The sequence below is a fragment of the Anoplopoma fimbria genome, chromosome 17 (assembly GCF_027596085.1).
Source record: "Anoplopoma fimbria isolate UVic2021 breed Golden Eagle Sablefish chromosome 17, Afim_UVic_2022, whole genome shotgun sequence".
In the NCBI taxonomy this organism is placed as follows: domain Eukaryota; kingdom Metazoa; phylum Chordata; class Actinopteri; order Perciformes; family Anoplopomatidae; genus Anoplopoma; species Anoplopoma fimbria.
In genome coordinates this window covers 5,042,757-5,113,701 of record NC_072465.1, presented here as the reverse complement: position 1 = coordinate 5,113,701, position 70,945 = coordinate 5,042,757, and the positions used below count along the sequence as shown (strand labels likewise).

General features: G+C 40.3%; 2 protein-coding genes across 5 annotated transcripts; both read right to left on the bottom strand.

Moving 5' to 3' along the window:
- Nucleotides 1-18,814: 18,814 nt before the first annotated feature.
- On the bottom strand, nt 18,815-32,087 carry LOC129105576 (monocarboxylate transporter 2-like). 2 transcript variants are annotated; one of them, XM_054616670.1, is made up of 5 exons: nt 32,011-32,087; nt 30,870-31,090; nt 24,742-24,885; nt 21,995-22,810; nt 18,815-19,030 (listed from the first exon to the last, which is right to left on the bottom strand). In XM_054616670.1, the coding sequence occupies exons 2-5, from the start codon at nt 31,084-31,086 to the stop codon at nt 18,840-18,842; spliced, it is 1,368 nt and encodes a 455-aa protein (XP_054472645.1). In that variant the 5' UTR covers nt 31,087-31,090; nt 32,011-32,087; the 3' UTR covers nt 18,815-18,839. The 2 variants fall into 2 exon arrangements, with proteins under 2 accessions (XP_054472645.1, XP_054472646.1); XM_054616671.1 differs by lacking the exon at nt 32,011-32,087 and adding an exon at nt 31,847-31,896.
- A 947-nt stretch (nt 32,088-33,034) lies between these two features.
- Nucleotides 33,035-39,721, bottom strand: kbtbd8 (kelch repeat and BTB (POZ) domain containing 8). 3 transcript variants are annotated; one of them, XM_054616876.1, is made up of 5 exons: nt 39,675-39,721; nt 37,864-38,071; nt 37,329-37,635; nt 36,316-37,135; nt 33,035-36,115 (listed from the first exon to the last, which is right to left on the bottom strand). In XM_054616876.1, the coding sequence occupies exons 1-5, from the start codon at nt 39,688-39,690 to the stop codon at nt 35,652-35,654; spliced, it is 1,815 nt and encodes a 604-aa protein (XP_054472851.1). In that variant the 5' UTR covers nt 39,691-39,721; the 3' UTR covers nt 33,035-35,651. The 3 variants fall into 3 exon arrangements, with proteins under 3 accessions (XP_054472851.1, XP_054472852.1, XP_054472850.1); XM_054616877.1 differs by lacking the exon at nt 39,675-39,721 and adding an exon at nt 39,377-39,434; XM_054616875.1 differs by lacking the exon at nt 39,675-39,721 and having other exon boundaries at nt 37,864-38,105.
- Nucleotides 39,722-70,945: the final 31,224 nt, after the last annotated feature.

Genomic DNA, 70,945 nt, shown 5'->3' with positions numbered 1-70,945 from the left:
TTCGGTTGAATTTATTTGCAATCAATAGGCTGACAAATCTGCTGTGCATTCATAGTATCAACAATCAACAGATTGTATTACTCCAGATTTTTTTTTTTTTTTTTTTAATTACATTTCATTGAATATAGCAAGTTCTTAAAAATGAATTAATAGAGATATAGAAAATAATTGAAAGTTGAAAAACCTGTGCAAAACCCTCACAGGTTTTAAAAATATCCTATACAAAATATTAGGCATAAAAACATTACAAAAAAAAAAGTTTTTGCATTTAATTATGTTTGCATTTCTAATCTCATTCATTAATCATTTGGTCAAAGCAATCTCATAGATGTATATATTATAAAGGTTAGAACATAAGCATGCAGCTGAAACAATTAACCAATTAAACTGTTGACAGTAAATTAATCTGTAACTTTTTTGATCAGCATTACTTCAGTTTTTTTCCCGTAAATGATGCCAAACATGCTTTGACAGTATACTGAATATCTTTGGGTTTTTAACCGTTTCTGTTAGTTGAAGAAAACAAGTGATTTATAAACCGTATAGGGTTTCCTATAGACCAAACGATTAATCAGTTAGTGCAGAAAACAATCAGAAAATAAATCAATGATGAAAATAGCTGTTCCACCCAACAAAAATCTTAAAATGACTTAAATAAATAAATTCCTACACTTCCTTGATTCTTTGCAGAAGCACAGGATGGTGGCGGGAAGCAGACTGCACTGTTTGTCCTCCTCTCCCATAATATCATATTGCTAAGGCTGTTGATACCATTATGTTGACAAGTGTGTGCTGAAATATGGAGTTTGGCTTGTGTCCCTGGAGAGCCTGTGCTGTTGGAATGATTAGTAAGGCATGTAACCAGCCCGTATCTTGTTGAGCCAGACAGACAGCGAACATATGTATGTGTGCTGGGCCTTGTAATCAACACATTGGCTGCGAGGCTCCTGCTAGTGCCAGGGAATGAAGGCACTTCTGTGGTTCGGAGGAAATAAGGTAAAACACAACACAAGTGTCTCCAAATTACATACACATGCGCAAACACGTTCAGATAGAAGCCCAGAAGCAATAAAAAAGAGGTTGATAAGGTAAACAAAATCAGATTTACAGCGTGCAAATAGATTATCCATTCCGTTTTTACAGCCACACGCTCACAAATACACATAAACAGTCACATAAAAACAATTACAAACAGTTTCCATTTGAATACAACGGACCCAAACAGCATTAGGAAGCTGACAGAGGCTAATTAATTTCATTGGCTAACATATTTTCTCTATCTCTCCTTGTGTCAAGCCTCCAGTGTGTAAGACGTGATCAGTATTCGTCCGTGGTCGTCAGTAAACTGAGAGAGCGGTGTGACAGTGACCCTCTGGGTGCACACAGATCCCACTGCCTCCTCACTCTGCCTGCCTCCACTCCCATCCCACCAAAGGCTGCCGGTAATTAAGAGCCACACACTGGAGGTGTGTGTGTGTGTGTGTGTGTGTGTGTGTGTGTGTGTGTGTGTGTGTGTGTGTGTGTGTGTGTGTGTGTGTGTGTGTGTGTGTGTGTGTGTGTGTGTGTGTGTGTGTGTGTGTGTGTGTGTGTGTGTGTGTGTGTGTGTGTGTGTGTGTGTGTGTGTGCGTTCATCTATGAATGGAGCAAAACAATGAGTAAGTATTATCTTTGGAGGTAATCAAGCAAGACAAAGACGGATTCAGCCTGAAAATTTAATGGAAAATCCCTTTTTTTATTTTTCTTACTGTGAACAAATATTATGACATCATTATGAAGAACATGGGCACTGTAGTTTATTTTAAGTCAATTCCACATACATCACCAAAGTCCAGTGTTGGTACACAGGACCCTTCACTCCAATTCCAACTCATCCAATAAGGTTGCAGTAGCAAAAACTCTCTGGCCAGGACAAATATAGCAACAAAGAACTCAGTACTCTAACATTTGCACATATGCAATTTGACGCTTCCTGTACAGCTATACTGTTCTTAACTCAATAGTTATATAAATGTTTTAAAAGTGCAAATATGTATTAATTCGGGACTGGAGATATTGCCCAATAATGCCCTATCAAATCCTGCCTGAATACTTTTGGTAAAAACTACAGTTATTTTTTAAATGAAACTTCATGACCATCTTTTTTTGTTTACATAGAAGAGATTGGACTTGGGGTTTAGTACTACAGACGGGCAGGGGTAGTCGGAAAGTATTGAGTATTAGACTAACGCTTTTTTGACTTTTATTTTTTCTTGGGTTTGTTGCCAATAAGAACAATAATGTGCAAATCTTATTTTTGTGTTAAAGGCCAAAGCAGTAAACCATTTACAATTGTAACTATGACAGGATGCATCCTGTATATTACATACAGAGAAGTGACAGAGAAGCTCACCCTCAATGCATAATGGTACCCTAAACAAGTGCATGCTGAGTAGGCATGTTCATCAAATGTTAGCCAGAGTACATTAAGGTTCACTGTCTGTCAGAGGTGAGCAACTCATCCAGCCATCTTCTATTCACATTTTCCTTCCCTGTCTCTTAACTCTGCTGCCTTAATGTGGGTGTCAGACAAGGTGAGAGAGGAAGATGATGGGCTTTACTTCCTGCAAACACCCTCATCAGTGTGTTGCATCGATTGCATTAGTATCTCCTCCTCCCCGATCAATGAGTCTCTGTGCCGTCCTGCGCTGTGCTCAACATGCAGAATTTCACCTTACATCATCACTTCATTGCAGGCAGACTGCTGTTTTGTCTCCACTGTCTATGACATCTCACACTTATATAAATAACCTGTCATTGTTTTCATGAAATTATCATAATTATAGTTATTTTTCTCATTTGTTTCCTTTTTCTTTATGCTTTCCTCATTATTGAGGGTTGAGAAAAAGAGCAGGAAGATCAGGAATTACTGCTATAGTTTAAGCCTCAACCGAGAGAGGATTTCTCTGTCTCCCATGTTCTCTCAATGCCTGTGACAGGGAGGCAGGTGTTGGATGAAATAGAGAAGATGAGCTCAGTTAAAAGACCCTTTAGAAGCCAGCAGCAGGGGCTCAATTGAACAAATAGAAACACTGTGTCCTTTCGGTTTCACATTGCCAACTGAACGTAATTCTATGAAAGGATAAACATAAACATGCAAACACATAAACACACATACAGCTATGGGGATGTAGTGTGTAAATTAGCCCGGCTCAGTAGTTAGAGTTAATGCATTCTAACACAACATTTTCATTGTGTGTGAGCTTTATTTCGATTTTTAATCACTGACTTTTTCTTTTTGCTCCACAAAATGAGAGGATTTTCCACCAATTACTTTTAAAGATTCTGCGGCCAATTTATTGTAGTTATCCTGCTATCCATCACTTGGCTTCCATTTCATTTTTTTCCCCCTGTAAAATCAGTACACCATAACAATCCCCACCTGCAGGTTACTGTAAACCATTTTAGTCCTGACCTCCTTTTGCTCTGTATGTCTCGCACCAACACAGTACTTACTGGACCGTACTGCATAGCATCTCCCCTCCTCCTCCTCCTCCTCCTCCTCCTCCTTTTCTTTCATCTGTCAACTTACTGTCACTGTCCCGCTCACCTTCTGGCGCTGGCATGTGTGCTGAAATCCTCAGAGCAACTTCACCCTCCCCCCCCTTCCCCTAACTCCCGCAAATTTAGTAATATAATTTACATAAAGTTAAAGTTCTCCTGGCAGCCAAGAAGGCCGCTCTAAAATAAGCCGTGGTGTTGACAGAGACAATGTGTTATGTTTGTCCTGGGCCCGGGGGGCTCTGGGGGCTGCTGGGTAGGGAACGTTGAGGAGGGTCCCTGGGGGGGTGCTGGCCTGGAAATGACACAGAGTGAGGGAAGAGCCCCCATACCTCCAAATCAGTCATCTCATCTGCAGGGGGAGAGGAGAGAGGACAGAGACGCATCGCCCCACCGCCGGGCACACACACACACACACACACACACACACACACACACACACACACACACACACACACACACACACACACACACACACACACACACACACACACACACACACACACACACACACACACACACAACCACCATGGGAAATGCATGCATGCCCTTTCTCACAGACACAGAAACACACACACATATGCACAAATATACACACCATAATATAATATTTTATGTGTCATTTTTAAATATGGCTTTAAAAAGGATTAGTCTGGGTTTTTATAATTGTTTCAGGACATTATGGGCACTTTATCTCCTCAGAGGTAACCAACACATGAGTGTATGTATTCATACAGCTCCAATTTTTTTACTTACGTCTGGTTGTTTCTAGCCATGAAGATAATTTGGGGTGTAAAGGTCAAGGTTACTTTTATTGTCACCCTAATAAGAAAATTGTCTCAAATTTCAGATAATTCTGTATAAATATGTCACAAAAGGCACTTAATAATGCACAAACACTCTAGTCGTTAAAAATATGTAGCAAATGCAGTTAGAAATAGAAAAACATATTCCCTGACCCGACACCATAATACTGTGTGTGTTACTTGTGTCCAGGTTTTGAGATTTTGGGAAGGTTTCTAACCTAAAAAATATATCCTAAAACATTTGATCTGAGTTCTTAGTATATTTTAATTAAAGGGCCCATAATCATGTTTACATCATCCCTCTTCAACCCTCTTCCTTCTGACAGGAAGATTGCAACAAAATCAATCGTTAACATGACCCAATAACCACCACATCAGCCCATGATGTGCTGAAAATAGTTGTGTGCGTTGTAGCTTACCTACCACAAGGTCAATATCTGCCCCCACCTGATGACAGCCAACTGATCTCAAACTACACTGACAGCTTTTTGATGGGATGATTTTTGAGAAACCGCCTTCAAAGCCCTGGAGGTTTGGGCCAATAGCACATGGGAAATACAATCCAGTGTAAAAATGGGGACGAGGAGGGTTATATATATATATTTTTTTTTTTGAAAGAGCCAAATCCCCCTAGGGGGACACAGCACTCCGAGCTGTGTAAAGAGAGCTGAAACATGAGAAAATCAAGAGCTGTGGAAAGCATTTTGTGACAACCTACCATAAGGCCTTTTTTTCTTAGGAAGAATAAGTAATGCTAGAAATAAATCGGCATGGCCTGTGTTACTCCTTGCCATTACCCCACACAGCTGTGAAATTACCTCTCTCCTTTGTCTCCTCTGAGCTGCATGACGAGGACGAGGCAAAATGTCAACACCTAGTTTTCCCTGCAAATATGTAAGAAAACTCTGATGAAAGGAGAGGTCCTCAGAGAGAGAGAGAGAGAGAGAGAGAGAAAGAAACACAGAGAGGAGAGAGAATTAGCTGAAACACTCATGTAACATTTTCCCTGATGCTTCATCTTAATTACCGCCATGCAAGCCATGCAAATCCGATTGGCCGTTTATGCCAGGAAATTCATAACCACAGTGCGATATTAATTACTCCGGTAGGACTCGTGCTATATTTGATATGCACGAGGCATCGCGGCCATTACCAGCCTTGTGTTTCAGCATCAGCCCTGCGTGTCAGTGGTAATCAAATCTAAACGTTGACAACAACACATTCACCAATCAATATAGGATGGGAGGGATCCTTTGATGGTGGAATTTTAATCTCTTTTCTCTCATGTGTGTGTCTTAGCTTGTGTCTTAATGGGTGTCTATATCCTGTTAGCATCTCACATACAACTCCATTCATTTCTCTTCAACATTGCCCATTTGATTTCCTTATTTAAACCGCGTCTTTATGTTCCATTGTTCGTAAAGCCATTAGATTAAGTGGAGTTGAATGTCATTTCAACTCACGGTTGTATCTGCTGTATTTATGGGAGGAATGGGAAGATAATATGCTAATCTGGGGTTATCACATACTGTTCCAATGGCTCCCAAAGCATGATACAGAGTAAAATGAATGGAAAGAGTGAGAATGAGAAAAAAAAATGAGACAGTAAAGAGAGAAAACAGAATGAAAATGATGGACGGATGACTAATAGAGATAAGTGACTGGCCTTTAACTTCATCAATGGAGCAACACTGACCTCTGCTGGCAAACACATCTTTCTTGTCAGTGTTTGTTACACACTTAAACTCCCCCACCGGTGGCTTTAAAATTGCTTCCTTAAATCATCTAGCCATGTGAGCGAGAGGGAACATAGATCAAACACGCTGAGGAGTAGAAATAATAAGAAAAAAACACAAAGCCCTGTGCCAATTACTGGCTCAGGTTCTACATTGCTCTTATAAAAATGTAATCAATCACCCGCTCCAATGAGGGCCACCCACAATGAAGTCCGCAGTTTAACACCCCCCCACCACAGCCACAGGAAAAGGTCACCTGGGTAGAAGTAACGGTACACTCCTGTTAATAACCTGGCAGCAGTGCACGCCTTTTAGTTAACTTGGAAATGAGAGATACAGAGAGAAGAACACACAAGATGACAGGCTGGGTTTCACTCTCATCCATATCCATAAAACCATTCATCTTTCCCTTCAGGACCCCCTGGCTCGACTCCAGTCTCCTGTAAAAGCTTCAGTTGATTTTCAGACGGGCACTGAGAATGCCACTTCCAGCTGATAGCAGTTGGAGCGCGTTGGGGAGGAAAGAGGGGTTGCCCCAGGGGTCCTCCAAGGCACAGAAATGCTCATTAATACACGACTTTAAAGGGTGCCACTGACAACAAAGCACAAGAGGGTGCTGAGACACACATTGATGTAAAGGCATGTATAGTATGAGGCCAAGGTTAACATTCATACTGACCAGTTATTCATCCAAGCACTCATATAAATGCTTAAATGTGACATACAAGATTTACACAAACATGATTGTACACAACTATACACACACTGTCTTCCACTTGGTTTAATTTGAATATCCACATATACTGTATGTTTGTTCAACTCACCAAAAAAAGATCCAGCTCATGAGCAAACAGCTATCAGAGACCATTACAAAACTATACACCCTCTGTGTGTGTTCCTGTCTCACAGTCATCCTCTGCCTCAGCTAATGATGTACTGGCACGCACCATGTAGCTGCGTAGCCATTCACAGAGCTGGCATGAGTTAATGGGCCTGGCACCCCACGCCCACGGTAAAGTGATACATCCAACTGGCTCAGTGGCACGAACACAGTGAGGACTGAACAGATGCCACTCATTTCTGCTGGCCAAAGTGACCCAGCAATCAGCTGGCTAAACACCTAGAAAATGTGACAGCACAGCGTGGAGCCTCACCACAGTGGCAGCGTTTCTCTCTCCTGCTTTCTGTTTGTCCTTTTCCTGCTCTTGCCAGTTTTGGGGCTGATCCTTACTTAGCTGATATTTCCCTGATCCTCACTCAGTGTCTCTATTTCTGACCTCCTTCTCTTCCTCTTGTCTCATTTTCCCTCTCATTCTGCCATTCTGTCTAATGTCTCATTCGCTTTTTCTATCACATAAAACACTCATTCAGGTTAATTGTTTCTGCCCTTCCATCCTATCGCTGGGCAGCACCATTATGTGTGTGTGTGTGTGCGTGTTTGTGTGTGTACATGCCATGCTCTGTGCATATCTGTGTTTGTGTGGCGGGTAGCTGATGCACTCTATGACACATTGAGGTAATAAAAAGCTCCTCTGTAGGGACGGCTGTGGCCCACTAATTAAACACCTTCTAAGCGACCTTATTGCAGGTGCCAGTTGCCATAGAATCCAAAAACGTCTTCTGGGCCCTGCGTCAAACTGAATCTCCCATCTCTGAATTAAAGGACAGAGAGAAAAGGGTAAAGGAACAGAAGGATGAGAAGTTGCAAGGTCATTACTTATAATAATTATAAATAATTATAATTATTTATAAATAATTACATATAATTAGCATAACTTACATAACATACCAATATTTAAATTGTTTTGTGCACTAAATAATCTACTAGTAAAAATGGAGGTATTGACTTGCAAGATGCAGACATGTTTTCACAGTTCTATAAAAAGATTTGGTCTGAATTTTATAACAATGTGCTTATGAATGTTCGCATAAATGGCATAATATTCAGATAGGGTGTTTAGGTTCTTTTCTCAATATCATGATCTGAAAGAAAACCCAGCCTGCATTACTTTTATGCAGCTATATACAGTATGTTCTCTAAATGGGTCCTTTAATATTGAGAATAAATTTACCTTGCGGATAGTATTTTGAAAAATGCATACAATTTGTTTTGACAAGGCTATGGGATCAACCGTGTAATAGGTGTGACGCTTGTGAAAGCAGCAGTGTTCTGATAGCTTTCCTGAATTGGTGTCGGTGACTATTTAGTAAAAAAAGACAAAATGAAAAGTGAAGTTGATTAAAGAGATACTAAGATCAATAATAGTGTGCTGACTACACCTAATAGCCAACCCATAAAGCTTTACCAAGCCTTTTCTCTAGAAGGGTTGTATTTTTTTTTGTGTAGGGAAATGGAACTCCTTCCTGAATTTGTTAACCAGGGACTGGTTTTCGGTGTCTCTTTTGTCCTTTAATGTTTACTCCTGATGACAAAATGAAATGACAAACCTCGAGATGAATTTGAACCCTACAAAACAAAACAATTAAAAAATAAATATAAATTGTATCTTAAATTTTGGAGAGGGCTAATATTTACAGCTAAACAGAAACCTAAGAAAATCTGAATGCATGTGAAGCAAGGACTGAACAATCTCCATATGTGTCTATAATTACAAGCTTGGCAGTGAGCAGCCTTTAAGCAAATAAATGTAAAGGAAACAGAGTCAAAGAGATCCGTCTGTGTGTGTGTGTGTGTGTGTGTGTGTGTGTGTGTGTGTGTGTGTGTGTGTGTGTGTGTGTGTGTGTGTGTGTGTGTGTGTGTGTGTGTGTGTGTGTGTGTGTGTGTGTGTGTGTGTGTGTGTGTGTGTGTGTGTGTGTGTAAGGGTCAGGCCTGCTGAATGAAGGTGCCTTCTGATTTGGTCCGTTGTGGGGCGGAGGTCAGCGCGACAGACGACTCAGCACCTGTCACCAGCCGAGTCCGACTCATCAGTCACCACCTCCATATGCTGCCCATTAAAATCAGACATGTGGGCACTTGGTTGGCAATGTCCACACACCTCTTGACCCTCTCCACATCTGTTGACAAAGACTTAAACACATTAGGCAAAGAGAAAGAGGAAAGGACAGCCGACAGGGGAAGGAAAGCAAAACTGAACAGGCTACATTTACATGCTGAAACTAAAGTAAGTAAGTAAGTGGCTTTCCACATTTACAGGAATTCTTACTCATCAGATTAATGTTAACCAGTTTGCTGTCAAGATAGAGAGGTACAATTGCCCTTTGGAAGTTTGGATTGTGATTTTTTTTTTGAGGTAATTAACAGTTGCATGGTCGAAGAAAAAAGAAGAATGTTTTGTGAAAGGGTTGTTAATAATAATTACAGAGGTTTAAAGATTAATGCTGGTGTCATCTACATTTTTCTATCTGTTTACGATTTCCATGAAATGACCAAAATCAACAATGTGCCAGTCTGTGTCTCAATACTTTCTGACTTTTCTCCACTGACTGTAGCACTGAGCCCCAATATATAAATCAATACAACAACATATATCCCAAAAATATACTTTCATTTAAAAAGAGGCTTAGAGTTTCCTAAAACAGCTGGGCATTGTAGTTTTTAGCAAACACAACGCAATCAGTGATACATTGTGTAATTTCTGAGGACTAGTTTCAACTGCAGATTTATTTGCTATTATTTCTGGCAGCAGAATGATGATTTGATAGTGGAGGTCTATGACACAGAGGCTGTATATCAGTGCTAACAGTACTGAATGTTATATTTTTTCAGTACTTATAAAGGTTATGGAATATCTGTATTTTAAGATGTTAAAACTGCTATAAGTAACACCACACAATTCTTATCCCCTTGAGCACAATTTTTATATAAAGTATGATTTTTTTCATTGCATCTTCATTGGCTTCACCTTTCATTCAAACTTGTTTCTGTCTCAGTACACTTGCTATGATTGCTATCGTGCAGATAGTATTCAATACCATTCATTTTAGTTCTTCATGGTTCATTTTTCTAGTTTTTTTTTAAAGTGACTTGTTTTTGCATCTGTTCTTGTACTTCTTATTTCCCTGTGTGTGATCGATAAAGTTAATCTTATCCTATCTTACTTTCTGAAAAAGAAATAGCCCCTTTGAACCTGGTAACAGTGTGGTCTTTGAAGTATCCAGAGTAATGCTGGCATTGTCTCCAGGAAGATAAATTCCTGGGCTTATAAAATCCCCCAAAATCTGTACTGCTGGAGGAATGTACTGTGTATAATTTGAGTGAATTTACCCTTTAACTGCTTGATTTAAGCTAACAACATTAATTCTCAATTGTAGAGCATGTAAGCAGTTTAACCTGAATTAGACCTTTACTGAAACATGGCCAGTAGCGGGAGTAAGGCCATGCATTTAAGTGTAGTTTTAGAGAGAGGAAAGAGAGACAAGAGATGAGAGTCTGAGTTCAAAGTGTAAAGGAATTCACTCTCTCTACCAATGGCACTGCTGATTGATGTAGGTGTGTGTGCATGCAATTATATTTTGATGCGATTGTAAGCCTAATAAGCCTGTGTTTGTGTATGTGTGAAAATGCAAGAGAGCGTGCGAGCGCACTTGAGTGACTGTGTTACAGAAATGCAGAGGGCATTCTCTTCAAACGAATTGTATTCAAAGAGCAGGGAGTTTCAAAAGGAGACAGCACTGAGGGCAGTCGGGTTTGAACTGTGTTTGTGCAAAGCAGTCTGCCTTTAAAAAAAAAAGAAAAAAAGGAATTCCTGAAGTGCATTCACTGAGTTTTCTTGGAGAAGGAGAGAATGTTTGGAGAAATAAAGATAAAGTACTGGAGCCAGACAGACAGGGAGAAAGGGAGTGTACTAAACGACCAGAGAGCAGAGAGAGGAATAAGAGAGAGGAGGGAGCCGTGGACTGGACGTCAAGTAGTCAGGGGGAGAAATAAAGAGAGAAAGAGCAGGACACATAGAGGGAGAACATTTGCCTGGGGCGCTGCTACGTGCTGTGCCTCCTTTCTCCCCTTTCTACAGGAGAGCGCTGAAACCAGCGGTGCCCAATATAGCTTCACCGATCTGACCTCTGCGGTGCTGGAGTGATGGCCGGTGGGTTACCATGTCTGTGGCCTAGTGCCCCGTCCTGCCGCCTCCCTCATACTCGCATAATAAACACTCTTAATCACCCGTTAGGCTCAATCACATCGCCCAAAGTCAGTATATCTGTATATTTGCCTCTTGAATAAAAACGAAACAAAAAAACAACGGCTCGACTTGAAGAATTTCGTGTAGACGCAGGGAGGGGTCATAGATGGATGATTCGCCTTTATTAAATTTCAGGGAGCAGACTTAATTCAATTCTCCACTTTCCTGTGTTAATGTTCACTATCTAATAATAATTTCTATAAATGTGTATTACTGTTGTATGATTTTTAATTTAACTATCAGTTGTGTTGCATGTTAAGACAGGTGCTTTTAGTTGTCACACACATGCTTTCTCAATAGATGGCATCTGGGAAGAATAAGAAAGTTATTAAGACTAACTGAGACAGCATGTTCTCTTTGCTGAAGCTCTGAGGTTGGATATTTATGTGAAAGGGTATCAATTACTACATTCAGGAACCTCTTTCGCCTGTTGTAAACTTCTAGAAAATTCATGAAATTATTAGATGGGATCTGTAATTGACATGGACATTCAGACATCATTCAGTGTGAATTACCCTTCCAGAGAAAATCATTTGTTTCATCTTATGTCCTGAACTTCAGACTACCTGAAGCTGACACTATAGCCAATTTAACTAGCTCATTTGTCTTTTTTGTTGGTTCTCAGTAAAAATACACGTTGTGTGTGAGGAGAAGCAGCAGACTGGATGGAGATGAGAACATCAAGGTGAGGTTAAGTGGACCTGAAAAACACTACTGTCTGTGCCCAAGGCTTGGGCAAAATGACAAGAGTATTTTTCAACATGATATTGGCTTGCTACTGTAATTGTCCTCACATGTCCACAATTACAGAACAATATTCAATTGCGCAATGCTTGTTCTTCTTTTTTTTCCGCTATATTCAGTCTCTCTTTTTCTCTGTCTTTATCTATGCTTCAGTGCTTTGCTCAAGCATATCAAGAAAAAGTAATATATATGATTTTCTGTTATAATGGTTAAAAAAAATGTAAGTTATGTTGCTGTTAGATAGCTGTTAGACCACCCTGTTAATACAAGTGTGTGCAGGAGAGTTAACTATTTTTGACGGGAATGTTATTGATAATAATAATTTGAATGTCACCTTTATGGATGAAACTTTTAACAATTCAGTAAAGCCCTATTAATTAGCCTAACCGTGTAGCCTTAACTCCAGCAGGAAAGATGTCCCCTCTCATTAGCAAAAAAGAATGCAAATGCTCCTATTTGGCATTTTTGGGTTTAATATGCATAGAGTCATTTGTAAGATTTGTGATTAACAATTTGGGACTCAAGATAGAAACTTTTTTTTTTTTAAATAATATCATCGGTTGGGGAATTTCTATAACGCCCAAAACTGCAACAGTCAATAACACGATTTTTATATTTGAATTATTTCGTGTCTGTTATGTGTTTTTTGTGTCTCTGTCCTCCCAAAACTTTGGAGAAGCAACTAGAAAACCAGAGGGAGCATCATCAAAAGCAGCTCCTCTTCAGAATCAGCTCAGCAGCCTCCGAGATGAGAAAATAAATACAAAGGGTTCTGGAAGTGTAAAGAAACACCAGTAAAGAAAAATATAATCTCATTTAGTTATGCTAAACAAATGTCATGAAAGATGTCATTGTATAGTATGCCATAAAAATGTCATGACAGAAATCATAATCATAGTCAAAAGTCATATTTTTACAGTATGTCCTAATAAGTCATAGTATAGCATGACATAAAGGTTTCAGAACAAATCTAATAAAAAAAAGCCATTGTATAGTATGCCATTCCAAAGTCATTTAAAAAACTCATAGTAAAGATTGCAAAAAAAGCCATGGTATTGTATGCCATAATAAATCATGATATAGTACGTCATAAAAAACTAAAAAGAAACTATAATAAAATATAGTATATAATATTACAGTATAGTAGTATTGTGTGCCATAAAAATGTCATAAAAAGTCACAGTATAGTATGCAATAAAAAATCATCTATGCCATAAATACGTAGTAACTAATGTCATAGAAGAATGCCTTGAATCAAAAATCATTAAAATCTCATAGAATAGTATGTCATAGACAAGTCATAAAATCTTACTGACTATACCATAAAAAAATCCCAAAAAATTGATTTGTGTGCCATAGATATGCATACAATTAAAAATGTTAATAAATGAAATATATAAATACAGGTACAATATTATAAAAACAAAATGTCATAAAAATATCGAAGTATAGGAGACGATTAACATTTAACATTAAATGTTTAGAAAACATAAAGTATAGTATCTTTTATAAAAGTTTTTAAAAATGGCATAGTATAATATAAATTAAGAGTCATTAATATGTCATTAAAAGAGTCATGATAAAGTATTTTATAAAAATGTCATAAAAAATTTAAAGAGTCAGTATGTCATGAATTTTCTTAGTGAAGAATGCCATAGAAAAATCCAAAATCAATAAATACAGTTTGTAAAAAACACAAAACCCCTCCTTACCATTAGGAGTCTGTGTCGTTTTTGCTGTCCCTTCTCTTTCTTTCAAGATCTTGATCAGCTGATACGCCACATGTGACCCTGATGTGGTTCAAGCCATAAAGACTCAACACGTGAGCATGGATGCCCTTTTCCTTGGCTGACACGGCTGCTGTTTAGTTTAGTTTTGTTTGCACCACACATTTCCACACATCCAAACATGCTGACATTCCTAATTACTGACTCCATGTTTGTTTTGTTTTATTAAAGTTTTTTTTTAATAAATGTGGTTATTTATTACTTTTCACTTGTCTTGTCTCCCATTGATGTTGCAGTTTTGAGCCGAGCTGCAACACTATACTTCTTTAAGACTTCTTTGAAATGCTTTACTTTGAATTTATATGACTTTTTCCTACATGCTATTATATGATTTTTTTATGATTTTTTTCAACATGCCATACAACGATTTATGTTTACATACTATACTGTGACTTTTTCATGACTATGTCCAACAAGCTACACTATAACTTTTTAAAGATTTTTTTGATATGCTATACTATGATTTTTTGTGACTTTTATCGACTTGCTATGCTATTACTTTTTTTTTTTGCATGCTATACTATGGCTTTTTTCTTACTTTTTCTTACTTTCTTTGAAACGATTTGACATTTTGGAGAACACATATTGAAACTTTTTTTTGACAACTGAACGATGGGTTACATCGATATTCGAACCCTGACCGCCTGGGTGAGAGACTGCTTTCATAACCACTAGACCATGGTAGATGTACAGTATACATCGTGAGACTTTTTCGAGATACTTCACTATCACTTTTTCCTATCAAACTAAACTATGACTTTTTCAACATGCTATACTGTGACTTTTTGATGACTTTTTTCAACATGCTATACTGTGACTTTTTTCAACATACTACACTATGACTTTTTGATGACTTTTTTCAACATGCTATAATATGACTTTTTTCAACATGCTATACTGTGACTTTTTTCAACATGCTATAATATGACTTTTTTCAAAATGCTATAATATGCCTTTTTTCGACATGCTATACTATGACCTTTTTATGACTGCTTTGGACATACCATAAAATGACTTTTTTTGACATACTATATTCTGACATTTTAATGACTTTTTCGGACATACTGTACTATGATTTCTTTCGACATGCTATACTATGACTTTTTTAGGCCTTTTTTGGACATGTTATACTATGACTTTTTTGGACATGCTATATTATGACTGTTTAATGACTGTTTTGGACATACTATAATATTACTTTTTTATGACTTTTTTCGACATGATATAATATGACTATTTTATGACTTATTTCGACATACTATACTATGATTTTTTTCTACATTATATACTATGACTGTTTTATGACTTTATTCAACATGCTATACTATGACTGTTTTATACTATATACTATAATATGACTTTTATTGGCATGCTATACTATGACTTTTTTGGACATACTATACTGTGACTTTTTTGTCTTTTTTTCGACATTACATGCTATGACTTTTTATTACTTTTTTCGACATGCTATACTTTGACATTTATTCATCATACTATACTACAGCTTTTTACGAGTTTTTAACGACATACTATACTATTTACTTTTTTTTGCTTTTTTCGACATAAATACATACTATGACTTTTTATGGTTTTTAAACAACACGCTATACTATGACTTTTTTCAATATACTATACTGACTGTTTTATGACTTTTTTTCAACATACTACACTATGACTCTTTTCAACATGCTATACTATGACTTTTTTCGACATACTATACTATGACTTTTTTATGATTTTTTGCCATACTATAACAGGACTTTTTATAACTTAACGACATACTATACTATGTATTTTATTTGCATGCTATACTATGATTATCTTCAACATACTATACTGAGACTTTTTTCAACATACTATAGTATGACTTTTTAATGATTTTTTGACATACTATTATATGACTTTTATTGGCATGCTATACTATGATTTTTTTCAACATACTATACTATGACTTTTTTTGACTTTTTGACATACTATACTATGACTTTTTTCGACATGCTATACTATGACTTTTTTGGCATGCATATACTATGATTTTTTTCGACATGCTTTGACTTTTTATGGCATGCTATACTATGATTTGTTTCGACTTGTTTCAACATACTACACTATGACTTTTTCCACATACCATGACTTTTATTCATCATACTATACTACAACTTTTTATGACTTTTTTTAAAACCCTTTTTTGACATGCAATACTTTAATTGCCTCTTGACATTCCATATTATGCCTTTTTATGTCATGCTATACTATGACTTTTTTATGATTTTTTGACTTACTATTATATGACTCAGCAAAACACCCAAATAAGTGTGACCCAGATCAGATGAGCGGTTCTCGAGCTATGCAAACACACAGACAGACTCTTTCTTTATAGTTAGATGGGGATTCTTTGTAATCCTCACTAAGAAATAAGAAACTCAATCACAGCTTCTCTTTGTTTCCATGGACTCACTTTTTTTAATTTACTGACGTGGATGACACTTAGTCCATTTGATTTTGAAATTAAATCGAATGTATAGCATCTTGTTCAGGTGTACTTAGCAAGAAAACTAAAACACAATATGCAAGGGCTCTGAACTTTACAGGGAAGGAGAATTTCTCTACAGAGTAGCCTCATGTTAATCTCAGGGAGATGTATTTATTGACAACAAAACCACATAACATTGCAGCTACTTTTATACTATAAAATTACTACAAAAGTAAAGCAGATATGAAACTGCCTGAAAGCCTGGTATTCATAATTCTAGTACCACTACTAGCCCCTCTGGGGGACCTAGAAGTGTTTTTTACCATTGAGCATGGAGGACAACTCATGAAGTTCAGAGAGAACACACATTGTAGGGAGGTTGGGATGTTGAGGAGGGTCAGCAGGCGAGAGGGGAACAGGAGGTGATAGGAAATATAATAATGATAAACAGTTTCCCGGTCACAGCGCCCATTGCCTGGCCTCTGGGGTACCCTTCCACCTTGTCATGTCCAAAGACCTTGCCTAATAGTCAGCGAAGGGACAGGAGATAGCACCAACGTGTGTGTATGCGTGTTTGCGCCTGCATTTCTAATTTATTGGCCCACTGATTTGCTGATGTGTGTGGAGCTGCGTGCAGCTCCGAGCACTAGCCTGGAACATCCGGGCCTTGCTTCATTAGGTGCTCACGCCCTTAAGCTGCTGACATTTCTAAACTTGTTCCCCAGTCTTCTAATTGTCGTGGAAAATTGGACACAGACACCAACATTGAGAAGCTATATGGTAGATCTTGATCTGACAACATTCCTCTCGAGTCAGTCATTTACCTCGCTTAGATGCGAAATGCAAAAACTTTATATATACACTATTAATAAGCGATGAAGAAAATGAGACTATTCCTCTTCATTTGCAGAACAAAATCATCACCCACAACAAATAGGTCTGACTTTACTTTTCAGAATATATATAAATAAAACAAAAAAAAATACATCAGGATTTTATTAATGTTAAAAATATAGTATTATCCATAGTTTAAGCTGTACATGGTATGCCACATGTGCGTATAAGATGTAATACGTTGAAATGCAGCTCTTTATCAAACAAGCTTAAATTCTCTGGTAAACAGGATCCAAAAAGCTGCTATCACCTTCAAATATAAAATCAGGATTATCTTGAATACACATTCGCTCTGTCACGCACTCCAACAAACACATTCACTCATATGCGAAAATACACACAGCAACAAATCAATTAACATCGCATGCAAATCCATTCTGGTACAAATAACAGATGTCAGTGCTAAATATCAAGACAAAATGATTACAGTATTGTGGAACAAACATATTTTACTGTGTTTAAGCATAAATGTTCAAATTAAATGTAAACAGACAACAATTTAAAAAGACTATTAACGTAAAACTGCAATTAATAGCATAAGCTTTTATTAACTTAACCAGCCTATCTTTTGGGCTGACGACCTTTCGCACAAAACTCTTCTTCACCAAAGATGGGAAAAACTATCAGGAACCAAAGGAATATAAATATTCAAGGACTTGACACATATTTGGAATATATGAATTCAAAAGGTAGGGAATCACCACTTTTTACATATTTCTTGTTTACCATTAGGGCTGTACCGAATAGTTTGTAGCTTAATTTGTAACAGTGACAATAAAATTACTATTATTAATAACTTATAGAAACATTACGTACAATAGTCCACCTTCTCTCTCACTCTTCCTTACAGTCAGCGAGCAATGCAGTGCTCAGTTCTTGTCTATTTAAATGTCTCTGTCCTAATTTCAAAAGTCAAAATTTATTGAAAAGAAATGGACGTAATTATTTCCAAAATTCCCATGCTTTTATCTCTTAACTCAGAACGTGTAGCCACATTCGTCGAGTAAATGGTCTCAGCCATGCAATCGAAGCTTGGCTTTTAATTTAAGTTTTCTGGTATGCCACACTTCAGGTTTTGTTACAGGTTGTGCACTAGTTTAGCATCTTGTTACACTTTAAATCCTTTAAATGTCTTCGCTGGCAGCTACAGTATTTCATATGCAAAACCAAGTTTTATGATCTAAACACTGCTAGTGAAAAATATCTAATGACAGTCTCCTGAGGTTATATACATTACCACAATAACAATAAAAATTAGACAGATTAGGTTGCCGTGTAATGAACAGCTAGGAATTGCAACACAGTGTTCGCTCACGATCATGTGAGAAGTTAACAGTAACTGCAAGCATTCACTCAGATATTGAGGCTGTGTTCATTCAAGCATTCCTTGTGACTTGAGAATTTTGTACAAACAAGCATGTGACTTGTTTGTTACTCAAACTTCCACTGAAGATACTAAAAATAGTCACTAAAATATCAGAGTGATATGGAGACAGTAACGTTTCTCAAATGAATACATGAAACAAACAGAAATGCCATATCTCCATCATATTTTCTACATTGTTTTCCACCGTTTCAGCTTTGTCCAGCGCTTTTTGAATAGAGTCATCTGGAGGCACCCTCTTCTCCTGCAATAACCCAATAGCTGACTGGCCAGTTACAGTTACATGAAATTCCCATGTAATTTGGTGTCTCTCAGGGCTCTGTTAGTCTCTTTAGGCTTAGGCCCTCATCTGGTCTTGGTTCTCTATGTTCATTTGGTTCTGCTCTCTGACCTTTGCTTGCTTCTCCTTATCCAGCATGTAGTAGTTGTAAATGTTCATGATGAAGATAAACAGCCCACCAGTCACGATCACTGACCCACACATGAAGAAAAGGTATTTGTAGTCACCAAAGATGTCCACCAGTAAACCTGTGTGGAGAAGAGCAGAAGGGTGCAAAGAAGTTATCATTTTTCAAACCAAGTGACTGTCAGTTGTACCCATTTTATGCCACACTATGTCTAAACAAAAACACACTTGGAAAAGTTGTACACCATGACAAGCACAACACAATATGTCACTGAATAGTATCTTTATTCGGCCACTTTAGAAGTTTGAAGGTGAAGAGCAAGACCAAACTCTTGGCTTCTGTAAGTGTTCAAGGGATTGAGAGTGAGCACGGGCCAATTTGAGAAGAGCCATGTCGGAAATGACAGAGGGCCATTACACCCTTCCTGGCTCTCCCTGCATCTCTGGGAAGGCAATTTGGACGGCCGCAACCAAAACGAATCAGAAGAGAGGCCCATTCTCAGAGCCATAAATATCGAGCCAAAGTCTGCAGAAAAGTGACAAATGTAGTTTAGATCAGATTTAAGCCTCCAGGTTTTCCGAGTCTTAACGGGATCCCCATCCCCCCCTGCCTCCAGGCGTGGAGGATCTCTCTGTCTCAGCATGTATGACCGCCGGTCTGTCTGTCTGTCTGTCCATCTCACTATATTATTATCCTTCCTTTATACCATTTCAGATCCTATTATTATTATTAGTAGTAGTAGTAGTAATAGAAGAGTAATTCAGTAAAGGAAATATTTTGAGAAGGAATATGTTCTGTCTATAGTCATGAAAGTCATCAAAAAAATGTTTTTATTAGATTTTGGAAATGGTATATGTATACACACAAACAGCACACACAAACCCTATCATTGTTTTTCTTTATAAAAAAACAAAAAACCAATGATAATGTTTGTGTGTATGTTCTGCTTGTACTATAATAATAGGAGGGGTCACTTTGAATTTGGATCTCAGTGCAGTCTGGATCATCTGATTGATAGCACTCATCTCCTGCTTGTACGACAGTGACCATCACACTCATTAAGTCAGCCCTTGATTGGCTGTGCGGTAATTAAATCCATCTGGCATGGTCACCTCTTTGTTTTTTAATGTATTCAGAGCTTAATTATGGCCCAGGTACAGGATCTCAATGAGAGTTTGAACTGAGCGTCATTAAACACCCAAAGCAAAAGGCTAATTACACCCACTTACTTCACTTCCTCCTAATTGGATTGACCCGGAGGTTCAGGGGTGCAGTAACAAGCGGACTTGTTGGGGGAGACATTACGTTTGTGCCCTCTGGAGGAGAATGTTAGACGTGCAGGGGGGCACTTATATACCCTATTTAATGAGCGCCGACAGGGTCACACCAGACAAACTGGGGGGGCCTATACATTTTCACCTCATTAGAATTCATGTTGGAGGCAAAGGAAAAGTTTGTCAGTGGGCCGATATGTACAGCTGATAAAGTCATGCAACTACCGTACTGCACGCCCTCAGTGTATTTGTCTAGGACAGTTAACAGACATCTCTTGAAAGTTTATATATTGATTGGTGCACAAGCTGAATACCAAACTAGCAGAGCAATAACTGCAAAGCCATACTTAGCAGGCTCCTCTGACTTTTAGGACACATTTTGGAAGTGGTACTTTTCACAGTTTGTTAGACAACTTGTGACCAGCACAGTGAGAATGTTTCTTTGAGATTATTTCACAAGTAAGTAGCCACCTCAGCAGAAACCACACTCTGACAACAGCAATACCTCAAATCAAAGTGCTTTTGTTCTGTTGATGACAATTTGTCACTAAAAACAATTTTCTCCTTTTTCAGAGGCAGTTACTGTCATTAGATACCATGGTTCTGTTTTTACTGTACCAATAGAAGAGTGTTTTATGGTGGGAGTTTCCAAAAGTGCACTAATCTCAAAAATTGCAGGGAAGCTGAGAGGGTAAACAATATCTTTCCGATTACATGGTTATTTAGACCGTGAAGGTAGCTGTCCAACACTTCAATCTGAAGCCCTTTTAGAGAGAGAAGAATGCTGGAGATATACAGTAAGGGAGCGGATGAAAAAGGGCTTTTTCTTGTATTTGATTGGCTGGTTAGCAAAGAAGAGTTTAGCAGCTTGTCAGTTGATGCTGTGCAATAAAAGTACGTAAAAGGGTTGTAACCAATTATAAAAGTCTCTACTGACAACATGTTTTTAAAAAAAGGGACACTTACTTTATAAATTAATATTGTGTTAATGATTCATATGATCAAATGATGACAAAAGATTAAACCAGATACCCTAACCCAAGCCCTCTGGTGCATTCATATTTCAATATCCATGGTTCACGGTCAAAAACATCAAATGGTCTCATAGGGGTATTTTAAAAAAGAAGCACAGGGCTACAGCTCTGCATCTTAGTCTGTCCCTCAAAAATAGTTTGACTCAGACGATCATCACGATTGGGTCATGCAGCCAGAAGCCAGCTTTATTCATTACATCCAGCTTTGAGTTATGATCCATAATTTGTATTGAGGCCAAATCCTATAGTCTACTTTATACAAGCCTTAGAAATCATAGTTATTTATGATTACGTTTTTTGTGCACCCCATACCAGCCTTACTCACCAATGATAAACTTGCTCTGTCTTACAGTAATGACAACCTAGCAGGAAACTTAAGTCTTCTGCAACACAATGCACAGCCTGGGACTAAGACAGAGATAAACACGCAAGGAAAGAAAGAAGGTTGCTTTGCTGTAAGTCAGTGCTGCATTATTTACAAAGACTCTTGCATCAAACTGCCTATTTATTTCTACTGTAACAATACTGCTATTTATCCCAAATGTGTGTTTGTATATATGTGTACATCTTTGCCCTTCAGTTGGAAGGATCAGCATAAGGCAATCCAAAGTGAGCATAAATTAATACTCGTGTCTGTGACTGGCTTATTAGATTCAGCAATCCAGACAATTCAAAATTGAAGCGCTTTTCTCAGAGGTCCTGTTATTTCAGTGAGTCAGACATTCAGATTCTGATATGTTTGTTAATGGACAGTTTATGGTCGGTGTGCGCGGTTACCTGCAGTAGGTGGTCCCAGCAGCATGGGGAAGCACTCAATGACGGTGACCAGTCCAACAGCGCTGGGGAAGCGTTCATTTCCCATCAGGTCCATCAGACATTCGAATATCAGGGCGAAAACCATGCCGAAACCCACGCCAAAAAATACAGCATATGTCACCAGGAAGGCATAGCTCTTGATCAGTGGGCACAGTAAGTGGCATGTGCCGTTGAAAACCATGGCAAAGCCGAAGAAGTACTGGATTCTGGGCCTGATCCACTTGCTGCTGGCTATCAGGCCAGTGCCAGGCCGGACAAACATGTCGACAAAGCCCATAATAGAGAGCAGATAGGCTGCGGAGTACTCCTCTACGCCTTGGTTAATAGCATAGGCAGACAGGAACACAATGGGCGCATAGGCACCGAAGATGAACATAATGTTCCCAATGAGGTAGATGACAAAGCCTCTATCCTTGAAGAAGCTCAAATCCAAGAACTTTTTAGCATTGTTCATACAGTTTCTTTTTTGCTTGGTGGTGCTATTATTTGGCTGTTCCTCCACTTTCTCCTGTAGTGCACAAGTGGACGGCTTGCGAGGCGGAACGACAGGCCTCATCAAGGCCCCAGCAACACAACAGTTGAGCATCAGACCCCCGAGGATAAGGAGACTTCCTCTCCAGCCAAACTGGTGCAGTAAATATTGGTTGACAGGTGCCAGGATGCACAGAAACACTGGACTCCCAGCCATGGCTAGTCCGTTAGCTAAAGGACGCTTGTTCAGGAAATACTTGCTGATGATGGTGAGAGATGCATTGAGGTTTAAGGAGAGTCCACAGCCTGGAAGTAGACAGATAAAAAAAAAAATGCACAGTCAAAATTCTAATAGCCTTAGTAAGAAAACCTTCCTGAACCTAAACTCCGAAGGGTGCTCGCTAAATTATATCAAGACAGATTCAGCTTGGTGCTCATTAAGGTTCAATCTCATTTCACTTTTGCTGGCTAAAATCTCATTACAGACTGCTCAAATTATTTCAGGAATAATTTCTTCACTTAAATAGAAGTAAATTAGACAGCCTGGGTAATACATTCACTCGCTTGCCTTTTTACACCAAAATTCAATTTAATAGCACCTTATTTTGCATGAGGATGAAAAGCTACAGGTAGATGGTTGGGGTGCTTTATTCTCCCTTTCCAATGAAAATGTATTTGTCTTCTCAGGTTCCATGATAAAAGTTTTTTTGTGAATATCCAATAGTGGGTCTAAAAAGAGGATTTATAAATATGAAGACTTGAAAATGGAACGCCCCACTGTTTTTTCAACCTCATCTCCATGTGTTTACTGGTAGGGGTGATTATCAATGCATGGTATAAAGTCTGTCAGCCAACCAGAGCCCCAGGTGAGGCATGGCAAGACATGTGATCCAACCCCTCCCATGCAGGTGACCTAACCAACCCGTAGGACTCACTAATGTCGTGATAAGGACACAATCCCTCACCAGCTTCCCACCGGCGACGCTAGATGTACCGCCTGCTCGGATCTGAACCTTGGGTTTCTGCTGTAACAAAAAACAATGAAACTTACCTGATCTGAATACTTCCCTTCCTCTGAGATGAACCATATGGAAGCGCTCTATAAAAAGGGGTGCCCTATCCCTGCACACTGTCACTTTTGCACCTCACAGCTGAAAAGTTTTTCACTGTAATTTGTCTACCAACTTCTATAATGACAATTAGGCTGCCCCAGATTGTTCAAATCTTCCCTCAAAATGACAGTCCCCTCCTAAAAAAAATGAAAACAAAAAAAGATCCGGGCTAGGAGCTCTGTGTGTGTGTACACACACACACACACACACACACACACACACACACACATACATACACACACACACACACACACACACACACACACACACACACACACACACACACACACACACACACACACACACACACACACACACACACAGAGAGAGAGAGACACACATTTACATACACAGATACATTTATATATATATATACTTAAAGCCATTTACTGAGTTTGGGATGTTTTTCATCATTTTGCATATGTGTGTGTATCTCTGTATGCATGTGTGTAAGCATATGTCTGCTAAGTCCGTAGGTGCGTCAGGGCACAGGGGAGCAGAGCAGGGCACACACATGCCCCCCGGCACCACACATGGCCTAGCCACTTGCTGGGCCTATTAATCCTTCACAACAGTCCTTGGCAGGGTAATGAGCCTCGCAGGGTGGCGGGGAGCCCCCATGTGACGACCATGATCGGAGCCTACGGGAGGGCATAGAGGTCCACGGACGACCGTTCTCTCTGGGATCCGGGACGGGTCTGTCTTAATTACCGTCCTGGTCTTTGTCCCCTTGGTGCTCTAACTGCACCCCAGGAATGGGGCAGATGCCCTGGGTCCCTGACAATCAGCACGACAGCTTAAGTCAAGGGAAGCAGATCTGGCAACCCAGAGATTCTGAAAGGATATGAAACATTGCAAACTTTCCCTACCCCAAAGGCTCTAAACCAGGACTGATGGAAATTATAGAAACAGAAAATAGGTAAATGCGCTTGCATCCCCATAATGGCATTAGATGGCTCATTCACTTGATTGCACACAAATGGGTACCTTGTGTTACTTTGGGCTGTAATCAATGAAATATCTAGGCCAGTATGTCAGTAGTAAAATCTATCAACCTGGCTAAAACTTTCAGGCAGCAGTCTCACAAGGTATTTTGTTAAAAAATAAAAGATCCAAGTACTGTACCTCCTATGACGCCGATGCAAAGGTAGAGGTAGACGATGGAGTTCCCAAAAGAAGCGGTTACCATAGAGACTCCACACAACAGTCCACCCAGTATGACTATTGGTCGGCTTCCATAGCGATTAACCAACACACTGCTCACTGGTCCTGCAAAGGGGAGAAGGAACAAAAAGAGATAGACGGAGACAGCTGTTCAGAATTATTATGTTGCATCTCAGTACAAACAGGTAGTACTGAGTTATTAATTAACTTACCTACTGCTGGTGATGAAGGGTTCACACAGCAGCACCAGTTCTCCCTCTAGTTCTAAACCAAGGGCAAAAGGACATCACAACGGATGATGGAACACCTCCAAACTTTTCCATCCGCTGCGACGCAACTTGGCGACTCATTATACTCTCCCCATATAATGTAAAATGCCACACTCGATGATCAATCAGCAATTAAAAAGCCTTTTATATGCTGTCACTCTTCCCTTCATTCATAACCTTGCCTGAAAGAGTGACATTGCACCACCAGTCTTTTTGCAGCAAATCCTAATGAAAACCCTATTTTCTCTCCTTGCTATAAAGACCAATTGCTTCAATAAATATTTTTTTTTACCCAGTTCATATGGAAAAGTTGGGAGAGCATCAATCAAAATTATATGCTGCCATGATTATTGAATTCTTAAATGCAGCCGCTTTTCGAAGGAAGTGTTAGGAAGTGCTTCTGTGTGGATGATGATAATTGCAAACAGCCCAGTGAGTCATAAGAGGATTACATGTTTGGCAAACACCTACGGACTTCAAGAGCATGTTTATCCTGGCTGATGATTAATTTCTCAGCGCATGAGAAAACTGATTTATACATAGAGGGAAAGTATGTTGTCTTAAACTGAATCTGTGTGAACAAAAGTATCTTCATTTTCCCAAACAATATAGAAGCTTCTATACTGATATAAAATCAATGCATGTACTTTAAAAAAGGATCAAGCCAGCACATAGGCCAAGAACATTTAAAACTACATTAAACACAGTTTTGACCATCACAGAACATAAGATCTTAGATGCATTTCCCTATATCTTGAAGCTATTGCAGTGCAATACTATACAGTAGTACATACAGAGTCTGTTAGCAGGTCACACTGCCTATACCCTAATTCTGATGTTATCAGGCTACAGCGTAATCAACCAGTGTTATTCCACAAACAAACACACTACCAGGCCACAGGGCTGCAAATAAGGATTCTTATTATCAATTAATCTTCATTAGTCATTATTTTCTCAATGAATCATCTATAAAATGTAAAGAAAAAAAAAAAGAAAGAAAGTTAAACAGTCACGATTTCCTAAAGCGCAATTGATACGCATTAAATGTCTTGTTATGAGTGATTTACATAAAAATAAATACAAATATATTTAGTTTACTATAACAAAGTTAAAAGAAAAACAATAAATCCTCACAATTTAGAGTCTGGAACCAAAAGATAATTGAATTAGTGGATTCATCCTTTAAAAATTGACTAAATGTTTAAGCTTCACAGTATAGAGAGGACTGAGAGGAGGCACATTCACTTGTTCAGCAGTTTACTTCTTTCTGAACAGCTGCCAACTGGCTGGGAGATCTCTGAGTAAAAGACTTGCAGACTGAGCTCCATCCAAATTGAGAATTTAAATTAGCCTTTAAAAATGCCTGTGTGTGTGCGCTTATCATTAACTCTACACCAACAACACATTGATTATTATATGCATAAACAGATATATTGATTATTATATGCATAAACAGATATAGGTACGAGTGCAAATCAATCACCACGAGTCACAATGTTTATCATCTTTCTTGCTTCAAGCTGAGCCGTTTAGAACTGTCCTCAACAACTGTGCCTGCTGTTTCCTCTTTAACTACAGTACATGAAATAAAAAATATCCATCCTGCTGTTTATATAGTAAACCAGGTGCCTCTGGGGGTCAAAGATGGATCATCTCTCTCACTGTAGCCATGTCACAACAGGGCATCTCCCGCACTACCACCATTTCTACTTCCATTATAACTTTATCATTCGGGCTCTGTGAGTCAGAGGTTCTCCGAAAATGCTGTCATGTCTCTCCCATGGGGAACTGGTGTCAGACCCAAGTGTGCTGAACCTTCCTCTGATATATTCCCCCTGTCTTTCTCCTCCACTGGGTGACATTGCTGAAGCCTTGCCAAGGACAATATGATAAAGCCCTGTGACTGAGCCACAGTGGAGGGGAATATTTCACCAGTTCGGCCTCTCAGAGTAGAGCGCAGGTGAGTCTCACACCCTGTTTCCTGTAACCTTGAAAGCGAGCCTCCACAAGACTTTTATTTGGTCATATTTTGTGTCATCTAATGGGTTTTCCAAAGTTCTCAAATCCACTGTGGAAAAGATATTTCAAATTTAGCAATTTGTTTAGCCTTTTGTGAAAGCAGTGATGTGCCCACACCAGTAGTCCTTTGCATTTTGTTTTGGTAGATTAAAGATGTAAAGGTCTACTGCCTCATTCATGGCCAATGATAATTTTCACTGTTGCTAATCTACCATTGCTACTTTGTGGTTAAAAAAAAAAGAAATGGGTTCGGACTAGAACCATGACAGGCAAGATGTACTGTGGATCCAGCAACTTAGTTCTAAGGTTGTGTAATGTCAACTACAAAATTTGTGAGGTAGGCAGAAGGAAAACGCCAATCCCATTACAAAGCAATCTACCAGGAATGTGTGTTTGCAGGTATTTGACTGGCCAACGCAGCACCTTGCTACAAGTCATTGCATTGAGTAACAGCAAAAGTTGAGCCAGGTACATTTTTGCTGAATAAGCCGTCTGCGCTGGAATCTGCATGGTGCATCAATAAATGAATCCCATTCAAATGAATAAAGAGGCTGCATTTTGTTGTTTGTCTAGACACAGACGCAAGGGGTCGCAAGATTATCTGGTCACAAGATCTTTAAAAAGGGTGGTAAAGAGGACTGCAAAAACATGTACACAACACAAAATCATTTCCTGACTTTTACCAAATCTTTTATCTCGTCTTTTAAAAACAGTTAAGAGTTCCACCTGTTAATAAGAAACTATTACATTAAACATCCCGGAAGGAGAAACATTACTATTTGGTTCATCTACTCACAGCTCATAGACTTGTTCAACCTTAAACAAGGGCTTGTAAGTATTCGCAGGCATTGCTTGTCTAAGAAGCCGTTGAGAACCACTTGGTAAGAAGTAGTGCCTGGATGGTGACAACTGTTGTCTAGTCTGAGTCCTATTACAGGCCAGAGTGTAGATTCAAATATTACAAAGCCAATGAAGATGCGAGTGGAAGAAAGGAAAAGCTTATTCTGGCATCCAACCACAATTTCTCTCAGCAATACTCGAAGATGTAGGATCCTTTTACAACAAAAACAAACTTACATACATTCGGTATGAACCTCTATGATGAACAGGAATAGCAAAACTACGAATAAATTACTCAAAGTAAACGGTGTCCTGGGCGCAACAGCCCGTTTCTGTAGGCCTAATGTTGAACTAAAATGGAAACCAAAAATATATTAGCAGTATTATAAAAGATCTGTACTCTCTCTCTATATGAACCTCCGCGCGGGTGAATGCACATTGGTAGATCCTCGCTCATCTACTGAATTAAATGGCGATCCCTAACTGTCCTGCATTATTAAAGCTATATACACTATAGTAATCTGGTTATGGGTAATCAATACACTGAATCACTCCCTATTACTCTCCTCGCAGTTCTTATGTGTTAGCTTTGTGTTGTTGACTGTGTAGTTGCTGTGGCTGCTTTGACATAGCTGGATGTTTCCTAATGCGTGATGTTGCACACTGATAAAACTATGTTCAGTTTTCTAAATCTGCTCTTCTGATTAGCAGAATATGATTTTAGAGGCCAAATATTGCCATAATGTGTTTGTTCAGATGAAGCCTGAGAAATGTGTAAACAATAAAAAAAATGATTCAACTATAAACAGGTTTTGTCTTTAACCTTTTGGGGTAGTCTCTATAGTAATCATTTTACAAATTATGTGAATTTGCATAGTTTTACGTCAAAAACCTTCAAAACCTGCGGGTTAGTTATTTAATAACAATCAAAAAACAAATGACCCAATCAATCAAATCAAATTAAAGCAAGAACATGAATGTCGTTCAGCATTTAGTCGGACGTCATTATAGACCGACTGGCTTTCAGCACAACCAACTCTGACTGACTTCCAGCATTACTGACTGTGTCAGTGTAGATAGATTGAAGTCAGGTGATCAACACATGCCAACAGTGTGCCTCTTATTAGGTAGCCTAATTCTATTTTAGTGGCTGCAGTAACTCATGTGAAGTCAATTTATCAATTATATATACATCTTATCTAAATAAATATACAGCACAACTGCTGTTTTCTTAGTACAGAAGACAGACAACGTTATTTTTGTTTTTTAATTTGCAATAAAACTGGAATTTACTTGTCTATTTTAGGCCAGGATGCCAATTAATAAGCAATAATACACAACAATGATTTCACAAATGTAGTCTACATACTGACACGGTGATTAGAAAAAAAATAGTACAGTCCCCAATATGCCTGAATGACAATGTAGCCCTAACTGTATTTGAATTATGTGTATGCTTGAGGTCTAACAAGCAATTAAATGCATGTCTTCCCTCATAAAACATTTCAACATCTTTTGTGGTCTATGCGGCCGAAAAGTAAAAAAAAAAAAAAAAAAAAAAAAGACTTCCTAATGTCTCTTCCTAGACCTCGATCAAAAACGTCATGTGGTCAAATGAATCCGATGCACTAACACTAAGCTATGTAATAATGATTCAATAACAGATGTTATGGACATGGATCTGCCGGGGTGAAACTTCAATGTTCAGAAGACGGACTACAAAACTCAAATTATACGCTTACATGTCATTTCATGTAGGCTAACAGTTCTTGTGAAGGAATTTTTACTTATTGTATGTTAAACTTCCCTCATGTAGGTTAAAGGTAACTTAAGACAGGGCTTCACAGGTCAGATCAACTGTCTGTCTCTCTTCGCCTGCCTCCCTCCAAGCGCCTGATCAGCTGGCGTCTGGTTGGAGACGCTGGATAAGAGAGACTGTACCGAGGCTATGTTGTTGCTAGGACAGCAAAGGTAGATGTATTTCCTTGTTTAGATCTTATATCCAATAGAATCCTCACACATGCCAGGCTGAGTTAGAAATAACCCTATTTGGATATAGCGGAACTTAGCTGGTCTGGGGAAGGTTAAATACTGTGCTCAATGACAACATCTTCAGAATTGGGTAGCAGTACGCTGTGATTCCGTGTTGCGTTTCCCTATTCTCCTCGATCGAGCGTCAATAAATGTTACTGCTTAAGGCATCTGGGTCTGCTGAAACTTCTTCGGTCTCGAGGAGACTAGTTCTAAGATTTCCATCACAGTTCTGTCGGTTAAATGCTGTTGTATCTGTAGTTTGTGAAGGAGAGATATAGCAGGTCGTTCCTGCTGCTGTCAATAGACATCCCTTACCAATACTGACAATTCACTCATGTGCAATATCACTTAAACTGTTCAATACAAATACTTCCTATGTGCAATTATCTGAATACAAATAAAATGAATTAAATGTTTGTCATTGTCCACTCATATTTATCAGCATGAATCCCAGTTAGCATATGTCTGTATGGAAATAAGTGTTAAATCTATGCAAGATAGCCATATCATTTGTTTTCATGAACAGTTGAGTGGTGTGTTGCTTTAAATGTTGGTGCTGCGAAATTTTTGTGGGACAGCATTATCGCCTTTCCTTTGGTAAAAGATTGCGCAGTGCACTCCACGCTAAAGGAGTTTGGAAAAGAAGCATTGAAGCACCTTTTCTTAGCTTTTAGAGAATTCAAGGAGAAGAAGAAGCCTTTGGTGGCACATTGCTGAATATCCAAGCATATTACCGCCACCTGTTGATCAGTGGAATAGTGTGGCAGGAAGCTCAACAGGGAGTTACCTGCCATTTTCTAATAGTATAAAGTAACTGATGTGTGAATGATTTGGTGCTTATTTGGTCAAAGGGGATGCTACAGATAACAGTGATTATTTTTCCATTTTGGCATATCAATGTATCAGATAAGGATTGGCCCAACTCACCGCCTGCATACATGGCAGCTAGCATGATGGAGGAGATCCATGCTATTTCACTGTAGCTGGCCCCTAAATGTTCTTGGATCTCTTTGAAGAAAATGGAGAGGACTTTGGGAGTAGAGTACGCAAATCCAATAGAAATGTGGGCCCCGACCACCACCATCCAACCCCATCCACCATCCAGGGGTTTGTAGCCCAACTCATTAGCTGGGGCAGGGGACATGATCCTGTTAAAACAGAGGGAAACATAGGTGGCATTTTATTATTAATACTACAAACCATGTGTTGAAAATGAGATGACTTAGTGGGTAGTTTTAAAAAAAAATAAAAAAAACTATTTTTGTATTCTGTATAATGCTAAATATATTTGTTTTGTTATGAATGTACCATCTGTGAACCTCATGTCAGCAAACGAATCTCCAAATTTCAAAATAAGAGACTAAATATATAACCTACAAATGAATTGCCACGTATTCTAAAACATGGATTAACATATGACAAGTAAATCAAGGTGATGCTGTGAAAGGCTTGTTTACATTTACGTTATGCTTGTAAACACAAGGCTTTAACTGACCTTTTAATATTTATATATTTAATATTTATATATGTTTTTTTAATAATAATGATCCGATGAGAAACACTAAATGCTGGATGGGAATAAACCTGCATTTCAAATGGTCATGAATTACTCAGTTTAAAAAAATAAATAATTTTTTTTTTAAAAAAGTTTAGCGTTGTTGAGCCTCTAAAGGCGAATACAGAGGCAACACGTGACAGCATGCCTACATAATTAAGCTCAAAAAGCTGAGAAACGAGTAACGTGTCTTATAAACACGGTAAGTCCGGCAGATAGCATCAGTAGTTATGTCATGTATTTGACTCCATTCACAGATACAACTACAACAAAGAACTCCAGCAAGAAACACTTAGTGACTGAGTCCTAACTAGCTTTTCGTGCACAAACACGTGTGTTGAAGCCAAACCAGAAACAAACGTCCTCAGTGAAAGAAAGGCTGGTGGTTCTCTTTACTTCCTTCCATTGTGAGTCATCACAACGTGTCTGCTATGTTAAACCTGTAACTTCCACAGCGTTAAAGACAGAAAAGCTCACAAGTGTATCGTAGTTGTTGAGTTTTGAGTACTTTACCTTTCATTGAGCGCCTCCGTAGCTCGTTCCACTCACAAAGATTTCGCCTGCTGCTTTATTTGACGTCTGGTCACGTGTCACACAGACAAATGAGTGTCATGGGGGGGTTTTCAGTTTGACTGGTTTCAGTTACATTACATTACAGTCATTTAGCAGAGGCTTTTATCCAAAGCGACTTACAGGAAGTGTATTCAACATAGGTATTCAAGAGAACTACTAGTCACCAGAAGTCATAAGTGCATCTCATTATACATTGCACATTGCACTGTGCAATAATGGTTAAAAAAGTTAAAAGTAGTTGAAATAGTTGTTTTTTTTCTTTGTCTGTAAATATAGTATTTCAGTTATTGTTGTTTTTATTTTTTTTTATTGCTTATTTATAATACTTGTTTTATTTTATTTTTATTTTTAGCTTGTCTTCTTCTGCTATGTCTCTTGTGTGCACTTTACTCTGCGCTGTTGTAAGTCTGCAAATTTCCCCGCTGCGGGACTAATAAAGGATTATCTTATCTTATCTTATCTCCTTTCTTAAACAAGCATCTAAAAGCATAAACCAGAGCAAAAGTATAGTGCAGAGGCAAATTACTATGAATACAATAATTGCAACAGACTAATACGAATATAATAAGTGCTACAAACTACTACGAATAGGATAAGTGCAGTAAACAATTCAATAACAAATTCAATAAGTGCAACAACTAATACGAGTGCAATAAGTGCTACGAGGAAGGCTCAGGGTAGAGCTTCATGAGTAGTTTCAGTGTCATTAGTACAGGAGCTCCTCTGCATCTCGTTCAACCTAACCTCAAAGGTCACGAGTCCACGAGATGACACGGTTACAACATCCCACGTAACACAGAGGGATGACTTGTTTTCACCCTTGCATGGAACACAAATATTAGCATACTTGTAAAGAAAATTATAAGAGTTTCAAAAAAACACAAAAAAAAAAACACATTTCACTTTTAATAGTTTTATTTTCAAATTATGTGCAATGTGAATTTCACAGTTGAGCTCAACCACCACTAATAACCCGAAACCCAAAACAGACAAAAAAAAAAAAAAACAGCGAAAGAAAAGCATGAACACAATGGAATAGCACCCATAAGTGATACATGTAAATGACCGGGATGAGCTGTGCATTGCAGCCCAAGGCCTCTATTTACTGAACATAGAAAGCAGTTTGTAGCTTGTTGTATTACATGACTGGTGTTTGAAAAGTGACACAAATATTAAGTTACTTGATCTGTAATGCTTAGCTGTGGTGAGATGTTACAAAGAAATACTATTGTACTACTGATGGGGGTGATGGGGGGAATCAAAATGTATCACTTGTGCGGGTAATCATTGTTTTTCTCAACAAAGCAGGATTAACTCTACCATAACTAAATAGGCAATTACATAAAGAATGAAAAAACAAAACAGCCACTGTAGAGAACAAAAAAGAAAATCACATCTATTTTTTTTTTCAAGTTATATAAGAAACTGAAGAGAAGTTTAAAAAAACTGTGCAAGTACAGCAAACCTATAGTACAGTATATTACACATAACAAAAACATTTAAATACAGTACTGTGTATCAGTAGAAATCCTGAGTTCTCCGTTCCTGGTTCTCAAATGGCCGTCTGTAGACATGTGGATGTAGCTCCTTCTCTCACACTTGATGAAGGGCTTTTTTGAGGGCATTGTTCAAGCCGGGCCAATAAAACATGAGCTCCAAGTCAACAGTGGATCTTCTCTTGGAGAAGTTACATCATATCCTCAAGTTCTTAATGAATGTGACCCTTCTGGTATTGATTCCCATGTAAATCTCGTAGATGATTGCTATGTGGTTACTAAAACCTTTTTTTTTTTTTCGTAATAGAGGGGTACTCTTTAAGATAAAATACAAGAGAAATGTGTAGTGCAAAGATGACACAGGAACCTGCGTGAGGAAATTGACGGCACTGAAAATGTCACACTTTCACAGGGAACGCCACTCAGTGGTGGTATTAATTCTTCTATACAAGATTGTCAAAAAAAAAAAAGCAGCACCAACAATTTGTGTCCTCTGTGGGATGGCGTGTAAAGACGGACCAATGGCTGTTCGATGAATTAGCACACTACCCAAGACCCCCTCACTTGTTCATAGAGTCTGCTTGTTCAGGAGGGTGCTTCGTAGAGTTTGCAGTTAAGGACTGCTGAAGTGGAGAGTGATTCAGTGCAACGCTGAGTAAGACTTTTTCCAGATATTCTTCATCAAAAAGGAGCAGTTTTTTTTGGATCTGACACCCCTTTTCAAGCCACAGGCACATTGGCATCCCAAATGATCTGCACTAAATTACACATCACTTCAAGCCTGCACTCATGCAACAGCCACACAATCATTGGAACTATCGTGATTTTCACTAGCGAGACAAGCACACAAAACAATTAATGCACTTTTACTAAGGTAATATAACGTAATGTAGCCTGATCACAGTTCCAGGACTTATTGCTACTACAAAATTATTTTCAATGTTCAGATCAACAATAACAAGACCTCAAATGCTTTTTTGGCATTCAAGAGGAAGGCTCTTTCAACCTTTTTCAAATGATTATAATCCGATGTCAAAAACAACCTCAACAGAGCTCAATGCTTAACTGAGCTTTTCACACAGTTGCTTAATCAAGACTATGGCCTGAAATGTCCCTTTTCTCCTAATCAAACATATCTGAAGATTCTGAGGTAAGCCTGTTAGTTGGTCTGAACTTTCCACTTAGTGTTGCCACAAATTTGACTCCGTCCGTATTTCTCCAATGTGGAGAGTGAGTATTCTAACATTTCACTTAAGTTGTCTTCGCATGTGACACAAAATGGATGCCAACTCAAAAAGTGGGAGGTGTGAGCCCCCATGCAACTGGAATCTCAAACAAAACTTAAAAATAGCTTGAAAGCCACACATAGTGTATTGTTTGACACACTGACGCATGTGAAGGAAGAGGGAGCCTAAAAAATATCGTACAAGCTTCAAAAACACTAAAGTAATGTAAATCACAAGCACACTTCAAATTAAAACTTGTCTATAAAATAAGCTGAAGAGACTTGAGAACAGAAGAAGAAAAAAAACAAAACACAAACGCACACAAACCTCAGAGCCAGCAACCAACTAATGAGCTATGGTACTCATCTTACCCGTATTAATATATAGTTATTTATATATATATATATATATATATATATATATGTATATATATATATTTATAAAGATTTTCACTTTATGCTGACACGTAGCATCCATCTCAAGAGGGCACTTTTATCTTGCAAATACCCTCATTTGCATGCTTATCATTTGTAAAAATCCCTAACTATATGTATCTAAAACAAACAATGGAACAACATGGCTCAACGACAAGCAAAAAATAGGATAATTGCACTTATGATTCATTGTACGGTTTTGTTAAACAAGCATCAGTGTGTGTAGTTGGTGCTGTCTGGGAAAAAAAATACTGCAATCTTTAAAAAGCACCCCATTTTGATCGTGTTTATCCAAAGTTTGAACGACTTAAGACTTAACCAAAAATGGTCCTTGTGGTGCAAACCCAAGGTAACACCAGGCACAAGGCAGGCAGGACCACACAACTCCCTCTGCCTCACAGGTTGGGTTCACAAAACCAGCTACCTCAAAGCACTTTCTGTAGACACTGTGGGTAAAGTTTAGCCACCACACATTCAAAATGGCGACCCAAATCCCAGAGGCGGTCAGGTGTCTCATAGACCTTGGTCCATACGTCTGCCTCATCGTCGTACTGGTAAAGGGAGTTCTTGCGGCTGGTGCGAAACACGTGCTCCTCCACCATGACCTGTGTGGCTCGTACAAACAGGTGTAGCTTGCCTTGCAGCAGCATGGCCTTTATATAGGGGCTTGTGGCTTGGTCAAAGGGCAGATCTCTATTGCGGCTCCATGAGTTCTTCTCCATGTCGTAAACCTCTACAGTGAATGTGCGCTGGTGGTTCCTGCAGATGCCGGCAATGTAGTAGATGCAGTTCTTATGCAAGGCAGCCAGACCCTGACTACGAGGGACACTCATCGGGGCAAGATGACTCCAATAATCCTTACGTGGATCAAAGCAGAAGAAATATTCACCTGCAGAAAACAAAAAGAAATGTAGTTTAGAGCTGTGGTCAACTGCTTTAACAAACTTTGTCATGTATGTTTGTCCTATAAATGTCAAATATTGTACGCATTTTCCAAATACATTGAATGAATGAGAAATAAGACATCATCACAAACTCTTCAGTCCACTGTAGAGTTCACGTAGTTTCACATAAGCAGCATTAACTGACCTTGGAGGACATAGATGCGGTCCTTGTACTCCACAGCACTATGAAACTCCATGGCCGCTGGCATAGGACTGACTGCTGTCCAACAGTTGTCCCTGGCATCATAGCACTCTACTGACTTTAAGGCGTTTCGCCCATCACCTTCATATACTCTGCCTCCTAGTGCATAGAGCTTCCCACAGCAGTGCACAAGCCTGCAGCCTATCCTTGCTCTTAGCAGGGGTGCACGTGGAAGCCATCGGTTGCCGGCATGTTCGTACTGCCAGAAGTCGCTCTCTGCCCGATGGTCTATGGACACTTCACTGTTGCTCGGTCTGTAACCTCCAGCAATGAAGATGTCATTCTCTGAGGACACCAGGATACCGACCTCCCGGAGATCGTTGGGTGGTTTGCAGAGCTTAAACACCCTTCCTGTGGCTGTGTCAAGGCAAGGCACCGTCTGTTTCTTCCCTGAGTGTTTGTGAGCGGCGTCAAAGCAGATGACCATCTCAGATGCCGTCATACCCAGGCGCTGGGGGCAACCATTGGTGCCAGTGAGGCGGGCTTTGGCCTCAGCAGGGTCCTTAGACAGGGAAAGGGCACAAGCGAAGGGGGCAGGTATCCGACTGAAGAAGGCTTCATCCAGCAAGGGTAGACGGATGCATTGGGAAAAAACCTCAGCTAGGTGGATCTCACGGCCAGACAGATCATGCTCCAGCCAGCGGACAATGCTCTCATAGACATGCTCTTCTTTCTCCACGTTGAGGTCATCATTGTTCAAAATGCTGACCAACTGCTCCTTGGTCATCTGGAGGAACTCTTGCTCCCATGACACACACAAGAACTACCACAAACACATAAAATATTTCATTCTTTAGCAACCAAACACACAGCCCTGTTACAAAGATAATAAAACAATTCCTTTGAAAAAAAAAGAAAAATAATGAAAAGTGGAACATGGTAGCAGCAGAAATAAAGATGAAGTCACAATGCAAATAACTGTTAAGAAACCAATCCTGTGCTTATGTTTAACTTACCTTCTTGCGGATGTAGTCCTGTGAGCGTTCCCTCAGCTCCTGATGTCCATAGGCATCAGCAAACATGTAGACCCCAATACAGTTCTGGGGGTCAAGTCTGCTGATCATGAACTGGGCACACTGGTCCTGCAAGGCAGGAATCTGAAAAATGCTGGCTGCAGTGAACAGGGCCTGGACATTGGACTCAGAAAGCATGACCCTGGATGTGTAGGCATAGTCTAGGACGAGGTGCATGGATTCAGATTCCACCCCAACGATTCTGACCTCACTCTGGCTGCTCTCTGTAAGGCCACTGGTGAACATGGACCTGGTGGTGATGGTCGAGAAAACACAAGTACTTTAACTATATGAATCAATTCTCAGGCAACAACTATATTATGGTTTAAACATGCTAAAACTTGACAAAAAAGTTTGAGCTTAACATTACATCATTTATCAGTTCATCCGTAGCCAAGCTGACTCTAGAACCAAGAAATGATTATCGTCCACTAAATTATCAAAATACAAACATTTGTAAACATCAAACATTTCCCACCTAAAATACGGGCTGATTGCTGCAAGGACATTTCGGTGACATGAGAAAGTCTTGCCATGGTCCACTTCTACAACGATGTCTGTGAGCTGTGCTTCATCATACAAGGCTTTGAGCTGCTGAAGGACGTTACAGGCATGAACGGCATCTACCCCGTTGTAGTTGTTGCTTGGAGGTGTCCCATTTTGTACTTGTAACAGCTTCCCTACCTCTGAAAAACACAACACAAAGAGAGAGAAAAACATCACCACAGTGCATTTAGAAAGTGTGTGGCTACCACACAAAATACTGAAAGACTTGACCAGTAAACCTGTACTTAAAAAAAAAATAATAGTTTTTTTTTTTTTTAAAGTGATTTCATACAGGCTCTTAAAATTTTAACTGGTAAACAGTCATTCCTGTTAGCATGTTCAGACCCTTTATTCAAACACCTTTATATAGTTATGCAGTCAAGTAAAAACAGAAACATTAACATAGATTGGTGACGACACCTGTACTGTGTCATAAATTTAACAGAACAAAAGATGAGTTTGAGTTGACGCAGGTGTTGAAAATGCTGAAAATGTTGATCCTAATAAACCATGCTAAAAGAAAAACAAAATGCTTGTCAAAATGTTCACTTAAATGAATACCGCAAAGGTTACTGGGAGTGTGTTTTCAACTGAGAAAGGAATCTGGTCTCAAAATAAATCACAAAATCAATGTTTATTTAGGTGATTACGATTTACAGTGTGTATGAGCCAAGAGTATATTTGGTATATAGACGACTGTGGCAAGTACAAACACATCTCATTCCCTCGACTCGTTCGTTCTACATCTTGATGTTTATAACTTTAAATCAAAGTTGTTCATGTGCTCACTGACCGACTGATCCCACGGATAACACACGGGCCTATCTATACACTCGCGGATTCAGTCCCCCTATAGTAACGTTAGTGTCTGCAAAGTAAACACGTTTCTTACCACGCGTGTTTTGGCAACTTATACAAGTGCTCGCCAAACGTCATGCCTTTAATATATCGTCTTATGTTATCAGCTGCTAAGAGCAAAAACTTTTCCAACAAATACCTCGTGTTGTACGACGCTAACTCATTGACAGGACAAAGGCTTGCGATGAGTGTAGAGAAAACTACTGTCTCGCCAGGTGGTAGCTAGCTGGCTAATACTGCCCATTGACCGGTGCCTGCAGTGTCGTTGTGGGTGGCTAACTGGACTGAAGGACAACTGGATGAACACAAACAATGTTGTAGTTTATGGTGGTCCGTCTGAATGACAAACAGCAACGCGTACCGCAACGTTAGCTAGTTGACAAGCAAGCGTAACTTTTAGCAGACAGCTAGGCACCAAGCTAACATTAGCCAGCTTTCTTTGACACAACATTGCGAGATTTAAAGGGCGAGAAAAGCTCAAATGTTTCCAGTCCTCCCGTCTCAACCTTAGAGAAACACAACATCATTTATCGCCCCGTCTACAGCACTGCTAGTGGAAACGGTCACTACCACCACACTTGTCTAACCTTTGTCTCTTGTCATAAACTAGTGTTTACACAATCAGCTGTGGGTAGCAAGCAAGCTATCCGGCCGAAAGTTAGCCAGACAGCTAGCATTAGCCGCACAGCGAGGCTAACGATAAGCAACACTTTTGAGGAGTCGCTCAGAGCCTGACCTCTTTTAACGAGAATGCAACATGTCACGGATATGTCTATCAGTCTATAACAGTATACTCCACGGACATATAAACACACAAATTGTAACTTAAGAAGGCGTTATTTCATTCTGATTACTATACAAAACAATGAAGATTTTTTTGCTAACCTCCACTGGCAGCCATTCTCTCCAGTCTATCTCGGGGCAGACCGAGAAACGTCAGTGAGGGCACAGCGGGGCCCCGGAAACAAGGAACGACCAATCAGAAGAGGCGGCAGGATCTGGCAGCCAATCATATTCCTTTACTCTGGAATAGGGAAAGAAGTTGATAGTCGTATGGGCAAATGATTCACCGCAAAGGAATAACAGACTGCACTCAATGTAACGTTAATAAACCAAAAAACGTCAAAGCAGCCAATTCAAACAGGTGTACAAAACAGAGTAGTCCAAAGCAGAGAGGAAGCACTCTGAGACCTGAGCTGTCTGATATAACAAACATGTTGGAGCATTAAGGATAATTGTTACTCCATGTGTCCCTCTAAATGCTTTGTCACAGAGACAAGAAGTTAAATCAAGTGGTTTAAACAACAGCGAGTATTTTTAAAACGATAGAGCCAGCAACTACATTTAATCAAACATGCTTTCCTCTAAAATTGTACTGTCAAATGTATAGGTGTTTTGCAAAGAGTAAAGTCTAGTCTCTCAATTGGCATTTGGGACTAAAATAAGTCATTTCCACTTTATATGAAAAGCATAGTGTAGCGTGAAACATCTGTTTCTTGTGGCAGCGTATTAAAAATAGAAAGTACATGTACTCTAAAGCAGTGGTTCTCAACCTATTTTCAGTGATGTACCTCCTGTGAAATACTTTTTCAGCCAAGTACCCCCTAACCAGCGCAAAGCATTTTTGGTTGAAATAAAGATGTAATACTAAGAAGCCATCAGTGTCTGATTTATTAAACTGGCAACACTGACGATTGCATTGTTGCATTGAATTCAGTTTATGAACTTACACTTGTATTTTATTGAATATTTATTAAATAACAATTTTAAAAGGATTTTTGAATGGATGCTAATTTTAAATATATTTTTTAAAAATCTCACGTACCCCCTAGAGTGCCTACACGTACCCCCAGGGGTACACGTACCCCCATTTGAGAACCACTGCTCTAAAGGACTAAATACCCTATAATAGAAAGTTTGAGTTCAGCAGATTTTTCAAATTGTATTCTTTTCAGTAATCCAATACAAATACATTCATACCTTATATGCGTGAGACATTTTAAAACTCAGAAAAGATAATTAGAATCGAAGCCCCATTGCTTGCTCATGAGGGAATGTTTGGTCTCTGTAAATTAAAGACCTGATTTGTTTGAAAAGTGTCTCAAGATAACGTCATTTATGATTTGATGCTATATAAACAAATTAATTACAGTTATCCCACCATCTTATGTTATTTTGCAAATGGTAGCATTGTGCTGGCAAGTGAAAACCAAATCACACCTGGTATATATTTTATTTTTACTGAAAAATAGGTTGATTTTACTCTCTTTTAGTCTAACCTTTTTGACTTCTTTTTTATTTTGTCTGTGGAACAATTGGCTGAAGCATTCACATAGCACCACTATGGTTAAGAGTTAAGTATCTTCAGCGTGTCAAGAAACATAATTCTTCATATTAGGGAATCGCATGTTTTCCAAGGACAAATTTAAAAGAGTAAGTGTAGTCTTGTTTATACATTTACTTGACTTAACTTTATAAATCAATATGCAAGTGATACATTGCTGATTTCACAGCTTTTCAATGCATACCACCAAGGTAATTTAAATTAAATTTCAATTTTGACAAACTTTATATTATATCCCCAACATGTTTTAAGATTTTAGTTCAATGTAGAGGGAGGTGAATTTTCCTGACTTTTTCTTAATTAGTTACTTTTGTGTCATTTGCCACAGTCTACATTTATAGGCCTATTTAACACAATGATTGTAAAAATGTTAATGATATTCTTTATGTCTGAAAATGATTTCAATGTCTCTCACACTTAACATCCAGGATTTTTGTATAATATCATTCTCTGTATCTAAAAGCACCCGACCCCCGTCATATGTGCTACTATAGCATTATTTGTTTGTTTATTTTTGATTAAATAAATTAAGCTTGATAATGAAAGAAAATTGAACAGTACTGACAAACATTCAACCCAGACCAATAACGCTTAGTTTCCCACCACCACCATGTCAGTTACAGTGGCTCATACTGCTCAGTATGGCAGTGACATATCCATGTGTGGTTTGGCCAATATTTAATAAAAGTCAATTTTATTACATAATAAATAACATAGAGTGGTCAACATGTCAATAATATACCATAACAGTACTCACTAAGGTAGATGTACAGGAATTATTTAGTTTTATCAGAAACAAATACAGGTAAGTAAGTATTATTAGATTCTATATTCAAGGGGAAAATGAAAGATTTAAGATTTAAATATTACCAGCTGTCATTTGAATTCTCTATTATTGTATTGATTGCATATCTCAGGCTCTTCACACAAACTGTCAACAATAATGAGTCAATGCCCTTTATGGTGATGGCAGTTGATAATTCTTTGCTTGTTTGAGCTCTCCAACAAAGTCGGATCGTGAGCTTGGCTCGATTGGCTCGATTGGCTCGATTGGCTCGATTGGCTTTTTGGCTTTTTCTCTCAACAACAGGTGGAGGCACCTGCAACCACATGTTGTTGAGAGAAATACACTAATTGCTGTTTACTGAACACGATGATTGCATGTCATTTTTATATTTGAACGTGCTGTCATTGAATGTCTGTTACTTTGAATGAAAAATCACTTATTAATGGATTTGTAAGAATAATTACAAGCCTGTCGGATGATGTTATTGTTAAGCAGCATCACAAATTGTGGCTGTCGTACACCCAGAACATTAACCTGCTGCTTTCATTTCCTTTACCTGTTGGTCAACCCAGAGTTCCACTGCTTTCATCTCTTATTATAAAACAGAGTTAATCTGCTTTGACTGATCACACTCAAACTGATACTTCAACTCCTTTCAATGCATTACCTTCAATGCCTCAAACCCTCTCAGGTCTAACTTTTTCAACATTTATTCCGCTTCTCTAATTCCCACAACTTTCACCCTTCACACAAAATTTACTCTAATTGTTCTAATGTTTACACCTCAACACTTCAATTAACATTGTCTTTCAGTTCCCACACTTGAACTGGCACTTTCTCTTAGGACTTGCACTCCAACTGACATTTCTAGCTGATTTTATCACTTACACGTTGTCACTCTACTTCAACTCCTTTCAGTGGCTTCACCTCATCTGATACTTTAACTTCATAAAGCACTTCCACTTAAAATGACACACCACCTTCATTCAGTGCTTTGACTTAAACTTCAACTTCTTGCATCACTTCCATTTTAACTGCCATTTTAAATTACTTCAGTAATTGTATTTTAATTCCCACTTCAGCCTGCAGGATTTCAGCTATTTTAAAAATTGTAAATTTTTCTTCAGAAAAGTCTTCCTTCTCTATTCTAAAAATATACAAGATACAGTGCAGTTAAGTTTTGACACATTTTCTATTGTGTTGGCTCTGTGCTTTATCACATACTGGATTTGAAGTGATATAATGACAATGTGATTACAATACTGAGTCAGTTTGGATTTGAGGGTGTTTACATGCAGATTGGATAAACTCATGGAAAGGTGGTTTAATCATTGTTTTGTTGTACTATTCAGATTTAGTGAACTAAGCCCCCTGGCCCCATGAAATACTGTATACTGTTACCCAATATGAACTTGAACACTCTAAAACATCTTTTAGGGCAGAAAGGCAGCACTTCAGACTTTTTTCTTTTCAAATTAATTTCAAATCCAGTCTGCTCGAGTACACACCCATAATAGAAAATTTGTCACTGTTCAACTACTGACCATGTGCACTGGCGGTCCTTACAACTAATAACCACAAAAAAGAATACTGCCAGCAGCAGCAAAGTAACCATTATCATAAGTATTGTCCATCAGGATTTTATGACATTGTTTATTTGCCTTCTTTATTAATGTTTCCTATGGAGATATTTCAATCAAATCAAATCAAAAGCCGTATAAGCACGTAGCCAGAGCCAACACTTTAGCCCACATTAGGCCTACATTCCTACCTGGATTATATTTAGCAGTATTTGCTGCATACAGAGGGAAATTGTTGCAAACCTTAAGGTAGCACCTTTACTGCAGTGCTATTATCAGTGTTGTGCAGGCTGGAAATGCACCCTAACACTACATAACACTGTAAAATGACAGCAGGGGAGAGAAATAAAAGTACAACTGCAATCTAAGCGATCGATTTCATTTTTTTCCCCAATTTCTTCCCATTCAGCCACAGTATGGCCTGTGAAATTGGGCCTACCTACTGTTGAATGAGAGAAAAAGGCTTCCTGGATTCGCCGTTATTTGATGAAAGCTCTGGTTTCTGTATACCCCTCCACAGATGTCCCTTTTGATACATTGAAACTGATCACCTGATATCTGCACTTTCTACTCTATCCCCGTCATGCACAGAAATTTCTGGTTTGCACCCCAAATAAGAGATGTAGTATTATAGTGTGCATTCACAATATGATACTGGTTCAGGCCAAAAAACTGCAAGAATGGCTCTAACCAATGAAAATAGAAGAGATGTCTCAAGAGTATATGTAAGAAGGGATGGGATCATCTTTTTTACCCTCAGATCCAGAAACACAACTGCTGTTTTTTTGTATTCCAAGTACAACTCCCAATTTTAGGTCCTAAGTGAGTTAAATATGTTTATTCATCATATTTAAATAATTAATTTTATTTATGAGTGTTTTGTATAATATGTTTATACACAAGTGAAGGGGTTTACATTTGTAATAAGTTCTTATCTTCTCGATAAGGCTCCTTTTTCGATGTGGGACCGTCTCTTGTGATTTCTTGGGAAGATGAGAGAGAGACAGCGCGGGGGGTTAAACGGTGGAGTCGCATGTTGGCAACGTTTGAATTGCAGAAGAAGAGACAAGATGGGATGCATGAGGAAGAGGAGGCAGGGGGTGTAATTGTAGTTTAAATGTGTGTTTTTGTCAGAGATGGAGGTAATGGGTTATTATATGCCTGTATAAGAATGCCTGCAGATGTTGTGAAGAGCCTTGGGCTCCCCCACCCCGCCACTCAGAAGGAGACAAATAAGAGCACTATGGGAGACTGCTGTAAATACAGACCTGGTCCTTCTCCATGTTTAAAATGTCCGTTTCTTGTTCTTGTCTTCTTTCTTTCTCACTAACCCCACCTGAGGAGCAGAATGAGCAGGTGAGCTGAGTCTATAGCAACTCTACTGCAACCCTAGCACCTCAACCTGCTGAGAATGTTGTTTGCTAATGGGAGATCTTTAGCTGCAAAACTCCAGATTTGGATGATTTGTTGAGGGCTTTGTTGATTGTAAAAAATCATTAATAGCTCTTCACTATCTTGCTAGAAGAGAAGCTGTACACTAAATATAAAGCCAAAGCCAGAAGCCGGTTAGCTTAGCTTAGCATGAAGACTGGAAACAGGGGAAACAGCTAGCTTGGCCTTGTCTCGAGTTAGCAGAGATGAGCCCATAAAAGAAATACGAAATGTGTTTCTTGAAACTTTGCTGAAAATGTAACCAAACTGATAACGCTGGCTCAAAGCTCATGTGTTTTGATCTGTCTGCCAAAAATCACAGTGACAAGTAAGAAGCCGAGGCTCACATTGGCTCTAACTTTGTGGACAATTTCCCTAAGCTGCTGCCGGGTGACCGTGCATCGTCTGCCCTTCAAGTTGCAAAAGCAAACAAATAAGGCTGCGCTGCCTCCCACTGTGAGGTCGACTCATTTGTTCCACTTGTCCGGCTGATGGATTTGGTTTTATAAAATTTGGCTTTTTTTAGCCTCCGCTAATTAGTTAAGGGAGAAAAAAAAAACATGCACTCCACACATTTTGTCCAATTTGACAAGCTTTTCTTTTTCTCCTTCTAAATGGTTCTCCTGTGGTCTTCTTCACAGACCTGTGCGTCCACTGCATGGTTGAGCTCTCTTTGTCGGGGTAAGCCAGAGTGGCCGGGGGGCTCAAGACACCCAGTGGGGAGGTCTGGGGCTCTAATAGCAGAATCGGATTAGAGGACTCCCCTGGTGTGTGCCGCCATGCACCCATGTGTGAATGCTCTGCCTGTCATCAATATAGAGGCGGTGGCGCGGGGAGATCTATCAGCAAATCTGATTGCACGCAGAGAATTCTGAGGTCCCGGCAGAAAAGGCTGGGATGGGCTTTTTCCCCCTCTCTCCCACTTTCCTTTTACATTATTTCAGGCCCCAGGAGAGTATTCTCCATCATGTCAATGTAATGTAGCACACAGAGGCAATCATGCAAGCTCTCTGGCCTCAGGGCTGCCTGCTCAGAGGAGAAAATGCAACTTTAGCACTTAATCATCTCACCCACAGCTGCCTCACCAGTCTATGGGAAGGTTTTCCACACAATATGAAACCAGATCCCTCATGGTGGGCATGCTGTTGTGTATCCCCCATATCCCGCCTTCCCATTTGAAGATCAGCAAATTCTCTGCCTCAGACCTGTGCTTATATGTCAATTCAGCCCATGCGGAAAAAGACCTCAGTTGGGTGCGATGTTACCTGCCGACACCTGCTGAAACATTTGGATTCATGAATCCCATCTCCTGACTGGGGAGTGCGCAGCAATCAGAGTCATTCTAGTGTGATCAATGCCGTGCCACTGAGGAAGACCATGCATGCCGGAGCAGAGTGATGTGGCGCTTTATTGATATTGGCCTACATGCATACCAGACATTACTGTTTTATGTTACAAGGCCACAGAGTTCACATTTGATAGGAAACAGATACAGAAAAGCCCTAATGTGTTTGTCCAAGGAAAGCTAAAGACAGAAAAAAGTAGTATGTGCGTGTGTAATGCATAGAAATGAACAGGGAGGTGTGTGTGCTCTCAAGTGATTGATCGGCTGCACGTATGGCTCCAAGGGAAGACATAGGGAGAGGTCAAACAAGACTGTTCCAAATAGACCTGTCGGATTCAGCCTCGGGGAGGCCTAACTGGTTAGACAAGGGCGATACTTTTTTTACTACAAGTGCCCTTGCTTTACTGTGCGTGGACTGGACAAGCCCATGTATTATTCACTGGTCTCACTGGGTGATAAATGGGAGACCTCCATTCCAGGAGCAGTGGAATATTCACCAGCGCTTATCTCTTTTAATCCCAGGACCGCAGGCCAAGTCACTGAATTAGTGGGCAAGGCATAACAGTGCTTCTTAAACTGCAGGGGCAGGGTTGTTTAACCAGGAGATTTATCTAAAAGAGCCATTTGCTTGATAAATAATCTTTAAGCTCACAAATATATTGTTTTATATAGAATTGGACGAATAAAATCAACACATTGTTGGTTTTGGTCTTTTCAAGGGATTGATCCATAATATAGAATTTCACCAGACCTCTACTTTTAATAAAAAAAAGGAGCAGTACCACAATGTGAAAATGCTGCCTTACATGTAAAAGTACTGTAATCAAAGTACATAGTTTGTATATAAAATCTTCAAAGTAACTTAGTAGCTAAAGCTCTAAGATTAATAAAGAGAAGTAAAAGTAAAATGTTGGTATCTGATGAAAGGGAAATACCTAAATTTAACACCCTCTGAGGCATAGGCCTAAACCACAGCCCTTCCACTTATATACAAACGATGCTGGATTTCTTATGTACTTTTCTGCAGGAGTTGCCTTTAGAGACCAAAACTTGTATTGCAGAGAAAATTCCCCCATTCTCCTCAGCCCTCTTCCTCCATCCTCGGCTCCGCCGCAGTCATATCACAGCAATTTGGAAGAAGCAGAATCCTACAGTATGACTACACAGCCAGCCTTTGTTTTTCCCCACACAGAATCTGGATGTCTGCCACGGAGCTTTCTAGAATACTAATGAGGGTGGTTAGCGAGTCAAAGTTACTGACCTGAAGTGTCGGGATAGAGCGCAGACCAAGGAGTGGTGGGGTTGAGTGCGGCCAGAACCGTCTGCCACAATAAGACCAGAAATGTCAGAGTTTATTACCTCTGGCTTGGCTTGCTCTCAGTCGGTCGGTGCTGATAGCAAACTACACTCGTGTCTTATATGGGGATTTTGGGGAGGGACGACGATTGTGTTACACTAATAACTGCAGCAAGAGTGAGATGTTTTCCATTATATTTCACTTGGAGACATTTTTTAAAAACTAGTTGGAAGACATAGTGTAGTTTCTGAGGGACGTATTACCTGTCACGTTGACACAACTCCACCAGTGTGTGTGGATGTGTGCGTAAGTGCTCTAAAATTAGGTGTTCAACCCCAGAAGAAGCCCCCACTCCACATCGGGGATGTGAGTTGGTGGAGAAGGAGGTTTTGAACAGCCTCTGGAAGCGATGTCTCTCTTTCTCTCCACTTCTCTCGGCCCTCACTCGTCTCTCCCCTCACCTGCTCTCCTCTGTCTTGTTTTTTGTTTCATTTTGCCGCTGATTATGTTTCCGTCAGCCCCTGTCTCCCATTTTCTCTGCCTATCATTTCTCACTCTCCCAACTTTTTCAACTTCATTTAAATTCCGTTCAACCTCCTCCTCTCTCCCTCACTCCCCCTCTCTCCACAGGTGGTGAGGCCAGAAAAAAAACTGAAAGAAATAAAAAGAAAGGGACTGATCCCCCTTTTCTGTTCCTCATGCCTTTCCATGAACATAGTGAGGGTGAAGCTTATCAGGCAATTAATGTAGCTCCTCGGCCATGAGGAGCCTCTCCATTATAAACAAAGCCTATTCATGAGCTGGGAGATAACCCCTGTGCCTTCATTTGTATCAGGGGAGAGTAATTACCCCCCATGCAACCAATCTATCTCTGCAGCCACAGATTCATCTTCTATGTGGCAACCTTTATAAGGAGGCATCCCCCATTTTTGTCATCATTTAATTCATAATTCGATGGAACATTGTGGATTACAGAGAAAAACATTCCATGAGTGCAAATTTGTGTCAGTTTCCCAACTGCAGAATCCTGGCTTCTATAGTCATAGATGTAGAGACTCGTGCAGATGTAGTTAAATGTAGTATAAATATCTCCTATTTCAGGACAACAGATTATGGATAATGTCATGAAGAAATATAGAAGAAAAAAGTCACAAAAAATAGACTATAAAGGCTAAAAAGTTCCAAATTGTAATTCAAACATACAAGAAATAAACATTGTAATTGAAAAAATCCCAAGAAAGACAAAAGTATGCACTATAAACATATAGCTCCTTAATAGGTTTTGTATTTATTTTAATGTTTAGTTTTAGTTTTATATGTGCTGCTCAACTATAGAAATAAAACGTATTTAGAGTTATAGTGGCAAGTGAGAGTTATTTGATCTCCTTTTTCTAATCTTAAAGTCCTACATCCTCATAATACATGTTACTTACTTTCATAACCTCAAGTGTTTCCTTCATTTGTGTTTCCCGATAACAGTATATTTGGCAAAATAGCATTCTGATGGGCTTAAATTGAACAATTACTGCGTAAAAGTGCAAGAAGGATTTGAAAATACCTCAAACCATCGAGTGTAGCTTAGTGTTTTACTATGGAAGAGCAACATTGCCATCTATCACTGAGAAACAGAAATGCAGATACACCACAAAAACTGACATTGGCTTCTTGAAATCCGATGTTTTACATGTCTACAGATAAAAATTGAAACACATCAAACACGATTTTTTGATAGAATGCTAAAACAATATTAAACTCAAACTACACATGTGAAATATAGTTTGTCTTTATGCTACACTATCTAAAAAGTTGTATTTATTATTCGTGGTGATGACCAAGCAGGTTAAAAGTGATAAATAATCCCGTCAAATTAGGTTTAAAAAAAAAAAAAAGATCCTAAGCAAGCTAAACATGATCCCTTCCTCCTATCACTCTGCTCTGACTGACACGTTGATGGTATACTGACAGTCCTTATGCATATAATGTTGCCAGCACGGCCTTGGATGGGAATTCTCAACCGCCATTCTGAGATTTATTCCTCAGACCTTCACTCAGACAGTGTATTTGCATGGGATGCGGTGATGCTGTCACATTGTCGAATGATAATCCCGCTTTGCTGGTGGTCCCAAAAGCCCCACCGTGGCCCTAGTGTATGTGATTTCATTTCTCCCAAATAATTTAGTGAAGAGTGCATTTTATTGAGTGGCCCGTCTGCCTGTGTGAAAGATTACAAGTGAAGGCGGTGCGGGTGATTAAACATGTGGCTGATGTTGCAGTGTGTTTGCTCGGTTGCTGGTATGGCAGCGGTGACATCAAAGTGTGTGATGCATGACCTTTCTTTTTTATTAGCCCACATGCAAACATATAAAGTGCATCCGTCCACACACTGAGAAACACTCAGCAAATGCCACAGGAGTATGTCATTATGATTGAGAGAGACGGCTCCTTTTCTTAACCATAATTTCATGCATAATGTCACAGATGTGGATGCTGCGCTGCCCGACTGTTCTCTCCTGAATCCTAATTCCACACTGAGATTGGTTTATTTCTAAGACGCCTCAGCAAATCATGCCCCTAATTAATCGGAATGATGCATCGATTCCAACTTCCTTCTTCCCTTTTCTTCCGCAATTTTCAAAGTCTTATGATAAATGCATGCGGAAACAGAAACAGAATCAAAGCAGAGAAACTCCCCAGAAAAAGAGTAAAGACTATGGCTATTTCAGTCGTAGCATTTGATTACAACACTGTGTGTAACTTACTATCATTTCTGTTAAGCTACACATCTGCAGAATAGATATTTGAATCAGGCTACCTCTCCTGCTCTCCTCAGCCTCCCTCCATCCTTTGCTCTTCAGTGCTAACAGCCCTTGACAGCTGGAGATGAAATAGAAATTTTGATATCAAACACCTACACAAAGGAGGGCTGACCTTTGATCAGCGCGCCGTTTGATGTTGTGACATGAAATTTGCATCATGGGAGCCCGGGCAGCGGACATAACCGCAAAGGGCTAATGCTAGAGAGCCCTGTCAGGGATCTGCGAAGGTCAAGGGCCTATTAGGAAGGAACAAGCCCTCTAATCCCACACAAGGGCCCTGCACAGCATTTGATGTCCAATACACAGAAATAGAATAGAAAATTGAGCCCTGAGAACAGAGCAATGTCAGTGAGAGTATTCATTAGGTATTAGCCCATGAGTGAACAGGGAAGGAAGGATATTATGGAATCATTATTAGATATGATATTGTGTTTAGAGCAAGACATTCATAACCTCTGCTGGTCAAACAAGACGATACTATAACAGCACTCCTGCTGATTTATTTTTTGAAAGCATTTCATAACTGCTGAGCAGCTCCTTGCCAGAAATAAAATGGAAAGCCTCCCTTAGGTTTGGAGTGGTTTGGGACACTTTTGGGCAGATTGCATGCTCCATCTGAATGTTGTCTATTGATCTGTAGACAGGTGGATCAGTGGAGCTCTGAAGCTGTTTAATTATTCAAGCTGGCACGTCATTTTTCATGCGTGGCATTTCAGAAGACCAAAAATTAAAAAAAAAATCCCATCCCACTGTCCATCTTTCATGTGGCCATCAGCTTGCAGCCTCATTACCTACACAGGACAGGTGAGGGGAGGGAAGGAAAGGAAGGGAAAGGACAGAGGAGAGGCCAACACACACATTTACACATACATATTTTCTATCTCTCTCGCTTGCTCTCTCTCACGCACAATCCCCTACACACAAGTACACACACACACACACACACACACACACACACACACACACACACACACACACACACACACACACACACACACTATGCACTATGTCAGACAATCATTTGATCTCATTTCAGGCAATATCATCATCTTTCTTCTGTGCTATAATCAATATTTCAGTTACATTTTTGGTCCCACTTTCAAAGTGCAGTCCTGATACATTGCAAAGGGTTTGGTAATAAGACAGTGGTTTGTTTGGTTAATCATGATAGTTAACTCTTTCACCAATTTGAAGTACATCCTTGAAGTGTGTATCACTACTGTGTTACAGGTTCTTCCCTTCATCCCTGTGAAATGATTGTAAACATTTATACATGTTTGTGTGATCACAAACCCCTGAGATATCACAGCCCACTTTACAGTATTCATGAATATGTTCTACCAATCACGTTTAAACGAGACCATCAGTGGGAAGATTAGCTATTTCTGTATAGTTATTCTTAATGCTGGTCATTGGTATACGGGGTCGGATTCCATGCAAATTCAGATGAAATCCTGCAGGTTTACCAGAAACTTCTCCAGCTCATACTCCAGTGGGGCCTCCAACAGCATCCATCTGTTCACTGACAGACCCAGATTACATTTTTTTTTTTATTAAGATCATTTAACTAGCCCACGGTGCTTCATTGGAATTCTGTAATAAGGCTATTCGTTTTATTAATGTCTCAAAAATGTGAAAGATAAGCCAACTGTAATACAACTACCATTAGGTGTATTCTGTTTCTGATCTTTCTTTTTCATGCATGAGGCAAGTGAAAGAAAGCTGTAGTAGTGGGATGTTAAAAGTAGCAGGTGGTGATCACCTACCAAGACTGAGGGCCCTCAGCCATGCTAGCGGCATTGTGAGGCCATTTAGGCACAGCTATACGTTGAGCTAAATGCTAACATCAGCTTGCTAACGGGGCTACAATGACAAAGCTAACATGCTGATGTTTAACAGGTTTTGTTCACAAAATTCACCATCTTAGGTTGATGTGTTAGCATGCTAACATTTACTGATTACTAAACACAACGTAGTCAATAGTTTTGTTGATATTTGGTCACAAACTAACGTATTTGAATTTTGACGTCGTGATGGCACTTTATAAAATGTTAAGGGATCATCAGGCTTTTTCAGGGGGTTGTTGATTCCTGCACCAAATTACACGGCAATCCATCCAACTGTTGAGACATTTGACTGAAAACCATAAATGTCAATCCCATGGCAGCTTTAGAGGAAAAATCTGCAGATTGCCAAAATCAACAGGATAAATTCTCCCTTGAGCCTGACCAAAAATTCTTTGAGGTCATGTCAACAGATATTGTCATCAGTGTAGAGTTTAGAACCAGCACCACAACCACAACACTCTAAGTTGGCCTATCACAGGAGATTGAATGCCAGTGGAATTATATTTTACATAAACTCCTTTGTCAATTAGAAACTATAGCTTTTTGTAAATTGAGTCCCTCAGAGATTACACTATGATGTTATACGTACATTATGTCCTTATATTCACCATTCATAACATTCTGCTTGCACTTTCCTAAGGATACTGCATCATTACTCATCGTATTTTGGACAAACCGTATGCTTTAACATAAGACTCAGGCTAAATGTATCAAACACTTAAATTGTGACTTGTGCTATATTGACAGCATAAATACTTCCTAGATAACCTTTGGCATCGTCTTGCTGTCATAATCCCCCAGTCAAAATTAGCAATCATTCCAACAAAGACAAATATCCACTCTGGTTGAATAAAAGGTCAGAGTTAATTCTTTATGAGTCCCAATAATCTCCCAGGTATGGTCCACTGTACTGCATTACCTCACTCGCCATAATTCCTGACACCAGAATGAGGTAAGACTTTTCAGGTCAGACGTTTTTTAAGATTCAGGAGCTTGCTGGCCTGATCAATATTTTTTTCTCTCTCTAATTATCTCACCAAAGCACTCATTAATTACACTTTCAAGGCTCATTTCCAGTGTTGGCCACAGATGCCCATTCAGTGGGAGCATCCAGAGAGGTGAGGGTGAGAGGAGGCGAGAGCGAGGCCTGATTAATACTCGGTCTCTCTGTCTGAGGTTTGCTGCCGCTCGTAGGGGGTAAAATGCAAGCGTTCTGTCATCTGAGACTTCACCAAGTGGGAGACAAACTAGGTCTTTGGCGGCCAAATCAATAAATTCCTCTGATGAGCCAAATTTAGAGAGTGCAGCTTCTGCTTTGAAGTAATCCACTTTTACAGGGAACTTCCTGTGTGGCCTTTTCTTACTGAAGGATACATAACAAACATCAAGAAATTATTAATTAAGTTATTCTCAATGTCTGCTCGATGGATCGGCACACAATTTTATTGACATTCATGGCTCCCAGAAAATGACCAAGACTTTGGTGACAACCTATGTCTATCTATATATGTATCTATGTTAAACTATATCTACATTTATAAAGGATACTTTTTGAACTATAAGAAAGCAAGAAGAGTTTGTCCATCGAGCTTCAACAGAATCCAATCCTCATTTATTAATCATCTCTCCACTTTCCAATCCTCTAGAAATATAGAAAAAACACGCTGCCAGTCCTACTTTTTCGTTGGGGAGGGAAAAAAAATGATGGAATGAGTTTGGCTGCTGGCAAATCCAGAGTGATGTGTGACGTTGCTAAATGTGATCACTACCTTGCCAACCTCTCCATCTGTCCAAGAGGCGGAGTTGCCAGACTGGCTGAATAATTTCACTCGAACCAAACAGCTGTCATCTCCCATCTACGGCATGTTCCCATGACAACACCTGGATACAGTGGGTAGAGAAGTGAAGAAGCTGACATTATGGTCACAAGATTAGAAAAATCAGGTAAACGGTGCTTGTGGAGTATTCATTTTTTATTGGTGTTGTTAATGTACGAGTTAGAATATTAACTGTGTAAGACTCCCTCTCCTTAATGACACAGTTTCCACAGTTTGCCTCTGCAGAGTGCAGTATGGGATACATAAACCATACTGCTTAGAGGTAAGAGTGCAGAGTCAGCCCAGAAATATTGTTTTTTCGCTGATGCTGCTCTGATTTACTTGTCTCATGCTAATTATGATATTATTATAGTTGGTGATTAGGTGTAAATCCACCAGAGGGCAGACAGAGGTCAGTATTAGTTATACATTCAGCACCTAATGTGCTCCTCTGAACAACCTGAGCAAAGTATCAACTGGTCAGAGCTCAGCTGAAAACACTGAGAAGTCTGGCACACTGATGCCACCTGCTGTCTATATCCCCAAAACTGGATTTTAATGAAATATGACCAGAGAGTGCTCTCATGCTTCAAAGCATTGTTGGGTATTCTTACGTATGTTGCTTGTCCACACATTGTATCTAAAAGATGTTGTAAGATCTTAAAACTGCGTCTATTTAGTTTCACTTACATATGACTCTGAATTTCAATAAAGGACTAAATGTTAAGGTAAGCCTTGTTTTCCTTAAAAATAAGCAATACTTTCCAAGTCATTCGAAGTGTTGGTCAAACTGTTTCAGTGGGCGTGGCTTATATATGGATGGATTCTGAAAACCATATAATCGTTTGGTGGCGGGGAGGGCAAGTGCGAGAGAGGCTATTAAACTGAAATATAAGTGGTTCGGCATGTTGATGGAGACAGGAGCAAAGAAGAAAGAGGGAGAAGAGAAATCGTGGCAGAGGAGGAGGGTTAGGAGAGGAGAACCAGCTGGGGTTGTACCTTAATTCAGGATACAGCTGCAAGCACAGTGGCGTGTATGGAGGCTTAGGCCAGGCCTTAACATGGAGCAGTTTCACGCCTCAGTTGGAGAATAGTCAACTGGGAAACAGGGGGCTAATAAAGAGACCGGGAGCAGATGATTTCCTGCTTTTGTAGAGTTTTTCCCCACCACAAGTCTGTTTTAAATGTTGGACTCTATCTGTATGTACTGTGTGAATCTCAGGATATGTCTGAGTGTATTCCATTCTTTTTTTTAGATCACCATATGGTGAAAAACAAGAGCCTGATCCTGACCGTGACCACAGAAAACAGATGGCTCCCTGTCATCCAGCAGCACAGCGCAAACAGGTACGATTCTCCCAACCTGAGAGGTCCAATAAAACCACAGAGGCTTTGGCAAACATTGCTGGTTGTGACTGTTTTGAGATTATCTGAGGAAACTCATGTCACATTAAATAGATTTTACATTGCACAAGTGATTATTACTCTGTCTGATTTTGCAGACATTCTGGCTTGGCTCACCTCACTCGTCAGACGTAGTGGCGCTATCTTCTTCCACAAGGGGGCAAACTCTCTCCAATATTTGCACGTATGGTCCATGTGGACCTGCTGTAACTGGAGTCATGAATAACAGTGTGCTGAAATTACTCAAACAACAGATCTGTCTTTTAAGTACGACAAAGGTGGCACAATTGTTTGGCTCAAGTATTCAAGTTTGAGCCTGGCCTGCAGTTTGAGTCTGTTGTTCAAACAAGGCTTTAAGCAAAGAGAGACTCCTTCTTTTCTTCAAAGGCATGCATGCCTTTCCTTTCACCTCGGAAATTAATTTCCCACCCTGATATACAAACTTGGCCGTTTCATCCCCTTTTCAGTGTTTTTTTTTCTCTTCTTGCTCGAGGCAGGAAACGAACACAGGAGGTTTTGTGCTACGCTGTGCTGGGGGTTGAGACCCCCCACCCCTCCCAGCGACTCAACTTGATGTTGGGAGATGAGACGGGAAACAGGTGTCACCCATGACCTTCAGTGCTCAAACACTATAGGCCTCTCAAACAGGGGCGCTCCAGGGGGGGTTTGTTCTCCAAGCTACTTTACCATTTCTCCTCTCATCGTTTCTCCTCTCACTGACAAATATTAGTTAACTCCAAACTCCCTCGATTGTCATCAAAGATTATTTCCATCAAGGTCAATAAGCATTCAGGATTGTGTGTTTAACATCATTACTGCATTGCTCAGTTATACTGCGTTTTAGCTTGTGTTCACCCCGATCTCACCTCAACTCAGAAAGATGACCCCTCGGACAAAGCAGGGAACACAAAGTAATAACCTCTAAATCCCGACGACTGGCTTATGTGAAGCCGGAGACGATTGGGAAGTCTGCTGTTGAGAGGGAGAGATGTGGGAGCCGGCGGTGTCTGTGTCCTCAGCGTGTCTGTCAGCGCTGCTCCTATCGCCCACTCTGTTTTCCTTATAAGAAAAAGATTAATTCTGCAGATTATCAAGCTTCAATAAAGTACTTACTGTTAACCAGTATTTGGGAGAAGTTGATGCCTTGTCCAGACGTGCAGGATGGGCGGTCAAACAGAGGTAAAGGACACAGCAGACACATACACTGTACACCTTTAAAATAAATGGTGTGCTTTGGTACACCTGTTAAAACAACAACATACAGTTTCATAAAATAAGGAGGGAAAAGGCAAAAGGACTTTAGGTAAAGAGGTTTGAAACAAATGAACTGATCATCAGACCAAAGAAGGAATATATTTAAATGTCAAGTCCAGCAATTAGCTGAAATTGTGGCACCATGTGAGGTCATGCCACGGAACCATAAGACCTGTAGATTTCTTTAGTACAGTCATGCAGTTTATAGTTTGTCAGGTCTATTTACATTTGGCCTTTTCAGAATTTCTGAAGATAAGATACATAAAAATATTAAATATAGCTAGAGTATACAAACGGGAAAATATCACTGCCTGCATAGTTCTTGAAATTTCAAACCTATCTAAGTTTGGCCCTTGGCCGTCCAGTTCTTTTTAGAGAGAATAAAAGATAGAGGAAGATAATTCCAACACGCCTAAATAGAACAACTATAATAAGCAAGTAACAATCTGACAGACAACAGTTATTTGGGTAATTTTAGGATGAGGTCTCTACATGACTTGCCCTCGTACTGAAAGAGCAAACCACAATATCCTAGATGATCCTCAATAAGTCACCAAGTTATTCTTTGACACTTAAACAAAACCCTCCTTAAAGGCATTTTTACTTGATTCCAGTTCCACTTATCCCCTATTTCACGTGAACAGCTGTACGCCATAGCTTTATGGCCATTATCTCACCACAGACATGACCATAGAAATCCCTAACCATTTGTCTATAGAAGGGCGCCTGTTTACGGACTAATGGTTATCCTGGTTGTGTGTCTATGGCATGAGCCTGATAGCCAACTGTTTGACACTGAGGCTACAGAGACAGATGGCCACCAAATGCCTTTTATTGCCTGCCTTTACCACTTGTGTGTCCCGATCACATCAGTCATGAACACTGCAGGGACTACATGACATGGAGCTCTCTCTCTCTCACCCTCTCAATCTACAAAGCTCCCCAGGCCGTCAGCCTATCAGATCAAAATGAATGCTGCGATACAATCAGTGATTTATGCTTTTCATATTTAAACCTGCTGCATTCTGTATGCATAATATCCGTGTGCCCTATTACTTCTGCATTTGCTCGTGTGTATCTGTGTGCATTCAGTAAATGTTTGTGTGTGAGTTTGTGCTTTAGAGTGTCATATTGCCACACTATGTGCTGACACAGCGCCTAGAGCTACAAGTCGCACCTGGTGTGTGTGAGAGCAGTTCACCAGCTGCTGATGCTTGAATGTAAGACGCACACACACACACACACACACACACACACACACACACACACACACACACACACACACACACACACACACACACACACACACACACACACACACACATACTGTATGCACACAACTGTATAGTCATTCATTCCATTCCTTACACTTGTGCGCATGTATACTAACGCCCTTGCATTGACATATGCTCCTCCGTGTCACGCATGGCATATAATGCGTGGATGCATATTTCAACCTTCACAAGTGCAACAAAGAATAGAAGAGAAAAGAATAGAATGCAGCTCCTCCTAGGACACAATGAACCTGAATACTCTGACAGGCTGTTCTAAAACAACTGAAGTGCAATTATGTCAACAGATGCCTAAAAATATATACTGTACTTAGCTACTATGTACCTATACTTGTCTTAATCACCGTAGTACCACAACTTTAATAAAAAACTGGAATACTGAAGGAGTAAGGACCTTTTAATTGACATTTTGACATTTTGGGAGATACTTTAATATTATAATAGCATTTTTATTCTATTTCTTTCTGAGATTTAGATGAGAACATTGATACCACTCTTCATCTAATATGTGTTCACCAAATTTAAAGTTTGATCCAGCTTCCAGTTAGCTTAGCTTAGCATAAAGACTGGGAACAGGGGGAAATTTAGCCTTGCTCTGTCCTGAGTTTACAAAGTCCACCTACCAACACCTGATGCAGTAACTTCCTGGAGTCTCCGGTGTTTGCTTCATGTCGATGACGAGCTGTATATTTGTTACTTTTGAACACAGATGGGCTGATGTTCTGTTTTCTTTTGTTTCCAGTCTCTAGATAAGATAAACTAAGCTAACCAGCTGCTGGTTGGAGTTTCATTTTTACCTATAGACATGAGATCTTCTAACCTAACTCATGGCAAGAATGCAAATAACGATTTCCAAAAATATCTAATATTCTAAGTCCTGTTATTCTGCTAAGTGTAGTATCAATTTTATTATAGCGATTATATATGCATAAAAACAACATTATTATCTTCCCTAGCCTTCATTAAAAAAGATTTCACTTGGTGTTTGATGTACTTTATGGACTGATTCCCCTTCCGAGAATGTACATGTTGACTTCAAAAACATATTCAGGAGGTTTGGTAAATGATTAATAGGCCCAGTGTGGGATTATTTCATTCTCTGACTCGGTAAACAGCATGTAGGTAAACTTGATTATTGTCTTTGACATTGTGAATTATCCACAGCTCAGCCCTCGTAATTCTTAACTGGATCATGTACCTCTTGTTGTTTACTCTGTCCCAGCCACAAGTGTCGAGGTTTGTACCTGTGCACACAGCTTTCCACTGATATTATGTTAAGGTAATTCCCACACATTGTCCTGACCACTTCAAACAGGACAAGTAAGTTTAAAGACTGTCTAGACTCATAGCTACCGCAGCACTGTGCTGTCAGAGTAAAGCGTGGAGTCGCCCGACATTTGTTAGAGATAAAACTGGCACGTCACGATTATGAATCAAACGTCAATTTGCCGAAAGTGTGTGGTTGAAGTTGGAGATAAGGAATCAAAGTTGAGCTGGCACCAGTTGGGGGCTTGGAAGGTGACTGTGGCAGAACTACTATCACTTTCTTCTAATACAGGCTAATCTAATCAGTTGTATTTCAGTAAAGACAGACTGGAGGTGAAGCAGTATAGACGCCAGAAGACCAACACTACAGAGATTAAACTCACATCAGACAAGATTTGGGACAGAAAGAAGAGGAAAGAAAGCGGCACTTTCATTGTACGCACATGAGGGATTAAAACAATTTGTAGAGGATATATTTTTTGCTTATCAGCTTTATTTTATTGCTTACACAGCCTTGTTTTTTAATTTAATAAGGTGCCACTTTTCTAACAGCTGCTGATTTACAGCATAAAATACTGCTTTTACCTGTTTTTCTTCAAGGGAATTTCCTCTATGCTCAGTCCTTGTTGACACATATTTGTTTTTGGTGGGGCAGGGAGGAGAGAGGAGGCCGAGGTGTGAGGCAAGGAAACCATCATACCCCCTTCCGAGATGGACAAGCCCCTATTATGCCCTCGCACCCCCCCCCCCCCCCTTCTCCTTCTCCTTCTCTGAGTGGGGGCTCATAATTGGACCTTTATGCTGTGTGTGAATTCTTCGCCTGCACACACTTTCCCAGACTGTGTCCGGCCACCAAACAGATGGGGTCTGTATGCAGAGGACACACACACACACACACACACACACACACACACACACACACACACACACACACACACACACACACACACACACACACACTGCTTGCAAACATTCACACACATGCACAGTGCGTCAGTCCACGGGACATGTCACACACCCATGCCAGACCCTTCTCATGCCCTATTAATAAAAAGAAAGCAGCACAATAACAAGAGAAGGAGTTTCGAGGAGCCCCCCCCCCCCCCTTACACCCCTGAATCCCAGGGTCTAAAACGCACAGAACATTCAATAATGTTTTTGTAGCTGGGACGTTTGAAGTCATTGAGGGAGAATGCATCATTTTGGGGAAAAGAGGGTGAGAGAAAAGCAATGGCCAAAGGTCTATTGTTTGGCCTTTCCTTGGCTTTGTTCACATTATTGAACATTGTGGTAAGTAGCATGGCTTGGAAGAAAGCAACATATTGCCAAGGCAACCAGAGCCTATAATTGTCTGTTAGCACTTTAGAGCTTGCAGCTGCACAGGCTCTTCCATGAGGGAGCCCTGTTTTGGACATGGGTGATAACAGCAAGGAGAGGGAGTTTGGGGCAAGAGGGTGTGTTCAGTGTGTTAAATGGAAGCCTCACACTTTTTCCGTCTTTCAAAATGATCAAGCTTTTCCCTCCTTTTTATCCTCTTCTTCCTCTGCACCTACTCCCACATTTCTTCAGTTTGTTTCTGCCACTCAGTCACTTTCCCAGCTCATCCCCTACTATGTCAGCAGCTCTTTCACATGCCCTCTTTACTCTTTTCACTCTTTATGTCACTCCCCCCTCTCTCTCTCTCTCTCTCTCTCTCTCTGTCATGTACCTCTGTATGTGACAAGATAACCATGCGCTGTACAACTGATTTGCTCCATAAGTCAGCCACTTGTTAGTCTGTCGGATCTGCTTCATTTGGACACTCCTATCCGTCAGCAAACAAGCACTGCGATCCGTATCTCCTGAGCCACGCTGAGCCGATTTTGTGTCATCATAGTGGCAGGAAAAATACCACCTTTTCATAGTAAATGCTCGTATTGTTATCGTTACAGACAGGAGAATAGGATTTATGTCTCAGGACAGATTTCGGATAGCAGTAAATTGTTGATTTGTATGAAATAGACAGAGACAGATTATAGAGCATGGTGTTTTTAGCAGTGTGTATGTTTAAATGCACATGTTCATGGGCGTCTGTGTTAACCTGTCTGTTTTTCTACTTAAATTATTTATTTCTCATGACAAATAGGAAACAGCTTCAAGCTCCTCTCCATAACTATATCCGCTTCCCGCCATTTAAGAGCAGGAAAAATTGGAGCGGAGCACTTTCACAATTCAAAGCAAACTACATGATGGATTCTGGCAGGGATTTCCTCCAAATCAATAGTCACGCTTTTTTTCTGACGGAATGTAGCTGGAACATCTGCTGCCCGAGGTCCGGACCAACAGGTGCTACAGAGCAGCACAGTGTCGTGAGAACACACAGAGCCCACTGGGAGCAGGGCAAGGCCAGGTGCTCCAGAGCCATGTTCATCAGGGGGGGAATCCACTTTATTAAACCAAGCAGAACTGTAAACTTGATCCAGGACAGAGCAGAGTTTAACACCGTGCCAGCTCGCCCACGCAGGCTAACATTGCCTCATGAGGCTCTGCACGGATAGGAGACGGGTTACTCACAAGAATTCTTCTAACTCCTTCATATCCCTGTCTGTCACAACAACCGCTGTTGATGCGAAACAAGCAAAAATATGTCTGATTTAGAGATTTTTTAGGAAAAGTGTAACATGCAAGTACTGAAATATTTGCAAGAAAAAAAGTTTTGTCTGACTACATAGTCTGCATACTAAGGGGGAATTTACAGAGGGAAAACTATTCAGGGGAAAAAATAACTGAAACGACACTTCACCCAGAAATGTTTGTTTTTCCCATTTTGGCGGTATTGACATAGCTGTTCCTTCGTTCCGACCTATCCTGTCCTTTCACACACACACCCAGCCAACCTTGTCGCTGCAAGCCTTCACCACGGCAACAAGCCCAGAGGAATTGATGATTTTCAACACTTCCCCCTCAGGGAGTGTGTTGATTGCTGACGATAGGGACTGCAAGGTGTGTCTACGTCAACGAAAAGACTATTACACTAAGAACATGATTACAAACAGGGTTATTTTAGTTTTCTTAAATCAGGCAAAGTACTCCCTGAGCATAGTAATTTTTACTAAACCCTGATGATTGCTTGTCGTTCCAAAACTCGGTATTCAGACACACTGAGCAATTCCTTTTTGTTAATTTGGGTTTTGGTGCCAGAAATGTGGTGTGATATTTCACAGAGAGGGGAGAATTGTAAAGTCCAGCTGTTGGATTTGACAGCTTAAGGGCACAGCTGGTCTGGGTCCATTCGTGTGTGTGTGTGTGTGTGTGTGTGGGTGGGTGGGTGGATGTGGGTGTGTGTGGGTGGCTGATATGCACATATAAGATATCCAGTGGTTCATATCCATTTAGTCCATTTTCGTTCATTTTTATTAATAGCTGATGTAATGAAGTATGATGTTCACCAATTAATTGTGCCTTTCAAATGATATGAGCAAGATTGATTGAGACTGGAATGAGCCGTGATGTGGTGTGAAATATCATATCATATAAAACCACTGAACATGTAATTATGATTTACCCAGTACGAGTTTAAAGATCTTTTCTAACCATGTTTTTGTGTCATTGATCTGCTCTCCTTACTCCAACCTTTGAGACTCCAGAGGATGGATGGAGGGAAGGAGGAAGGATTGGTGAGGTAAGGAGTCCTGTCCTCTGGGTGTGGTGGGGAGTTAGATGAGCCTCCGCTGTAACCCTCAGGGATCAAAGGCAGCCCAGTCAGACCCAAACAACGTCCTCTCCACCCCGTCTCCTCTTCTCTCCCCTCTGCTCTCCCACATTGTTCTCGCCTCTCCTTCTTATCTGATCGGGCATCCACTCACTCTTATTTGCAATTCTAATGAAAATCAGACACCTGCCCTGCCAACCTTCGCCCCTCTCTGCAGATCCCTGCCACAACAACAAGGAGAAAGAGACAGAGAAGAAAAGAGGCAGAAAGAAAAGTGGGAGAGAGCCCCTATCCGAAGAGGGATATTATGTTACTGCTGGCCTGGTAGATTGGATTGTCAGATGGCCCTGCGAGGGGGGAAAAAAATGGTCTCTTTCATTCTGGGTTGCTGCGACAGAGGTCTTCAGACAAATTGAAAGGAATCACGATATGATGTTGGCTGTCGGACTGGTCAGTGGACCTAATAACCCCCAAGGGAAACCTAACATCAGGGGGATCCTGTCATCTCTTTCCCTGTTGGTGGAAGAGGTGGGAGCTTCTGAGATGGTGATTTTATGAAGTCAACAAGGATTTTAAAGCAATTGGTGCTTATTTGCATGGACAAATTTGAAAATAAGCTTGTTGTCAGTTCGGCTCAACCTCCAATCTGTCATTTCAATTGTGCCCCCTTAAAGCTTTATTTATGAGCTGGTATCAGTGAGCACAAATGCATACTATATAATGTTACAGAATGTAACACTAGTTAAAGACAGTGTTCACCCCGAACAAGAGCTCACTCTTTGTATTCTTCCTATTCCTCATCTATCACAGCACACAATCTGCACCTCTCACTGGCCCTCAGTCGCTGATAACCAAAAGGTTGAGAGTATCAGCGGCCCTAAATGGGGCCTTTAACAGCCAGCAGACTAAAGAGAGGAAAAGAAGCAGGTGGGGAAGGAGGGAGGCCAGCATGATGCTATCAGTCCATTACAGACCACCGAGGACAAAAGCGGCTTCTCTCCCTTTCAGTCTGGCCTAGTTGTGGCCAATGCAGAGCCACTATGCTCCACATATGGGGACCTAAACAAAGACGCCTTGATGCAGGTGTCAAGAGGTGCCAGTCATTTTGACTGGTCTGGTGTTGAGTTCAACCCTTGTTTTAGGTTACTTTCTACTCAGTGACAGAGCAGCAGAGGCCCCAACAGGTCAGGCCTTCTTTTACCTTGTCCATTCAAAAGACATTTTTAAGTAGACAACCTTACATGTAAGGTGGATGGTGTATCGGAATTTAGATATTGTTTGGATTTAGATTCTGATATCTTTTGATATTCAGTATTTGTAGTATCCCAAGAAAAGCATTTGTAATAGCCACAAAAAATGTTACAACATTCAAATTCATTTCAGCCTTGACTAAACCAGCGCATTAGTTTGTCCCCTTCCCAGTAACCCCGGTGTTACTTTGCTGGGACAGAGATAATTTTTCTTTTTTATGGGGGCCTAGGGGACAGCTAAGGAAAAACAACACACACCTGTTTCCCCCCTTTTAACGCCTTCCCCACTCCCTCCCCTCGGAGCAACCACATGGGCACGGAGAGAGGATTGTACCGGTGCTTAATCCAGACGGGCGAGGACAGTGGTATTGTCACCCATTTAGAGGGTGCTGGGGACACGTGGCTCACCCTTTAGCACGCTTGAGGGAGTATGGGTGAAGGCAGGCTGCGGGCCGCAGTGGCAGGTGCTGTGACGGATGTCCCGTGGAGTGCCAAAGCAAACACTGGGAGGCGAGGTGGGGTCAGGGTGGGGCAGTCAGAAGGGTAGAGCTGGTATGGGGAGATTAGTGTGCCATGGCCCTGCCCTTTGGAGAGCAGAGAAGGGGAGGGAGCACAGGGGAGGTGCAGGCAGTGAAAAAGAGAGGTGTCAGGACACAGGGTCACATTCTGCTGCATCATGGCTGTGTGTTTTCAAGCAAGGTGCCAAATGAATGACCTCAGAACAGAGTCCAGTATGAAATAATGCAAGACAGAAAATGAAAAATGCCAGCTTAAATTTTTCTGCCAAACAAAAAAGGCTGTTTTTGAAGGGCAATCTGCTTTTCAACTACTTGCACTTGTAAGACAACTTTCAGTCCAGCTCCAACTTGCAGCAGCAGCAGTGGGAGGAAGTATGAATCAGGTAGAGTTTCACTTGCCTCATGTCCTCTAATGGCCCACCCAATCACCAGGACATGAGCATTACACAGAACATGTGCACAGGAAGCCTGGAGGTATTGCTGTTACACAACAGAAACCGGATAGGCCTTGTTCGCTAACCTTGGGTCCCTGTCCTGCCCTCAGCCCCCCTTGTACCTTCATGAGGGCGACGAAAGAAGGGCACAGAGAATGTGTGAGCTTCAACCTGTTCTGGGCTGAACACTAGCGGGCAGCTCCATTGGCTGTAAGGACATATTTGTGGATGAAAGGTTGCAGGGAGGCTCTAGAGAGTTTGCATTGTTAGCCGAAGGTCCGAGACACATCTGGAAAAGTCTTTAATGTTACCAGAGCAAAGACATGAAGGGGTAAAGGGGCGTTGAGTTGGTGATGGCTAGGAGAGGAGCGAGATCAGTGGAGAAGCCAAAGGTTAGACTGCAGGCTGTTATTTTGATCAGGCAGATCTAAGGACCTTGGCTTTTGACAGTGGGCCTGTCTAGCTAACTAACTGGACCAACTGGCCCTTCCATTGTCAACCCAAAATGGAGAGAAGAAATAACCTGATCACAATGGTGCCAATACAATGCATTCGCTGCTGGTTGAGCACCATTGCAAGGGCAGTCATCCCAGGGGGAAACAGGAAAGAGAGTAGCAGGTGGCTATGTAACTTCCTGTTGCCTTGACCTGACCATGGATCTCAGAGAGCCTCCTACACTAGAAAAGAGAGTGGTCATAGAGAGGGGAAAGACAACATAATGGTACACTTTCATACAATCTTTCCTCAAAGGCATTCATAGTGTTGCACTCATTTGTAAAGCAAAGTAATATATATTAACGTATATAAACGTGTGAAGAATGTTAAAAAAGAGCTTGCAGAAAATTGCTGCATGAAGTGGCAGCGATGACAAGCACCACAGTTGAAGCAAACTGATGCCCTTACTCTAACTTGTATAACATTTTATTATGTATCTACTGTACTGTTCCAAAACCAAGGCAGGGATGTCTAGTCAACCAAGCAGTACATGAGTGGTAAACATGAGCCGAGGAATGTCTGATAGAAGTTCAGAGGTCAGAACGAAGCATGCCTTGGCAGGGACAGAGGGACATAGCCACCTGGTCATCTGGGTTAATTATAAATGTAGCAGGCCGCAAGGGGGGAAGATGAGCTGGACAGCTGTCTCTCTCCAGACACACATATAAACACACACACTCAGGATCACAGCCCATATGCATGGTCCGCTCTGCTGAGCACCAGATCCCAGGGGCCCGTCGTGGCTGAAAAAGCCTTCCACCGCAGCCAGGTGAAACTGGGGAAAAGTTCACTATCACAGCCGCCAAACTCTTTTTCACTCTCTTTCTCTCTCCGTCTCTGTTTCTCTCTTAGAGCCTCCCACGGAAATACAAGATGAAATATATGTTCCTTGGATTCGTCTACTGTAACTCTCTGGTATTCTCATGACTATCCTGATAGGAAATAGACCTTAGAGGGCCTTTGGAAAAGAGAAATTACTGATTTATCAGGAGTTAGACATTGTTCATTGGGTGATGAAAATGAGCAAAGTGGAGATCAATGCTCGAGGGCTGAAATTCTTATTATTCAAGCCATATGAAGATGAAAAATTCAATCATTTGTCTCCAGTATAATTCCAAGCAGTGTATGGAGAATTTGTTCAGTAATATGTTTGAGGAGAAGGCTGTACTTCCTAGTCCCCAGACCGCAGTCACAGATAAACAAACATGGAAGATGTTCATAATTGGTCCTCCTCCATTCAAATAGCAATTTGTCACCGTCTCCCCTTTGGCTGTGCTCACGGGATTTTGTGCTAATAGGTTTAATTGTGAAATAAGTGTTTCTCCGTCTCCGTGCACAGGCAGCAATCCAAAGACCCACAGGTGTGACTGTGAGACACACACCAGCACGCACGCAGCTAGATTGTGACATGCAGACGAGTCAAACAGCAACAGAGAGAGGATGCAGAGGTACGGACGCAGACAAGGGGAAGAGAGAAAAAAAGCAAAGCGATAGGAGACGAGTATAAATGGTAAAGGTGAAAGAGGGGGGGGAGTGATAGATAGGCATACGTGTTAAAGAGACACCAAGAGAGTGAGAAATACGAAATTGAAAATCAAGCAAGAAATGGAGAAGGGGTAATCATTTGCCAAAGAGACTGATGCCAGCTGTATATCTTCCTCACAGGTTATGAAACTGGACACCCGTCGGATTATGAATATCAGTCATATTCAGCACCTGTGTTTTTAACTAGATAATATTTCACTGGCTGAGTGTTGATGGAGGTAAAACGATGAGGCTGATTATTTTTTGCTGATCTTGTAAAGCAATGCGCTGCTCAGGACATTAGACGCTGAAAAATTATACTGTTGTCCCAGCTGATAGGAAGTTACATGAAATATGTCTTGCATCTCTCTGCCAGATACAAGAGATCTAAAAAGCAGACAGAGCAGTGTTGAGCTTGAGCTTTTGTGGAGGCATTGTCCAAAAAAAAGCGCTGACAGCACAGAAACAACCCCCCAGTAAAGAGCTTTACTGTATGCAAGTGTCCAGTCACTGGAAAAGCCATTGCAGTAAAGTGGAGGAGTAATCCTGGCAGGGCCTGTCTTTTCACTTAGAAAACCCATAAGAATCCAAGCCCTGAGCAGAATGCCTCCCCTGACGCCCATAGCTGAGATAGCAAATGACGGCAGTAGGGCCGCTGTGTTTGAAATAAACACAAGCCTGAGTCCACTGGGCACAATAACACTGATGCTGGCTTAATCACTCTCATAGCAACAAGAGAATACGTTCTTTACATTGCAGACAAGTGTGTGCGTGCATGTGTGTGCACTGACGGTTGGTCAGTGCCTCTTTGCATCGCTGATCAGTTAGGCCATGTCCACACTACTACATTTCCATTTTAACACGCATATCTTTTGCTACGTTTAGACTGAGCATCCACACTTGGCTGGAGTTTTTAGGACTTCAGCCACAGGCAGAGCTCCGCGTGTAATAACAGACAACGAAACCAAGAGGAAAAGAGTGAGATAAGTGTGTTGACCAAATTAATTGACGCATACTCTAGTAAACTTTGATTGAAGTGTTCATTTTAAAGTACATTTGATGTGTGTGAGAGAGAGAGAAACACCTGCAGCGTTGTTACTAAGTCACTAAATAAAACTCCTAAAATGAAATTTGTCTGTTTGAGTTTATAGAGTATCAAGTATCAAGCACTACCTTTAATTATTAATACTCTGTCGTATTTTCTGTAAGTAAGGTACCAATCTACTTCCTATTTACACTGGAACCCGAATGAGTGTACGTGAATAGTCATGTGATATTCATTTTTGGGCTTGCTTGTATGGACGGAAATCATTTCAAAAACGAGGGATTAGAAAAAAGGGGGGTTGATGTTAGCTTTGCTTTCTTAAGACTCACGTCACTAGCAACTAGAGGTTAGAAAATGTCAAATTCTATTTTGAGATATACACGGGACACAAACGCTGATCTCCTGGACAAAAGTCTTATGTTTGTTTGACCCATCCACCCTGGACAGATTCTCATGGATTTTATACTAAATCCCATTCTCTTACTGTCCACTTACGCAGCAGGAGGGTTTACATTGGAGTTAGTTAAAAGCCCGGTGCGTTGAAAACAGCCGTTAAAGGGGGCCTCTGACCGCTGACCTCGATGTTGCGAGGCACTGACCAACCATCAGTATTTGTGAGTGAGAACGGGTTGGTGTGTGCATATCCTATGTGTTTCTGAGGTTTCATGCAAATCAAAGTCCACATGTGGATAATGCACAAGATGCATAAGAGCTTTCTCGTTCAAGGACACATCATATTAATATGATACCCTTACTCCAACCTTCTCTTGAAGCATAAAGGAGAAAAAAAATCCACCATTAATTTCCACCATTCATTTTGTGATAGACGTAACAATCTGCTTCTTTTGAAGTCCAATCCATAAGGCTCAGCGCACTTCACTCTAATGTCCTTTGACAGATCCAAGCAGAGGAACATCCTTAGCCTTTCATTTCCAACCGCACAATGACAGCTGGTGGCAATCTGCTGTGTATCAACCACGCCAACCCACTTCTTCTCACGGGCATCCGCCTTTGAGAAATGACAATGTCACCTGTCACTCACGAGCGCCATTACACCATTCAGCCCCCAGGAGATCTGATTAGGTTGGCCTGCCAGCATTTAGCTCACTAAGAAAATAAGATGCCCTGCTGTTGTGCCTGCTTATCATGGTTTAAACCCTGCAGTCAACAGCACACAGAAGTTGGCCAGAATGACAAGTTAGATAGGAAGTCTGCAGATAGAGAGGGTCTGATAAAACTGTTTCATGGATGCATGGAGTCATTTTGAAATGTAAGAGGTTTTGTTAAGTTGTGCAGTAAGATGTCAGAAATGACTAATCATTTAATTTACTTGATGGTCAATTCATTTGCTCTCTAATTCAGTATCACTACTCTTGTTTCTGGTATAAGATGAGATGAGATGAGATGAGATGAGATGAGATGAGAAGATAAGATGATATAACTTTATTAATCCAGAGGGAGATTCTTGGGCCAGAGTTTCATTAAAGTTTACAACAGAAGAATAGCAAAAAAACAATAGAATAAAAATATGAATATATATGAATATATATAAAAAAAATGTAAGTGTAAAATAAATAATACTGACAGCATTGCAAAATAGAATACAAAATTAAGAGTAAGAAAATTTAAACTAAAATAGAAAAAGAGCTATATACAACAACAACAAAAAAGAGTAAATATGTATAATAAGTGATTCCAATACCAGTGCCTTGTGGAAACTTAAATAGAAAAGTAATTGAACATAATGTATGTTTGCAAATTTTAGCAAAGTTATGAAACTGGTGCAGCAACATCTGTCCTTCAACTTAGCACACATGCTGTATGTCCTGCTTAGCAAGTCTTTGAATTGCACCCCGCTTCAAGTGTGCACTGCAATTGAACCTGAACCTTGATCTGCCCAGATGAATCCCTAAAGAAGAAGACGATACAGAAAGATTAAACTGTTTTTGTTGTGCATAAAAAGCAGTTTAATCATTTTTGTTAAAACATAACTTGGAAAATTAGCCCTTTGCTTGTGTCACCTCTCAGTCTGAGACACAACTTGGTCTGGTCAGAGAAGCTGGCCTCGGTCCCCTGTCGCCCAGCTACAGCATCCAGCCACAGACAAACAAAGCAAAAGTGCCGATCAGCTGCAAGGTGAGCCCAGCTGTTGCTGGGGCCCCGGACACATGGAGCAGAGGGCAGGGTGGGGTGGGGACTAAATGTCCAGTGCGGGGAGAAGGGAAAGGGGAGGCGGTTGAGGTGGCGGCGGCGATGGGAGTGCAGAAAGGGAATACAGGGGATGAAGGGGATCAGGCTGGAGTGTTGGACGAGGGATCGGGTGATGTTTGGCCAAGGCCTGAGGAAGTATCATATGTGACACGTTCATGCGAGAAGGTTACTCCGGGCTGAGCCAGCCTCCTGGCCCACAGGCCTCGGGAAAAGCTGACTGATACACACAGACAGACACACACACACACACGCACACACGCACACACACACACACACACACACACACACACACACACACACACACACACACACACACAAAAACTCTCTGCTCACATTCACACACAAATATTCAAAGATGAAAGCAGGCACCAAAGCACATTCTCAGCAGAAGGCCCGTTTGCCAGCACACACACTCATTGATTAATCCATATTGGCTAGCACAAACACAGCAGCTTCTAACAGCTGAGTGGTGAAATTGGAGGGCTCCACCCAAACAAAGCTAAACAGG

Coding starts and splice junctions, on each gene's coding strand:
- LOC129105576 (XM_054616670.1), bottom strand. CDS start 31,086: ATGTCCCCTGCCCCAGCTAATGAGTTGGGCTACAAACCCCTGGATGGT. Junction 24,886..30,869: donor AGCTGCCATGTATGCAGGCG/GTGAGTTGGGCC, acceptor TCCCCTTTGCAG/GACCAGTGAGCAGTGTGTTG. Junction 19,031..21,994: donor GCTGGGACCACCTACTGCAG/GTAACCGCGCAC, acceptor TTCTCCACACAG/GTTTACTGGTGGACATCTTT.
- kbtbd8 (XM_054616875.1), bottom strand. CDS start 38,105: ATGTTTTTCTCTCTCTTTGTGTTGTGTTTTTCAGAGGTAGGGAAGCTG. Junction 37,136..37,328: donor AGGACTACATCCGCAAGAAG/GTAAGTTAAACA, acceptor TGTTTGTGGTAG/TTCTTGTGTGTGTCATGGGA. Junction 36,116..36,315: donor CCGCATCTATGTCCTCCAAG/GTCAGTTAATGC, acceptor TGTTTTCTGCAG/GTGAATATTTCTTCTGCTTT.